Genomic DNA, 72089 nt, shown 5'->3' on the forward strand with positions numbered 1-72089 from the left:
GAAGGGGGAAAACCCATGATTACTACTGGTGCCTGCCCTTAACAGGACTTACCACAGTAGGAGAAAGATATGCATAGCCTGTGCTGTTTACAGGGGGCTACACTCTCCCTCTGGTGGAATCCAATGGTTCCCACTTGGACCTAGCTCTAGCAGCACCATCCTGCGGCGAACAACCTGGGAAACAACACATATTATGGCAGTGTTAGCATAACATAGGCACATGAGGTAGTTCAAGAAAAACACAGTTACTCCCAACGTGGAGAACCCTACTAATAATGTTTTGGATCTGGCTTTCTTACTCTTCTGCCATTGTGATCTGTGATGGTCACAAAGAAAGATTGCACTGACCCATGCTCCGGTCGATATACCACGCTGTGCATGTATATGCACCTTCCTATGCTCCAGATCCTAACTCACTTATTTTGTCCTCATTATGATAACCTCCCTGACCAAACTTGGTCCGAAGATACTCCTGCACAGCCTCCCTGAGCCAACTATCCCGATTTTCTTCTATTTCCCGCATGATGGGCTCAGGCACATAAGGGTACTCATATCCATGTGACTGCCTATACCTAGCCACTATGGCTCTGTCTGCACGGCTCAATTTAGTGAGCTTGCGGTGACCCGCCCTGCTAGGCAGTACCCAAAACTCTGGCTCTTCCGGAGAAATTTCATCATACAGTATACTGGGGCCTTTGGGTCGAATGAGTTTCTGCTCGATCTCCCAGAATCTATGGTCTATCTCATCCTCCAGCTCCTGAGGAGTAAAGGCACCTGTCGCCCACCAATGATCAACGACGTTGCTCTTAATGAGCAGGAACCGTGTACGGTCCATCCCTACGTGGTACCCAGTGAACAAGGGGGCCCACCACTTATCACGGTGCTCGTACTCTGTGGAATGGCTAGCGTTCTCTACATCAGATTCTGCCTGCGATGAGACACCGGACGTCCCCACCTCCGTAGAGCGCGAGCAATCTCTCCTCCCCTTGGCATTAAAATACCTGGTAGGGTTCATCTTATGAACCACCTCCTGAACAGGTCCAGCCTCTGCTGGAGTGTGTGACCCTTGGGCCCTCCCTCTAGCTGCAGGAGAAAAAGGCACAGGGTTAGGTACACGTATCACACTGGAGTAAGGTATTTCACCATCTGACCCCTCATCGCTCAAATCCCAGTCCCGCAAGTCCTTGGAGTACTTAGGGTATTTGCTTAATTTGTCCCCACTAGGTCCCGGTGACAACACTCGTGACGGGGCAGGGGGAGTGGCCGGGGCAGTGGAGCTATGGTTTGGGGCTGGGGCAACGTTCAAGTCATTGTCCAGCAAGCGGGTAATACCGCAACCAAGGGACGCTTTCTTGGGTGCTGTTACGCCGGTGCTGCCCGCAGACCAGACCCATCCCCTGAACTGAAGGGGGAAGTGGTAATACACACACCCACAGCAAAGGGAGCGTGTCCGGAGTGTGGTATGAAGCGTTGCCAGGCCAGGTGTAGTAAGGTAGACAATACTTGCCGGTACCGGTTGTAGAGATAGAGTGATGAATGCCTTGCCGAGGTCAGGGAGTGGAGAGTAGAGATAGGTCATTGTCCAAGCCGTGTTCAAGGGGTTACCAGAGTGAGCATTGTCCAAGGAGTGCCGAGATCGAGAGCCAGAGGGGGTAGTCGTACAAGCCGCATCAGAACCTGTGAAAACACTGAGAGAATCCAGAAGTACTTCCATACAGAGACTATGTCGAGCAAAGACTGAGAGCAGAGAGGAGCTAGATAAAGCAGGAAGGTCCAATTAGGAATGGAGGCAGGACAGGAAGAGCTACAGGGAGACACTGCAGATTGGTGCAAGCATAACAGGACAGGTGAGTCTTGTTGGTAACCTGAGTATGCTCGTGCAGTGTGCGGGGGCGGAGCCTGAGGTCCGGGGGACGGGAAGAAGAGTGTGCAGACTGAGCGTGCTCCGTAACTCGTGTACGCGCGTGAACCGAGCCAGTGGATGGTACAGGTGTGCGTGCAGGAGGGCGTGGGCGCGCGCGGCGCTGTACAGAGGAATCGCTGAGGGGAGTGATCCCGCGACGGCGGCCGGGGCGGGGAGCCGTGGAGGCCAGTAAGGCAGGATTGTTTTGTGTGTCATGGGGCTCCCTGCGGGGAGGGAGTGCTCTGTGTGAGGAGCGTGCAGAACGCCGATTCCTGACAGTACCCCCCTCTTCAGGAACGGCCTCAGGACGGTCCAAGAACGGTTTCTCTGGAAACTTTTTCCTGAAGGACTTAAGAAGAGCCGGGGCATGAATGTCCTTTGAAGGAACCCAGGATCTCTCTTCAGGGCCAAAGCCCTTCCACTGCACCAAGAACTGGAGCTGACCCCTGGATAGGCGAGAATCCAAAAGAGAGTGAACCTCGTATTCCTCGTTATTTTGTACAGTAATGGGATCCGGTTTACGAGTCTGATCCGGAAAGAAGTGACTGGAGATAAATGGTTTTAAGAGGGACACATGAAAGACATTGGGAATCTTCATAGTGGGTGGTACACTGGCGACACACTTTATTCGAGCTCGGCTAGTCCCACGAATTCAGGTATACCTGGGTGTATTGAGGTTTGTGACTGTTTTCTGCCCGAGTGCATTGGGTTATTTTCCAGGCAGGGATTGAAGCATTTTATTCCCGCTGGCTGCAATACTGCACAGTATATATATATATACTGCATTACAATTCATGAATTTATGCCATCTGGTAGACACACGAAGCATTGCAGCCTATTAAATCCTAATCATTATCATTTAACAGATCAGCCGCCCGTCAGCCAGGCATGAACCCAGGCTGGGAAGGCAAACACAACGGGGCTTGTCAGAGGTGAGGAGCGGCACATTCCAGGTATCTGCCAGGTACATACTGGGTATTTGCTCGAATAAAGTGTGTCGGTGCAGTAGTTGGAGCCGGAATGCCACGGGATGGATTTGTTCACAAATAGGGAAAGGACCCAGGAACTTGGGTGCCAGTTTAGGAGATGGTACCTTGAGGTGGATATTCTTAGAGGAGAGCCATACCAAATCCCCTGGTTTGTAACTGGGCGCCGAACGACGACGACGATCGGCCTGTAGTTTCGACCTGCGGGAGGAGTTGAGAAGGGTAGACTGAATCCTGGACCATGCGGTTTGGAGGGAAGAAATGCGATCATCTACGGCTGGTACTCCAGAGGAATGTTGAGGATGGGAAGACAGGGAGGGTGGAACCCATAATTTATAAAGAAGGGCGACTCCCGGGTGGACTCATTTTTGGCAGAATTGACGGTATACTCTGCCCAAGAGAGGAGTTGAGCCCAATCATCCTGGAAATCGGATATGAAACCTCTCAGGTACTTCTCCAGGGATTGATTGATTCTCTCCATTTGTCCATTGGACTGAGGATGATAGGCGGAAGAGAAAGAAGAAGAGATGCCCAATCTCTTCGTGAAAGCTCTCCAAAATTTGGATACGAACTGAGAACCTCTGTCAGAAACAATGGACGAAGGGATCCCATGAATCCGGAAAATCTGCTCCGTAAAGATATCAGCAAGGGCGGGGGAGGTGGGTAATCCTTTAAGTGGAATGAAATGGGACATCTTTGAGAACCTGTCCACGACCACCAAAATAGTGTTCATTCCTCTGGACCTGGGCAACTCCACGATGAAGTCCATCGAAATGTGGGACCAGGGGCAGTCGGGAACTGGAAGGGGTAACAGAAAACCCTGAGGCTTTTAACGGAGAGTCTTGCTTTGAGCGCACGTGGGACAGGCGCGGGTAAACTCCAGAATATCTTGAGACATCCTTGGCCACCAGAAATTCCGACGAATGAGATCAGTAGTCTTCTTAAAACCTGGATGACCTGCAGGTTTAGAGGAGTGACCCCAAGACAGGACCTCTGGAACAAATTTGGAAGGTACAAAGAGTTTGTTGTCGGGAACGACCAAGTCCTTGGGAATGCGTCTCTGGGAGTGCAAAATCTTGTCAAGATTCTTAAAAGAAGACGTGGCGAGAATCCTCTCATGCGGAAGGATAGTCTCCAAAGATTCCTCTGGCCTCTCTTCAGAAGAATGTATTCGGGAGAGTGCGTCTGCCTTAACGTTCTTGGTCCCGGGGATATAGGAAAGGTGAAAATCGAATCGGGGGAAAAAAAGGGCCCAACGAGCCTGTCGTGGACCAAGGCGTCGAGCGTTCTCTATGTAAAGAAGGTTCTTGTGGTCCGTGAGGATAGTAAACTGATCTCTCTCATGCTGTGCAGTAACTCCTGTTAAAAGGGCAGGGTTGCCAGTAGTCATCATGGAGGTTTGCCCGCAACCACTGTGATGTGTAAGATTGTTGCAAAGGAAGTGACAACATGCTTTGTGTCCACTGTTAGTGACATAGAGGTGGGTCTTTCTGGAGTCTATATATTAAACAGCACTGCCTAAAGTTAGTCTGTCTGGATCTGTATTAGTCTACAAGAGTGTGTGCAGCAATTCAAGTCTGTCTGTCAGAGTCAAGTGCAAGCTGATTACACACTGTGTCCAGGGACCTGGCACAGCTGGTGGTCTCCCTTAAGGCGAGAGGTGGAGAGCAACTCAATTAAGAGAGGAGGAACCTTCTGCATGGAGTACCTCAATGAAATGAGCGACTAAGTGCTGGCCGCGATGAGGGGCAGTCTGCCAAAGGAGATGACATTAAAGATGCCCTGGCTCAAAAGTGTTTGTATTTGTATGGGGGGCTTATTTTGTGTGTGTGTGTGTGTGTGTGTGTGTGTGTGCTTGTGTGTCTTTATTTGGGAGGGGGGCTTATTGTGTGTGTGTGTATGTGTGTGTGTGTGTGTATTTGGGGAAGGGGAATTATTGTGTGTGTGTATTTGGGGAGGGGGGCTTATTGTGTCTGTGTATTTGTAGAGGGGGGGCTTATTGTGTCTGTGTATTTGTAGAGGGGGGCTTGTGTGTGCATGTGTGTGTATTTGGGGATGTGGGCTTATTGTGTGTGTATGTGTGTGTGTGTAACCAGGTGTGTCTACACCGTTGTAACCAGGTAGGTACCCATGTGCCCCACCAAATATACCAAAAATACATTTGGGGTTGCTTTGCTGGACACCTAGCCTGTTGCGGTGCACAAGGTCAGTGGGATACAGTACTGTCTGAGTTTTGTTGTTGTTGTATCTCTGCTAGAATGAAGGCCATCCTCATCTTCCTCCCTGTCCTCTGTTTCCTCTGTAGGCAGCAACTTTACAATAAAAAACAAACTACTGGCCACTAACCACTTAATCACCTTAGATGTTATTAACTGCTATATTAATTAAGCGGTTAGCCCCCCTCCCCTGCTACCCACCCGGGAGGCCTAACCACCCTCCTCGGGGCAACTACCCCCATCGCCTCAACCCATTGATTGTCACAGTGGTAAACCATACCCCCAATATGGGTATTGATTGCCACTATGGCAATGAATGGGCAAGCAAAAAAATAAAAAAAACATATTACATTTAAATAAAACAAACATTTGACTATAAAGCCGTTGATTGTGACTGTGGTAAACCATGCCCAGAATATGGGCATGGATTGCCACACTGACAATGAATGGGCAACTCCGTCAGCAACTCTTGACACACAACGCAATGTTCCTCAAACAGCCAATGTGAGGAAGTCGATGATCATAAGCTGATTGAAGACACATCTCCAGTAAATTCTTCCTTCTTTTCTTCTTTCTTCTGTGTTGTATACTGTAATCCAATGCATCCAAAATATGCAAAAGGATGCACAAAGCAGCGCACTTCCCAGGGACACAGGTGTTATCAAAAGTAAAAAACAGATTTATTGTCAGTCAGACATAGCAAACAAGGAGGTAAAGACCCTCCATTGCATTTCATACAACAAGGTGCTTTATCAAGGATATGTTTTCTATGTCTGACTGACAATAAATCTATTTTTTACTTTTGATACACCTGTGTCCCTGGGCAGTGCGCTGCTTTGTGCATTTTTTTGCATATTTTGGATCATTTGGAACTTAATCAACGGCTGGACACGCCCCCAGAAATCCAGTGGGCTCTAGGAGTGGGTAAGATCTTCAAAGATATACTGTATCATTATGGATCCTCATTACTACAAACTGGGGTGAGTGCTGGACTTTATCCTATTTATTTCCAATGAGCTACAGTGAAGTGTGTTATACATATTTTTTCTGTTGCCTTCAGGAGATTCATGCTTTTAGTGGCTTTAGTCACTCACCCAGTAGTTTACCCACTCCATTGCTTGAGTCTTCACTGTTTTTACATGATTGATGAACATATATAATATTCCAGGACTGTTGGAGCACCCATCACATCTCTATACTGAACTATAATCCAATGAAACAGAGTAGGATTCGGAGGTTGAAGACAGCAAAGGTAAGAAACACATTCATTGTATGTAATTTAATGGTGTATTTTTTTTAGGTTGCCCATTGACTGCCAAAGGGTTTATCTATGGCCCTTTATGGGAATAGATAAGCACAGTGACAAGCAATGCCTTTTTTGGCAAATGTTTGTTTTTATTTGTAATCGGAATGTACTGTATTGTATTTTTTATGTGTTGAATTTTTATGTGTTTTTTTTAAAGGTTACCCATTCATTGTCAGTGTGGCAATACTGGCTCAAACTGGGGAAGCAGAGAGTCCCCGAGGCTAAAATTAAAGCTCCGGAGACCCCCGGCTATAATACACTGTTATTACAATTTACATTAAAACTGCACGATCACCTGTAAGAGCTGTGCACGGAGATGCAGATCCTTCCGTGCACGGAGATGCAGATCCTTCCGTGCAGCTCTTCCAGGCTGCAGTTTAAGCAAACAGTTTACTGTAAGTGTGAAAAGACTTGGGGGTTTAGGGGGGTGGAAACAAGTAGTGCGACGTTGCTTTTTTTTACCGAACTTTTAAAAAAGTGTGATTTTGCTTAGTAAATACTGTTTTGCCACACATTTTTTATAGTGCGATAAGAACACGCAAAATCGCTTGGGAATGCACTGAACTTATCAAAGTTTAGCGATGTCTGGATAATTAAAATCATCCATAATGCAAACATAAAATTAACGTCTTGTCCATTTACAAAATAATTTTGGCTTCCTCAAACTCACAGAGATTTGGTGGTTTATAGCATAGCCCTAAAAACATTTTCTTTGTACTGTACTTTTAGCTTCACTGCTAATTTCTAGCCACACGGTCTCTACATTTTCATCATTCCCTTCATAAACTTCTTCCCTTATAATAGGTTTTAGATCTGGTTTAACATATAAACATATTCACCTTGATAAAGGACTATTAATAGTCCGAAACGCGTTGGTGTGGTTTTTTGTTCTTGATTCATTAAAATAAGCTTTTTATTATGGGAACGCATCCTTGCACTTTTTTCTGGCATTGCCAGTTTTGGATCTAGTGCTCTGTTTTTCTTTCTCTTGCTCAATACATCCATCTACAGGCGGAGGCACAGTTAACCCGTGGGATCCTGGATACATTTGGACTTGCTGTTCATCGTGGATATTCATTCCCATGTGAGTCTATTCCAGTTTACCCACATATGTTCTGGACTTTGTTTATTAATTTTGTTCCATTTAAATAGATGTTTATTTACTGGTCACCGGCAGGTGTTTTACTATAATTACATCCTTACTGCTATGCTTTGTGGGATTATAGTTTGCCAGTACGCATCTTTTGGAATCATCTACTATATTCACTTATTGGGTTAATTCCATTCTACAAGAATTTATCAACTCTCAGTATTGCTGTTTTCTTCTGAGCACCATACAGTACAACGTTTTTCATTATAAACATATTTCACCTTCTCTTCTATTTGCTCGATCCTGACGAAAAAGGGAATAACCCCCTAAATGAAATGCACAGTCGTGAGTTTCATCCTACCATGTTTCAGTAATGCCTATTAAAGCTAAACACACAAGAGTCAAGATAAATGCAACTTGGGATGCCCCAACTCTATGGGAACAAGAGCAGCAAACAGGAATAATAGTGGGTGCTGCAAGCAGAAAAAACCTAGTCAGGGTAACTGCATGTAGAACAGAAGGGAAGCTGAGCACACCAAAAGAAATGCAATAATTTATAAAAAAAAAAGTTCATATAATTGACTGATTACAGTCAAAAACCATCCAACGTTTCGGCGTACCAACACCTTCTTCAGGAAACAAACTGGCAAATCATCCATGAAGTCACAAAGATAGGCAGGCCACTCTCGCCTTAGCTAATGTGAGTGTTTATGATGGAACTATCAGAAAAACACTGAACAAGAATGGTGGTCATGGAAGGACAGCCAGGAGGAAGCCTCTGTTCTCTAAAAAGAACATTGCTACCATCGTAAGTTCACCAAAGAACACAGATGATCCTCCAGACTTCTGGAACAATGTTCCCTGGACAGACGAATAAAGCTAGAACTTTTTGGCCTCAATGAGAAATGTTATGTTTGGCGTAAACCAACACTGCGTTCGAAAATAAGAACCACATCCCAACCGTCAATAATGGTGGTGGGAGTGTGATGTGTTGGGGCTGCTTTGCTGCCTCGGGACCTGAACGGCTTGCCATCATTGACATTAAGAGGGGTGGTGGGTCACAGAGGTGGCCTAAAAGACTCCTATTTGCACTCGCTAGACCAGTTGATTTAGGCTAGGAAAAATTCAATCCTTGGAGATAGCTCCATAGCCATACATGTACAATTATAAAATCACATTTATTAAACATATATACAAAATACCTAATATCTAAAATGCCACTATGTGGCTTCAGGAAACACAGAGAGAGCACCGGGGTAGTGCAATATTTGCTATGAGAGTAATTCAATTCTTGGGAGACTGTTGTTTAGTATACTGTCGTATTGGTTCTGCTGGTGTTCCCATCATAATCCCATATTAGTATCTTAGAGGTATATAACCTGTGTAATAGGTTGGGATCCCAGCGTGGGAAGGTTACTAGGTAGTTATGGCTTATAACCGTGTTAGATGGGGCTATGTATTTCAGGGTAAAGTCCCTATATGTCATATGATATCTAGACAGAATAGTTTAGGGACCCCTATATACTGTCCCTCTACCTTCCTTGAGTAAGGTGCATGGAGCGCCTAATGGATGCGCCCCACTAGGCAAAACCGTTAGCAGTCTGGGCGTCACTACATATAGCGTGGCTCCGTTATTAGTTAAGAAGCCAAACAGTCAGTTATACCACTTAAGGTGCTGTCATTGGTGCTGTCTAAAAGCATGCACCAGTGTGTCTATAGCGCGCTCCCTTTAGCTGTTCATACGACCTGTCAGCCTGCATCCACCCTTCATATGACTTTGCCATAGCACAAGCGCTGTACACCCTATGCTGATTATGTACAATCATTTCTGCCCCTTATGAGAGTGCACAACACCTCATACGCTGATTCGGATACGTTACCAAGGTAACATGAATCACTGATAGCCGGACGCACATTACACATACCCCTTAACGGGGATTAGTTACAGCTGTCCTCCTATCCACACAACCCTGGGATTGGTTGGGAGATGCTACACGCCCCCAACCAACCAGCATTTATAGTAGGGAGGAGACTAGTGATGTCACTCCCATTACCCTGACGAAGCGCCTACGAGCGTGAAACGTGCGTTGGTACGTGATGACGCACTTTCGGTGACGTCATCTGGAGTCGCGGAGGAACACAAAGCGGGAAGCTGAGAGTTTTGCGAGGCTGACAGGTCGTATGAACAGCTAAAGGGAGCGCGCTATAGACACACTGGTGCATGCTTTTAGACAGCACCAATGACAGCACCTTAAGTGGTATAACTGACTGTTTGGCTTCTTAACTAATAACGGAGCCACGCTATATGTAGTGACGCCCAGACTGCTAACGGTTTTGCCTAGTGGGGCGCATCCATTTGGCGCTCCATGCACCTTACTCAAGGAAGGTAGAGGGACAGTATATAGGGGTCCCTAAACTATTCTGTCTAGATATCATATGACATATAGGGACTTTACCCTGAAATACATAGCCCCATCTAACACGGTTATAAGCCATAACTACCTAGTAACCTTCCCACGCTGGGATCCCAACCTATTACACAGGCTATATACCTCTAAGATACTAATATGGGATTATGATGGGAACACCAGCAGAACCAATACGACAGTATACTAAACAACAGTCTCCCAAGAATTGAATTACTCTCATAGCAAATATTGCACTACCCCGGTGCTCTCTCTGTGTTTCCTGAAGCCACATAGTGGCATTTTAGATATTAGGTCTTTTGTATATATGTTTAATAAATGTGATTTTATAATTGTACATGTATGGCTATGGAGCTATCTCCAAGGATTGAATTTTTCCTAGCCTAAATCAACTGGTCTAGCGAGTGCAAATAGGAGTCTTTTAGGCCACCTCTGTGACCCACCACCCCTCTTAACTCAATTACCCATCCCATATGCACCCTATCCTTCTCTACCAGTAACAAAATTTTATTCCAATTTATGGAGAGCGGCAGCCAATCCCTGCCTTGTCATCATTGACATTACCATGAACTATTGTATCACAAGATTCGAGAATGTCAGGCCATCCGTCCGTGAGCTCAAACTGAGTCATGCAGCAAGACAATGATCCTAAACATACAAGCAGATCTACAAAAGAATGGCTGCAGAAGAAGAAATTCGGTATTTAGTCAAAGTCCGGACCTAAACCCCATAGAAATGTTGTGCCAGGACCTGAAGCGAGCTGTCCATGCAAGAAAGCCCTCAAAGGTCACTAAATTGAATCAGTTCTGTAAGGAGGAATGGGCCACAATTCCTCAAAACCTATGTGAGTGACTGACCAGCAGTTACAGGAAACGCTTAGTTGAAGTTGGGGTGCCACTAGGTACTGAATCTAAAGGTTCACATACTTTTTCACAAATGAATATTGAATGTTGAATCATTTGTAGATAAAAAATATTGAAAAAGTATCATGTTTTGTGTTATTTGTTTGATCAGGTTGTCTTTATATATTATTAGAACTTAGATTAAGATCTAATAACATTTTAGGTTTGAAATATGTGAAAACCCTAAGTAGTCCACAAACGTTTTCTTGCCACTATATATACATATGTAACCCATCTTATTTGCCTCAGACTAACACCTACTGCTGTGGTGGGGACCGGCGTCCTCCTCTCTGTGATGTGCCATACATGGCTTTAGGTCAGACAAAGGGAGGCAGGTTACAGTAGTATAAATATACTATAAACTAGCTGAGAGACCCGGCGTTGCCCGTGAGTTAAATTTCCCGCTAGGAAAGGGTGGGGGGGAGAGGGTGGGAAAAGGGGGGGGGGAGGAGAGGGGGGGCAGTGGACAGGAGTGGGGGACAGTGGACAGGACGGGGGGACAGTGGACGGGGGGGGGATAGTGGACAGGAGGGTGGGGGGGCAGTGGACAGGAGGGTGGGGGGGCAGTGGACAGGAGGGGGGCAGTGGACAGGAGGGAGGGGATAGTGGACAGGAGGGTGGGGGGCAGTGAACAGGAGGGGGGGCAGTGGACAGGAGGGGGGGCAGTGGACAGGAGGGGGGGCAGTGGACAGGAGGGGGGGAGACAGTGGACAGGAGGGGGGGAGACAGTGGACAGGAGGGGGGGAGACAGTGGACAGGAGGGGGAGAGACAGTGGACAGGAGGGGGGGGAGACAGTGGACAGGAGGGGGGGAGACAGTGGACAGGAGAGGGGGGAGACAGTGGACAGGAGGGGGGGAGAGACAGTGGACAGGAGGGGGGGGAGACAGTGGACAGGAGGGGGGAGACAGTGGACAGGAGGGGGGGGAGACAGTGGACAGGAGGGGGGTAGACAGTGGACAGGAGGGGGGAGACAGTGGACAGGAGGGGGGGGAGACAGTGGACAGGAGGGGGGGGGGGAGACAGTGGACAGGAGGGGGGGAGACAGTGGACAGGAGGGGGAGGAGACAGTGTACAGGAGGGGGGGAGACAGTGGACAGGAGGGGACAGTGGACAGGAGGGGACGGGACAGTGGACAGGAGGGGGACGGGACAGTGGACAGGAGGGGGACGGGACAGTGGACAGGAGGGATACGGGACAGTGGACAGGAGGGGGACGGGACAGTGGACAGGAGGGGGACAGGACAGTGGACAGGAGAGGGACGGGACAGTGGACAGGAGGGGGACGGGACAGTGGACAGGAGGGGGGGTGACAGTGGACAGGAGGGGGGTGACAGTGGACAGGAGGGGGGGTGACAGTGGACAGGAGGGGGGGTGACAGTGGACAGGAGGGGAGGGGGGTGACAGTGGACAGGAGGGGGGGGTGACAGTGGACAGGAGGGGGTGTGACAGTGGACAGGAGGGGGGTGACAGTGGACAGGAGGGGGGTGACAGTGGACAGGAGGGGGGACAGTGGACAGGAGGAGGGGGGACAGTCGACAGAAGGGGGGCAGTGGACAGGAGGGGGGTGGGTTGCTTACTGACCCCCCCCCCCTGTAGCTCCGGTCCCCACCCTACAGTGCCTGACACACACACAGTGACACACACACACACAGTGTCACACACACACACACACAGTGTCACACACACACAGTGTGTCCCACACACACACACAGTGTCCCCTCCCCCCCACACACACAGTGTCACACACACACAGTGTCACACACAAACACTTTCACACACACACACACACAGTGACACACAGTGACACACACACACGTCACCTCTCGTTCCGGCCGCCGCCATCTTAGTTACTCCGCGAGGGAGGAAGGGGTCCTTCCGTGCGCTGCCATCTTAGGTGCCACGTGGCAGCTGCAGGCTGCCTGTCCCCCCGCCGGGGAGGGGGGGAGGTGAGTGGGGCATCGGGTAGGGGGGGGGGAGGTGAGTGGGGCATTGGGGAGGGGGGAGGTGAGTGGGGCATCAGGGAGGGGGGGAGGTGAGTGGAGCATCGGGGAGGGGGGAGGTGAGTGGGGCATCGGGGAGGGGGGAGGTGAGTGGAGCATCGGGGAGGGGGGTGAGGTGAGTGGAGCATCGGGGAGGGGGAGGTGAGTGGAGCATCGGGGAGGGGGGGAAGTGAGTGGAGCATCGGGGAGGGGGGAGGTGAGTGGAGCATCGGGGAGGGGGGGGGTGAGTGGAGCATCGGGGAGGGGGGAGGTGAGTGGAGCATCAGGGAGGGGGGGAAGTGAGTGGAGCATCGGGGAGGGGGGGTGAGTGGAGCATCGGGGAGGGGGCTGAGTGGAGCATCAGGGAGGGGGGGTGAGTGGAGCATCGGGGAGGGGGGGTGAGTGGAGCATCGGGGAGGGGGGGAGGTGAGTGGAGCATCGGGGAGTGGGGGAGGTGAGTGGAGCATCGGGGAGGGGGGGAGGTAAGTGGAGCATCGGGGAGTGGGGGGGAGGTGAGTGGAGCATTGGGGAGGGGGGGTGAGCGGAGCATCGGGGAGGGGGGAGGTGAGTGGAGCATCGGGGAGGGAGGGGGGAGGTGAGTGGAGCATCGGGGAGGGGGAGGTGAGTGGAGCATTGGGGAGGGGGGGGAGGTGAGTGGAGCATTGGGGAGGGGGGGAGGTGAGTGGAGCATGGGGAGGGGGGAGGTGAGTGGAGCATCGGGGAGGGGGTGTTGGTGAGTGGAGCATCGGGGTGGGGGGGAGGTGAGTGGGCATCAGGGAGGGGGGGGGAGGTGAGTGGAGCATCGGGGAGGGGGGGAGGTGAGTGGAGCATCGGGGAGGGGGGGAGGTGAGTGGAGCATCAGGGAGGGGGGAAGGTGAGTGGAGCATTGGGGAGGGGGGGGAGGTGAGTGGAGCATTGGGGAGGGGGGAGGTGAGTGGAGCATCGGGGAGGGGGGTGAGTGGAGCATTGGGGAGGGGGGGAGGTGAGTGGGGCATCGGGTAGGGGGGGGGAGGTGAGTGGGGCATCGGGGAGGGGGGAGGTGAGTGGGGCATCAGGAGGGGGGGCAGGTGAGTGGAGCATCGGGGAGGGGGGAGGTGAGTGGGGCATCGGGGAGGGGGGGAGGTGAGTGGAGCATCGGGGAGGGGGTGAGGTGAGTGGAGCATCAGGGAGGGGGAGGTGAGTGGAGCATCGGGGAGGGGGGGAAGTGAGTGGAGCATCGGGGAGGGGGGAGGCGAGTGGAGCATCGGGGAGGGGGGAGGTGAGTGGAGCATCGGGGAGGGGGAGGTGAGTGGAGCATCAGGGAGGGGGGAAGTGAGTGGAGCATCAGGGAGGGGGGGGTGAGTGGAGCATCGGGGAGGGGGCTGAGTGGAGCATCAGGGAGGGGGGGTGAGTGGAGCATCGGGGAGGGGGGGTGAGTGGAGCATCGGGGAGGGGGGGAGGTGAGTGGAGCATCGGGGAGTGGGGGAGGTGAGTGGAGCATCGGGGAGGGGGGGAGGTGAGTGGAGCATCGGGAGCGGGGGGGAGGTGAGTGGAGCATTGGGGAGGGGGGTGAGTGGAGTATCGGGGAGGGGGGAGGTGAGTGGAGCATCGGGGAGGGAGGGGGGAGGTGAGTGGAGCATCGGGGAGGGGGAGGTGAGTGGAGCATTGGGGAGGGGGGGAGGTGAGTGGAGCATTGGGGAGGGGGGGAGGTGAGTGGAGCATGGGGAGGGGGAGGTGAGTGGAGCATCGGGGAGGGGTGTTGGTGAGTGGAGCATCGGGGTGGGGGGGAGGTGAGTGGGCATCGGGGAGGGGGGGAGGTGAGTGGAGCATCGGGGAGGGGGGGAGGTGAGTGGAGCATCGGGGAGGGGGAGGAGAGGGGGGGCAGTGGACAGGAGTGGGGGACAGTGGACAGGACGGGGGGACAGTGGACGGGGGGGATAGTGGACAGGAGGGTGGGGGGGCAGTGGACAGGAGGGTGGGGGGGCAGTGGACAGGAGGGGGGCAGTGGACAGGAGGGAGGGGATAGTGGACAGGAGGGTGGGGGCAGTGAACAGGAGGGGGGGCAGTGGACAGGAGGGGGGGCAGTGGACAGGAGGGGGGCAGTGGACAGGAGGGGGGAGACAGTGGACAGGAGGGGGGGAGACAGTGGACAGGAGGGGGGGAGACAGTGGACAGGAGGGGGAGAGACAGTGGACAGGAGGGGGGGGAGACAGTGGACAGGAGGGGGGGAGACAGTGGACAGGAGAGGGGGGAGACAGTGGACAGGAGGGGGGGAGAGACAGTGGACAGGAGGGGGGGGAGACAGTGGACAGGAGGGGGGAGACAGTGGACAGGAGGGGGGGGAGACAGTGGACAGGAGGGGGGTAGACAGTGGACAGGAGGGGGAGACAGTGGACAGGAGGGGGGGGAGACAGTGGACAGGAGGGGGGGGAGACAGTGGACAGGAGGGGGGGAGACAGTGGACAGGAGGGGGAGGAGACAGTGTACAGGAGGGGGGGAGACAGTGGACAGGAGGGGACAGTGGACAGGAGGGACGGGACAGTGGACAGGAGGGGGACGGGACAGTGGACAGGAGGGGACGGGACAGTGGACAGGAGGGATACGGGACAGTGGACAGGAGGGGGACGGGACAGTGGACAGGAGGGGGACAGGACAGTGGACAGGAGAGGGACGGGACAGTGGACAGGAGGGGGACGGGACAGTGGACAGGAGGGGGGGTGACAGTGGACAGGAGGGGGGTGACAGTGGACAGGAGGGGGGTGACAGTGGACAGGAGGGGGGTGACAGTGGACAGGAGGGGAGGGGGTGACAGTGGACAGGAGGGGGGGGTGACAGTGGACAGGAGGGGGTGTGACAGTGGACAGGAGGGGGGTGACAGTGGACAGGAGGGGGGTGACAGTGGACAGGAGGGGGGACAGTGGACAGGAGGAGGGGGGACAGTCGACAGAAGGGGGGCAGTGGACAGGAGGGGGGTGGGTTGCTTACTGACCCCCCCCCCTGTAGCTCCGGTCCCCACCCTACAGTGCCTGACACACACACAGTGACACACACACACACAGTGTCACACACACACACACACAGTGTCACACACACACAGTGTGTCCCACACACACACACAGTGTCCCCTCCCCCCACACACACAGTGTCACACACACACAGTGTCACACACAAACACTTTCACACACACACACACACAGTGACACACAGTGACACACACACACGTCACCTCTCGTTCCGGCCGCCGCCATCTTAGTTACTCCGCGAGGGAGGAAGGGGTCCTTCCGTGCGCTGCATCTTAGGTGCCACGTGGCAGCTGCAGGCTGCCTGTCCCCCCGCCGGGGAGGGGGGGAGGTGAGTGGGGCATCGGGTAGGGGGGGGAGGTGAGTGGGGCATCGGGGAGGGGGGAGGTGAGTGGGGCATCAGGGAGGGGGGGAGGTGAGTGGAGCATCGGGGAGGGGGGAGGTGAGTGGGGCATCGGGGAGGGGGGGAGGTGAGTGGAGCATCGGGGAGGGGGGTGAGGTGAGTGGAGCATCGGGGAGGGGGAGGTGAGTGGAGCATCGGGGAGGGGGGAAGTGAGTGGAGCATCGGGAGGGGGGAGGTGAGTGGAGCATCGGGGAGGGGGGAGGTGAGTGGAGCATCGGGGAGGGGGGAGGTGAGTGGAGCATCAGGGAGGGGGGAAGTGAGTGGAGCATCGGGGAGGGGGGTGAGTGGAGCATCGGGGAGGGGGCTGAGTGGAGCATCAGGGAGGGGGGTGAGTGGAGCATCGGGGAGGGGGGTGAGTGGAGCATCGGGAGGGGGGAGGTGAGTGGAGCATCGGGGAGTGGGGGAGGTGAGTGGAGCATCGGGGAGGGGGGAGGTGAGTGAGCATCGGGGAGCGGGGGGAGGTGAGTGGAGCATGGGGAGGGGGGTGAGCGGAGCATCGGGAGGGGGGAGGTGAGTGGAGCATCGGGGAGGGAGGGGGGAGGTGAGTGGAGCATCGGGGAGGGGGAGGTGAGTGGAGCATTGGGGAGGGGGGAGGTGAGTGGAGCATTGGGGAGGGGGGGAGGTGAGTGGAGCATGGGGAGGGGGGAGGTGAGTGGAGCATCGGGGAGGGGGTGTTGGTGAGTGGAGCATCGGGGTGGGGGGGAGGTGAGTGGGCATCGGGGAGGGGGGGGAGGTGAGTGGAGCATCGGGGAGGGGGGGAGGTGAGTGGAGCATCGGGGAGGGGGGAGGTGAGTGGAGCATCAGGAGGGGGAAGGTGAGTGAGCATTGGGAGGGGGGGGAGGTGAGTGGAGCATTGGGGAGGGGGGAGGTGAGTGGAGCATCGGGGAGGGGGGGTGAGTGGAGCATTGGGGAGGGGGGGAGGTGAGTGGAGCATTAGGGAGCGGGGGGGAGGTGAGTGGAGCATTAGGGAGCGGGGGGGAGGTGAGTGGAGCATCGGGGAGGGGGGAGGTGAGTGGAGCATCGGGGAGGGGGGAGGTGAGTGGAGCATCGGGGAGGAGGGGGGAGGTGAGTGGAGCATTGGGGAGGGGGGAGGTGAGTGGAGCATTGGAAGGGGGGGAGGTGAGTGGAGCATCGGGGCGGGGGGGAGGTGAGTGGAGCATCGGGGAGGGGGTGTTGGTGAGTGGAGCATCGGGGTGGGGGGGAGGTGAGTGGAGCATCGGGGAGGGGGGGAGGTGAGTGGAGCATCGGGGAGGGGGGGGAGGTGAGTGGAGCATCGGGGAGGGGGGGGAGGTGAGTGGAGCACAGTGTGTGTGTTGTGTGTTCTTTGGCCGTCACTCCGCCTCAGGCCAATGAGAGCTGTGCGGGGGTGGGCGGCCCAAGGGACCAATGAGATTTCCCCTAGGGACACAGGACATCCAGACAGGCATACAGTGCTTTCACTAATATAGTATAAGATATGTTATACTAACATGACAAATTGAATGCGCTGAATCGACGAGAACTCTTTTGGATATTTACTATCAAAACAAGGGTTCCTTCTCGCCTTAACACGATTGGGATCTCTGTCCGTTTCTGGATAACTAGACCACCCTTTATCTTTTGGGTAGGTTTTGTCGGAATATGGATCATGATCCCATAGTGAACACCCTTTAATATTGAGCCACCCATGGATTGTACTTATGCATGTGCACTGCACCTATACATTACAATTTTCAATATAATTCTTAACATAACTTGATGAATGGAATGTTTAACGCAATTTGAACATGTATCTCAATTGGCTCTTGATCATTATTTTTGATTGGTAGTTTTTTTGCTTTTTTTATTTTTTTGCCCCTTTTTATATATTTTTTAAAAAATATTTTGCTTTGAGTTGGTCTATTATGTAATCATGTAACTTAATACAATCTGATTTATGATTGCATGGTAAATATTATTGTCTTGATTATGCCTTCTCTTTTCAGTCTTCTTTCTTTTCTTTATTATTTTTTAACAAGATGCCCTTCTATTAAGGCGCTTTTTTGAGGATGTCATTCTTTCAAAATGTTTCCTCAATATGTTGCTTTCCTCCCTTTAACTGGTTGCTCTTACATCTTTTTGTACTTGTTTGTTTAATAAGCTTCAAAATGATCTTGGAAGCTATGATAGAGTATTTTCTCCTGTCAGTTATACAGTACAGTATGTATATCTGTTATACATTTTGTTATGTTTCAACAGCTGAATGTACTAGCTAAGGTTATACAGTGGATATATGTGCTAAGCAACAACCATGGGCATATATGTATGGGGGAACCTTTCTAGACAAATAACATCTTATCATCACATTATATTAAGTTTCTCCACTCAATTTCATGTTCTTTGCTTGCCATTCTATATCCACTCTATTTACTCACCATCATCAGCTCCCTAAACAAATCAGGATGTTGGTTTGACTATACATATGTCAAGTGATAGTTTTTATTTACCCCTTCTGGTCGATTAACATCATTTAGAAGAGATTAAGACAGGGGGGTTCTACAAATATGTTTTCTTTGTTAATATATATTTTAAGTTTATTGATTTTAATAATGTTATGTGTTTGTATTTCACAGCACACTATGTGTTCACCCTCTGTGCTGCGCATAATTCTGCGCTCTGACTTTTCATTCTCCCACCCCGCACTTGGGGTATTCTGTGAGCCTCTGACGCGACGGTTGGTACTGCAAAAAGCGCACTCCGCCGATGGTCCGGAGCTCACTGTATCTGCTCCCACTGCGGGAGGCTAGTGTCTTGCAGAGCGCAGTTGCGCGCGCACATAGAGCCCCAGTGAGGTATACAGTCAGGGCCATTTGATGATGCGCTCTCCCCGCGCCGCACGGCCTCCATCTCCCTCAGTTGGTTACTGCGCAAGAGCGTACTACTGGGGGTTGCTAGACCACGCATGTCTCCGGATTGGTAGTTGGGGGCGGAGTTAGTCACTGTCGTCTCTGTGTCTGAATATACTGATTAGGTGTATACACATCAGAAGACCATTAGCAATCAAAGTGGGTGGATCGCATGTGAGCTGTGAGTATTGGCTGGTTATGTCATTCTGTGTCTATATATATATGTTAATAAAGTTGTGATACTGTATGTATACCTTGAGAAAGCGCTCTGTGAAGCATGAAACGTTGGTAGGGCTCTCCAATGCCCTGTTTTTCCATGACCAATAAATAATCTTTTTATGGGATACGCACCCTCCTTTCTACTTTTTTGATACCTACAGTAGTGCTCTTCCAGTTTTTCTCCTTCTATAAAGTAAGATAGCAATGGACAGTCTGGTACCTTATGATACTTAACAGAAGGATCATTACATGCATCGACTTAAAACATTAACATTGCATGGGTGTATGTCAGTGTCTGTTCCTGGGGCCAGCCAAGCCTGGTTATCAAGGCCTGTGTAATGGAGCCAGGACACCATTGGAGGTCTTAACTAGCAGGCCTGTACTTTCGCAAAACACTTCAGTACCCCTTTATATGGCTTCCGTTGAGGATCCCCTTTGATGGTCTGCATTCCTCCTGCGGCTCTCACTTGGATCTCCGCTGGGCCTCCTCCTTCTAGCCAGCGTCTACTTAACACAGGTGGAATGTAGACTTACTTTTCATGAGTCCTCGAATTCTCAAAAGAACTAGCAGTGATCAGAAATGTACATGTGAGACACCTAGATGTCTCACAATAACAAAAAATACCCATCTCTACTATATTTAAAGGATTCCCCACAAGAGAATTAGAGGATGGAAGGCAACTAGGTGCCAGAATATTTTTGACACTTTTAGCCTTGTGAAAGATCACCTTAGGTGAAGAATGAAGGTGATTTTTCAAAATGGGATGCCCCGCAAGAATCCTCCAATGTTAGTGCAAAATCTGTTTAATATTGTTGGCTGACTAGTTAAACGTGGTAACAAAAGCAGATGACATATCGTTAGTGTTTGTCATGAGACCCACTTAAAACTCTACTCGTGTGCTAATTTGTCCTTGTCTGTCCAGTCGTACTTTCCTAGCAAGATTGCGTACTCTGTCCAATTAATTATTTACCAGACTCCTGTTATACCCCTTATCCAAAAACATGTTTTTTTAGACACAAAGATTGTCTTTCAGTCATCCATCTATGAACAATTACGTTTTAAATGACTGAATTGCCCAAATGGGATGTTTTTACACACACACACACACAAACAAGTCTGCACTCCTAAGTTAGGTAACGGGAAGTGCAGAAATACAGAACAGAAACATTTATCAAGATTTTTAAAAAGTGTCAGTGTAAACCCACTTAAATTCCTATCAACACAGAAACACAAAAAGACGATATAACTGGTGAAGTTAATTTTCAGGTCATTTGGGGGAGGTTTTGAGTGCACTAGGGTACGCTTCCAATATTGAAACATCGATCCTGCATTGGCCGCCATCTTGAGACATAGTGAGAGGCTAATAGAAAGGGGGCTGGAGTTCAGGAGCAAGTGGCGGAGGAGGGGGAAAGAAAAGAGGGAGTAAGAGCAAAACACGGAGCAGACTTCCACACCCACCCTTCCCCTATGTCAGACCAAAAAAGCAGTTCTCTCCTGCTATTTCATCAAAGCAGTGCAGGGGAGGCATTGTTATTATTACATATCACTGCTTACAAAAATATACTGCTATAACGTATATTGCTGCTTAATCAAAAACACTGGCACTTCACCACCACTTCTGCTCCTGCTATCCTCTGCAGTCAGGTACATAACACTTGCAATTAATGGATTTCTCAGGCATGTTGCAGACCATGAAGAGCACTTCTTGTATACAAATTTCTGACTTTTGTTTTTAAGTTAAAGCCTATAAAATGTGCACCCCAACCTATACACAGTACAGATAAAAGGAGTAACAAAGCTTGATTAATCAAGTTTCGCTTCCACCAACAGCAACTTGTATCTCTCACTTTGGAACACAAAACAACTTAAGTATTGGGATAGAGCTCTGCATGATGGTGCTCTCGTTCAAGGGTGCCAAAAATGAAAGCTGAAGTACTGAGGGGACATGGAAGAAGCACACACAATGGAGATATGGGCACAAGTCATTCTGGTAGTGTTAGGTAGAGAATGAGGGAAGATATAGGGTGCAGGAATTGGGAGAATTTTGTGGGGTTGGAGAATATTTGCCTGGCTCAAAAATAATCTGACTTGCCAGGAAAATCTTTTGGCGTTTTTTCAGATCTGCTTAAGAAATCTAATATGTGTGTTGCATATACCAATACGTAGCTTCATTCCTATAAATGACTATGTTAAAAAATGTAATATAGTAATTGTGGCGAATTTTCCACATTCCCTGAATATTATCTGATAACCCTTAGGTGGAGTCCTCTAGATTCAGGACTCTGACCAAAACAAGATCATCATATGGTTTAAATTGATCGTCAGTCATTGTGACATTATTAACGGTATGTGTTGTACATCAGAGGCGCCCCACCATTGACTATGTTTGCATGCATTTTTTTTTTTACCTTGGTCGGTCAGACGATTTGTGTGGCAGCCACTGATAGTCACAGTGGGTCTTTATACATGATATAATCAGTTGTAATTTTCTTCACAATTTTTTCACTCTATACCACTAGGTTCTCTCTTGGCACACATTGTATTATTACACACATTGTAGTATTATTTTTTGTCTGTCTGCATTTATCCCTGTGCATCTCCCTCCCCCTCTCCCTCTCCCTCCCCCCTCCCCCCCTATGATGTCACATGCCAGATACATATCTTAACAGGTACAAACCCTATTAGCTTTTATACATAGAAAATTGTAATACCTCCTAGAATGAATAGAATTCATTCACTCATGTATTGTATCCAAACATAGAAAAAAAAACCTGCTCCTTTATCTCAGGAACCATGATGCAAAATGTGGTTACGATATCTTAAGAGGTGTCCAATTGCATTGCCTACAAACAACCTTCTAAAAATATAGTAGATGTCAGTATGCTAAATACTAAGGAAAAACTTAGAAATTCAATGCAATGCAACGGTGTAATTTTGAGTGAATGATGAAGGCACAGTCCAGGTGAAGACCATTTTCAGAGAGAATTCATGGCCCTGGACCTATTTTAAAAAAATAAGTAATTCGGAATCCATGTTGTCTGTTCGAATCCATTTGGATTTGTAACTGGGATTTGTCATTCAGTATCCATTTTCTTTCCCTAGACTAGATTCAGACTGAATTGAGAAAGAGCTTGTAATAAAATAAACCCCCATTTAGAGGGAAGTACTTGATTTGAAGGAAAGTTGGAACAAATTAATGTATGGAACATTTTGGGTACAAGTCTGTCCAAGGCCAGGATAAGAGTAAAGGCTTTGTGCCCAGACATTTCCAAGGATGGTTTAATTGTACTATTTCATGCTAACAAGCCATACATAGGTTAAATTACTAGCTAGGGTTACTAAATTAATCTTTTTTTAGAGTAGATGTGTCAGAATGTAAGAAAGAACCAGCAATTTACCATCCTGAAACCAATGCATATACGCTCCCATAGCTTGCATTGAAGCCTGTAACCAGTATATCTGAAGTTAATTAGTTTTGTTATTTTGCCTAGAAGAATAAAGATTACAAATGGCTAAGAAATCTCTGTCCAGCGTCTTATGTCAGAAGGATCTACATACAAATAAAAGGACCTTTCTTCTTTATCTCCATCATCCACATTTCAGACATTCAGGTCTATTTTCTTAGAAAAATATCTCACAAACGCTTTCCAAAGGAGCCTACAGTAGCAGCAATCTAGTGACCTACTTTCTAAAAATGCCACCCGTGTTATTTAATTTTAACAAAGAAATTGAAATAAAATGGTGTACATTATAAATATTGAGATCTATTAATGCATTTACATTGAGATACTGCATCTGTGCTTACTTTGTAGTGGGAGTTTATTACAGTAAGTGTGGCTATCACCGTTTGTATATAGCAACTAATGGTTTTGCTGTATCCTTATTAAGTGTCGTGTAGATGGTTTTTAAAATGCCTTCCAACATAAAGTACCACTTTTTTTTTTTAATATATAGTAATTTGTGTTGCCATGGGTTTTCAAAGAACTTTTTTGGCTGACTATACCTTTCCATTTTTACTTACTTTGTACACTTTAGCAACTCTAGTGCCAACAATCTAGCTCATATAAACAAGATGTAGTCTTGTAAACAGTTTTAAGTAGTCAACCATTTTGCTGTAATTAGTATGTCTTGTGTTGGCTCAACCGCCCAAATTTACTCCTGAATTACTTTTCCATTGTTGAAGGTAAGTATGGCAGTAATGAAAACGAGCTTCATATTAGGAGAAATATCTTACCTTAGGACTGCCAAGTTTCTGCTGAAGCCTTTCAAATGGATGAATTAGCAAGTGCTTCTGTGAGTCTACCTGACAGGGCTGAGCAAATTTTTAAGCCGAGCCCCCCTTTTCATCCATGAAATTTCTTGCACCAACCCCCCACCCCCCGCCTGATGTAATCAAAATCACATGACGTCAACGCACGTGAGCTGGTTCAGCCAATGAGGACGAACCAGCTTTGTGACGCTTGAGCTGCAGGCGCGCGCGCAGGCAGTATACTAGTATTGGATCACTGTATATTTTATTGTTTGCTGGCATCTGGTAATATTTTTTTTCTGGTGCACAAAGGCAATCCATTTGAGGGGGCACTCATCCACCTCTTTGCTACATCCCTTCCCTCTCCCACCCTTTTTCCCCCCCTTCCCCTCCCTGTTTTCCTTCTCGCATTTGCTTTCCCCAGTGTCATCCACTCCTACCTACCAGTTTTATGTATTACTAGCTGAGAGCCCGGCGTTGCCCAGGATGTTTGTGGTGTGGGTCTGGCATTTGGGTGGGGAGTGGTCCACACGGCCCATGTGCGGTGGTAGTGCTGCTGTGGCTGTACTGATGGTGATTGTATCGGTGTGCTGATTTGGAGGGTTTGGTGCTGATGTGGGGGTGCGGATGTGGGTGTGCCGATGGGGGAGGTGCAAAGGTGGCGATGTGTGGGTGCTGATGGGGGCTGAGAATGGTGGGGAGCCGAGAATGCCAGTGTGCTGGGGGGGCATGGGATACCGGTGTGCTGATGTGGTGGTGCTGGGGATAGTGTGTGTGTGTATACATGTTTGTGTGTATACATTGTATGTGTGTGTGTGTGTGTATATACATGTGTGTGTGTATGTGTACATGTGTGTGTATACATGTGTGTGTGTGTATACATGTGTGTGTATGTATACATGTGTGTATGTATACATTGTGTGTATGTATATATTTTGTGTATACAACATGTTTGTGTGTGTATACACGTGTGTATACACACGTGTGTATACACATGTGTGTGTGTATACACATGCGTGTGTGTGTATACATGTGTGTGTATACACATGTGTGTATACATGTGTGTGTATGTATAAATGTGTGTGTATGTGTGTGTATACACGTGTGTGTATACATATGTGTGTGTATACATGTGTGTGTGTATACATGTGTGTGTGTATACATGTGTGTGTGTGTATACATGTGTGTGTATACATTATGTGTATGTATACCTGTGTGTGTATACGTGTGTGAGTGTATGTCTCCATGTGTGTGTGTACGTGTACATGTGTGTGAGTATACGTGTACATGTGTGTGTGTGTACGTGTCTACGTGTACATGTGTGTGTGCACGTGTACATGTGTGTGTGTGTGTCTACGTATACATGTGTGTGTACGTATGTGTACGTGTGTGTGTGTGTGTACGTGTGTGTGTGTGTGTCTACGTGTGTGTGTGTCTACGTGTTGTGTGTGTCTATGTGTGTGTGTGTGTGTCTACGTGTGTGTGTTTGTGTACGTGTGTGTACGTGTGTGTACGTGTGTGTGTGTGTGTATACGTGTGTGTATACGTGTGTGTGTGTGTGTGTGTCTACATGTGTGTGTGTGTCTACGTGTGTGTGTGTGTGTGTCCCTGTGTGTCCTTTGGCCCGTCACTCCGCCTCAGGCCAATGAGAGGTGTGCGAGGGCAGGCCAATGAGAGGTGTGCGGGGGCGGGCCAAGGGACCAATGAGGTGGGAAGGGGGGGGAGGAGGTGGGAAGGGGGGGGGGAGGTGGGAAGGGGGGGGGGGAGGAGGTGAGGACGGGGGAAGGGGGGTAGGGGAAGGGGGGGAGGGGGAGGAGGGTGGGGAGGGGAAGGGGGGGAGGGGGAGGGGGGGGAGGGAGGGGGGGAGGGAGGGGGGGGAAGGAAGGGAGAGGGGGAGGGAGGGGGGGAAGGAAGGGAGAGGGAGGGAGGGGGAGGTGGTGGGAAGGGGGGGTGGAGGTGGTGGGAAGGGGTGGTGGGAAGGGGGGTTGGAGGGGGGAGGTGGTGGGGAGGAAGGGGGGAGAGGAGGGGGGAAGGGGGGGAGGAGGGGGGAAGGTGGAGGGGGAAGGTGGTGGGGAGGAGGGGGAGGTGGTGGGAAGGGGGGGGAGGTGGTGGGAGGAAGGGGGAAGGGGGGAGGAGGGGGGAAGGGGGGGAGGAGGGGGAAAGGGGGGGGAGGAGGGGGGAAGGGGGGGGGAGGTGGTGGGGGGGAAGGGGGGGGAGAGGGGGGAAGGTGGTGGGGAGGAGGGGGGAAGGTGGTGGGAAGGGGGGGGGAGGTGGTGGGGAGGGGGGGGAGGTGGTGGGGAGGGGGGGGAGGTGGTGGGGGGAAGGGGGGGAGGTGGTGGGAGGAGGGGGAGGGGGTGGGGAGGAGGGGGGAAGGGGGGGGTGGTGGGGAGGAGGGGGGAAGGGGGGGGGGTGGTGGGGAGGAGGGGGGAAGGGGGGGGGGGGTGGGGAGGAGGGGGGAAGTGGTGGAAGGGGGGAGGTGGTGGAAGGGGGGGGGGAAGGGGGGGAGGTGGTGGGAAGGGGGGGGAGGTGGTGCAAAGGGGGGGAGGTGGAGGGGAGGTGAAGGGGGTGGGGGTGGAGGGGAGGTGAAGGGGGGGGTGGAGGGGAGGTGAAGGGGGGGTGGAGGGAGGTGAAGGGGGGGGTGGAGGAGAGGTGAAGGGGGGTGGAGGGGAGGTGAAGGGGGTGGAGGGGAGGTGAAGGGGGTGGAGGGGAGGTGAAGGGGGGGTGGAGGGGAGGTGAAGGGGGAGGGTGGAGGGGAGGTGAAGGGGGAGGTGGAGGGGAGGTGAAGGGGGGGGTGGAGGGGAGGTGAAGGGGGGGGGGGTGGAGGAGAGGTGAAGGGGTGGTGGAGGGGAGGTGAAGGGGGGGTGGAGGGGAGGTGAAGGGGTGGGGGGGAGGTAAAGGGGGGGTGAAGGGAGGTGAAGGGGAGGTGAGGGGTGGGTGAGGGGAGGTGAAGGGGGGTGAGGGGAGGTGAAGGCCGCTCACTCACCCATCCGGCCGCTCCCTCAGCGTCCGGCCGCTCCCTCAGCCGTCCGGCCGCTCCCTCAGCCGTCCGGCCGCTCCCTCAGCCGTCCGGAAGCTCCCACGTGGATCTGAGGCGGGAGGCAGCTTGTTGTGGCCGCTCCCCCGCTGTGTCCCGGGCGCTCGCTCCTCCGCTGACTGTAGCGGCGCCGGGGGGGGGGAGGGGTGGAGGGGAGGTGAAGGGGGGTGAGGAGAGGGTGAGGGGAGGTCAAGGGGGTGAGGGGAGGTGAAGGGGGTGAGGGTTGGGTGAAGGGGGGTGAGGGGAGGTGAAGGGCGCTCACTCACCCGTCCGGAAGGTCCCACGTGGATCTAAGGCGGGAGGCAGCTTGTTGTGGCCGCTCCCCCGCTGTGTCCCGGGCACTCGCTCCCCCGCTGACTGTAGCGGCGCCGGGGGGAGAAGGGGGGGGCTGAAAGCGCGGAAACACGGGGAGAGGAGGAGGTGCGCGCGGGTGTGGGTGGAGGCTGATGTTCGGGGAGGAAGAGGCGGAGGCTCCGGGACCGGTGGGTATGTGAGCCCCACCCCCCGGGTTATACATGCTGCTAATGTACACCCCCCCCCTACTGTGTGTGTGTGTGTGTGTGTGTCCCTGTGTGTGTGTGTGTCCCTGTGTGTGTGTGTCCCTGTGTGTGTCCCTGTGTGTGTCCCTGTGTGTTTGTGTTTGTGTCCCTGTGTCCTTTGGCCCGTCACTCCGCCTCAGGCCAATGAGAGGTGTGCGGGGGCGGGCCAAGGGACCAATCAGATTTCCCCTAGGGACACCGGACATCCAGGCAGGCAGGCATGCATGCATGCATACAGTGCTTTCACTAATATAGTATAAGATTTATTCCCATTTTAAATGTTGCCTAGGGATCCCCATAACCAAACTCAAGGGGGTACTGATGAATCTCCCCTGCTGATCGATACTCTCAAGTGACCCCCCCAGACCCAAAGAATAAAACTCATCCTCCTCCCAAGTCCCTCAATTCTGCCATTTCTGCCTGACCTTCATCCCTCCGTTTAGCTGGAACCACCTCCTCCTGTGCCAGAACACACACACCCACACACACTCTCTCTCACTCTCGCCATTGTCTTTCTCTCTCACCTTCCCCCAATGTCTCTCTCACCTTCCCCCAGTGTCTCTCTCTCTCACCTTCCCCCAGTGTCTCTCTCACCTCTCCCCAGTCTCTTTCTACCCTTCCCCCCAGTGTCACTCTCACCTCCCCCAGACTCTCCCTCTCACCTTCCCCCAGTGTCTTTCTCTCTCACATTCCCCCATTGTCTTTCTACCCCTCCCCCCCAATATGTCTCCCACCTCTCCATGTCTCTATCTCCCCCTCCCCCAATATGTCTCCCACCTCTCCATGTCTCTATCTCCCCCTCCCCCAATATGTCTCCCACCTCTCCATGTCTCTCTCCCCCTCCCCCCAATAACTCCCATCTCTCCATGTCTCTCTCTCCCTCCCACTGTCTCCCACCTCTCCATGTCTCTCTCCCCCTCCCCTCAATATGTCTCCCACCTCTCCATGTCTCTCTTTCTCCCACCTCTCCATGTCTCTGTCACACGCTGCATGAGCTGTGCCGCAGATCGCCACCTAATGGCTGCAGGAGAAATTGCAGCTACAGAACTGCATTTCTCTCTGCTTCTCTCGCAAAATCGGTCACGGCCTGCGCCCCCTAAACAATCTTGCGCGCCCCCAGGTTTGCGCACCTCTGGTCTACCATATACACCATCATACATATTTTTTTGACATGCCAGGGTAGTTTAAGGATTTCGTTGGTCCTCAAACCCAGCAACTGATGATTGCCTGGATGTTGCTGGAGCCATTGCTCAGGTAAACCCCTATGTTTTCAAATATGTAGTGATGTTTCTCTGGTCTGGAACGTGTGAATGATTGTGTGGTGCTTATTTTGCGTGCAACATTCATAGGAACGGCTACTGAGAAAAAAAACCAGGCTTCCTTGAATATTCATTTTCTGCCCGATTCATAGGACCTTGAGAAGACTGAAGCCCCTTTAGCACATAACTGCAGGGCCAGGCTCCCTCCTCTCCCCCAATCCCCTTTGTCCCTGCTGCCTGCCAGGTTCTGGCCCCTTATCCCCCTTTGCATCAGGAAGTTACATGCGGAAAGGGTCTGGAGAATTCAAATCCTGGACAGGGTGTGATATCCGGTCCGCTGTCCAACAGGAAGGTTCTCAGCTAATTGGCTACGGACAGAAGCCTGCAGGCTGAAGTTTCAGAGGCTCATGGGGGCAAGCAGCCCGTCGGACACAGAGTGAAAGCAGGGCAGCAAGAGCAACAGAGGCAGCCCGGGCAAGCGGATAAGCCTAAGTCCCCGCTGGCGCTGAGCGCGCTCATGCTTGGAGAGCGCTACAAGCATGAGCGCCGGGTGTCCTCCAATTTACGCAAGCGCGCGGGGGGCGGCATTGCGGGTCAGCTGAGCACACAGGGAAGTATAGTTTTTTTGTTTTGGCAAGCGCCGAACACGGGTCAACGTGTGTGCCCGCGCACGAGTGCTGCGCGCACCGCGTGAGTGGGAACTTACTGTACATATTTATATATGTTAACGCGGCAAGCGCCCCCCGCTCAGCACTGGCGGGGACGCAGCCCAAGACGTGCTAGCGACAGGAACGGGGATGGTGTAGCCCCACCCACTCCTTACTGGGATGGGGGTGGGGGAAGTCCCATTTGAGCTGAGCCCTCACTAGTGGGGCCCACTTGATGGAGACCCCCACTAGAGCCCCTGCTGCCAGTTGTTCCAATGGGATGGGGAGGGGGGCAGAGGCCCCACTGGTGACCAAACAGGGATGGGGGGGGAAAAGACCTCAATTGTACTCCAAATTGGATGGGGGAGGGGGGTACGGGCCCCACAGATGTCCCCTACTGGAATGAAGGAGAGTAACATAGGCCACACATTTCTTCTGGGGACGGGACCATGACCCACCTTCACCACCACTGGGTCAGGGATAGAGACCCAACTTATACCCCCACTGGGTGGGGTGAAAACACTGCATATACCCTTCTGGGGCAAGATCCCCACATATACCCATGGCTTTCACACTGCTCACTCCATTGAAACAGCTCTCACTACAATAACTAATGACCTCCATGCTGCCAAAGACAGAGGTCTTTACACCCTGCTCATATTACTCGACCACTCTGCAGCATTTGACACTGTGGACCACCCTCTCTCCTTCACATTCTCCATACTCTTGGTATTCGTAACAAAGCTCTATCCTGGATTTCCTCTTACCTCTCCCATCATACTTTCAGTGTCTACTTTGCTAACACCTCCTCTATTGATCTCTCTGTGGGGGTACCCAATGGCTCGGCCCTGGGACCTCTTCTCTTTTCACATTCTCTAGGTGACCTAATCACATCTCTTGGGTTCAAATATCACATCTATTCTGATGACACACATTTTCTACCCAACCTTACACCTGCTGTACAGACTAAAGTTTCTGAATGTCTCTCTGCTATATCATCCTGGATGGCCCTCTGTCGACTTAAACAGAGCTCTTCAAACTTCCTCCACACCTGACCCTACTACAACCTCCTGCTGTCCGGCCTTCCTGCCTCTCACCTGTCTCCCTTACAATCTATTCTAAATGCGGCTGCCAGAATCACTCTACTATTTTCTAAATCTGTCTCAGCGTCTCCCCTGCTGAAATCCCTTTCCTGGCTTCCTATCAAATCCCATATCTCGCACTCGATCCTCCGCCTCTCTTTTAAAGCTTTACACTCTTCTGCTCCTCCTTACATCTCAGCCCTAATTTCTCACTATACACCATCCTGACTCTTGCGTTCTGCTCAAGGTTTTCTCTCTACTCCCTTTGTATCTAAAGCTCTCTCCCGCCTTAAACCTTTCCCACTGACTACCCCACACCTCTGGAATGCCTTTCCCTTCAATATCCGACTAGCACCCTATCCACCTTTAAGACCCACCTCAAAACACACCTGCTTAAGGAAACATATGAGTAACTCAATGGCTGCTAATTAACACCTCATACATAAACCTTGGCTCCTTGCAGACGCACTTACCAGAATGCTCTCCTACTGTCGCTCTACGTTCTTCCTACCAACCAATTAGATTGTAAGCTCCTCGGACTCCTTTTCCTAAATGTTACTTTTGTCTGAAACCCTTCTCCCCTTTGTGTTATTTATATTATTTGTTATTTATATGATTGTCATGTGTATTACTGCTGTGAAGCGTTATGTACATTAATGGCGCTACATAAATAAAGACATATATATACCCCCACATGATTTGGGTGGTGCAATAACCTCACTTATATCCCAACAGGGTTGGTTGGGGGTCTGGGGCCCAACTTATTCATTGGGGCTCTCCAGTTGGCCAGATAGCAAATTGGGGGGAGGTTCAGTGCCCTTCTATTAGGGCAGAGCTTAATAGTTAGATACCATTTGGCTACCTGGCTGCAAAGAAACAGTGGCAGTGTTAACGCAAAACATTGTTAGGTTGAGCCTCAGTAGTCACAAAGCGAGCAACAGTGGAACCAGTCAAATTAAGGGATGAGTTCAGTCTCAGCCAGAGGGTGAAGCTGCACATTTTGTTATGATTAAGTACCTGGATAGGGGGGTGGAGATCCAAGGAGATGAGTTTGCAGAACCTTAAAGACCAGACTTTATGGAATCGCTGATGGTGTATAGATAAAAGGGCAGATAGGATGAGCAAGTAATTTATAGGGCTGGTTTGCAGGATTGCACCAGATTAACTAGTTGTGGCATTCATTGGCGAGTGAGGTCCCCACAATTTTAATTATTCACGTCAGGAAGGAGGGGGGGAGAACAGAAACATCATTGGATTTAGTTAGATCAATGAAGAATGATTTATCTCAGATTCAGTGGGGGCGGGCCATGGGTAGGGGGGCTGGGTGACATCACCTCAAGTGGATTCAGCAAATAGCAGCAGATTATCTCGCGCAGACGGGTACAGTTTTCTGCAATAGGGTTAGATCTGTTCAGGACACTTCAGGAAGGGTTCGGAAGTGTCTTTGCAGTGTTGGGGGTATGGGGTTAGTTTAAGGGGGGTAAATAGCACAGTGGGTGGCAGCTGTTGGGGGGGTAAGTGCGCTTTAACCTTGACAGACGGGGGTCCTACTGTATGGTGCAGAAAAGCCCTGTGGTGGCGAATGGACAGGGCTCATTTCTGTATGATACCCTGGGGCTCAGTCTCTCCAGTGGGGTGCCCAGCTTGGTGGATCTTAGGGGCCATGGTTTTGTACAATCGGCCTTTAACCGGGGATGAGCATGCTGGCAGGGTTGGCACTTACCGGGGTTTATTATTTCTTTGAATAAAGGTTGCATTGTACCTCCAGACCGTCAATGTATTTGTTTATATGTGAGTTTCAGGGAGGGCGAGGAGCTTCCTCACAGGTTCCAAGGTCAGGCGACCACCGGGCAAGGCTCCCCCCCCCCCCCTCACATTTATTTATGCTGCCTGATGTACTCTGGACATTTCTCCCCCTCCCTATCCGGGAGTTATGTGAGAGAGGGACTAGGATATCTAGTTCGCTCCATGGCATCAAGGTTCCCATCTGTCACGCATGATACCGCATGGTAATGTGGTTATATTATTGATGATTATATTTAAGGTTTTTTTTTTTTTAAATTAATTAATTATTAAGACTTTGATGTCTTACATGTTTGAGGTGGACATTTCAAGGCGCGTTGCCATTATCGCATCAGCTGTTGGGCGGGAGGGGTAAGTGCGCTTTCAACCTTGCCAGACGGGGGCTCTATGGTGCAGGAAAGCCCTTTAGTTGCGATTGGGCAAGGCTCGTTTGTACGTGATTCTCTGGGGCCCAGCCTCGCTAACTGCCTGGCCGGTTGAGTGCCCGACGTGGTGGGTTTTGCGGGCCATGGTTTCATACTACCGACCTTTACCCAGGGGTGAGCATGCTGGCAGGGGAGGCATGTAACAGGGTTTATTATTTGTTTGAATAAAAGTCACGACCATTGTACCTCGACCTTACTTGTGTGTTTATTTGTGGTTTTCAGGGCGTGGGGGAGTTTCCTCACAGGCTGCACGGTCATGTCCTTCTCTAGGTACTGCTACAGCCACAGGTATGGCAATGTATCTTCTCTGTGTGCTAATCTCATTATTTGAGAGTACGGAATGACCAGGAATAGATTGTGAGCCGTGTGTATCTTGAACGCTGAAACCAACTAAAATGTAAGGAGCAGTGGCCTCCATCTTAGCTTCATCTGATATCTTGTAAGCTGGGGTGTTTCCCATTACAGGTTGTGCAGAATAGCCTTTTTGTTGACTTAAGTCAGTCAGCCGGTAGAGAGTCCACATGTTCGCCTGGTCTCTTTCACCTGAAAGAAAATGTTAACATCGCATTAGTCCATACTGTATGTAATGTTAAAAGGACAGGACAGCTCAAGATGTAACCCCCTGTGTCTGTTATAAGAACAGGACATGGCCCCTGTGTCTGTTATAAGAACAGGACATGGCCCCTATAAGAATTACATTCCACTGGACCGTGTGACTGTGCTTAGTCAGTGGAATGACAGTTGAAGAGGGAGAAGCTGCAGAGTTCTGCTGAGAGCTAATGGAGTGAGGTTGTGTGCAGATCCCTCCTGTACAAAGGGATCTCTGCATGAACCCCTCATAGAGAGAGGGAGAAGAGGAACCCTGCAGAGAATAGTTTCTGTTATAAGCAGCAGCAGCAGCAAGCAGAAGCAGACAGCGCAGCCACAGTAGTAGCAGTCTGCAAACAGGCTCTTTGAGCAAATCATCAGGGGATCATCAGCCTCCATCCTAAGTAAACAGTGTGTACAGTAACTACAAAGACAAGTAAAAGGGGTACTGAAGCTTTTGCGAAACGCAGGCCTGCCACGGTACCACACTAACCAACATGAGCTCCAATGTTACGTGCTAGCACATATACCAGGATTTTCTATGACACAGAGCTGTACGGGGTAATATAGGACTCTCCAATACCTAGGGTTGCATAGTGCTGGGGTTGCACTGCAAGTGTAACACTGGTACTGTGGTGCTGTGGTGATCTTCAACCAGCGAGGTTCGCTGTGATGGTTTAACAGTTGTGCTTATACCTTTTCTATTGTTCATAAAACTGTTATAAACTAATCTGGTGTCATGCCCAGTTTGTCTGACATATGATCGTGTGCTCAGCTGGTAAATACACACAGCACTAACGGGGAATAGAACACGCATAAGCAAGAAACAGATTAGTCTGAGGTAGTTAATGGAGGGGTTACAAAAATAACTTGACACCTAAAATGGGAACCATATGTATCATGTTCTAAATACATGCCTTCAATAAACTGAAATGTTTGTCATAAACAATAAGTTGAAATATTGATGCCTTTCTTACATTGATCTTTTAAGTGCTTCTGTGACTCGTCCATACTACTCCGCGTTTCATCTCTCCTTTTCTCAAATGGCTCAGAAGTGATGTAGTATCTTGCATCATCTTTAAAGCAGCTATCATTAGCTTGTTGTGGAATATTAGTAGCTTCCTGATGGTATAAAGCATGGTAATCTCCAGTATCAGTGTTTCTGTAGACTGGCTGTTGTAGAGGTGGAGATTGAACCGTTTGGTATGAATGTTGACTTGCAGGCTGTTTAACAGACTCTACAGAATGTGTTTTCCCTTTTTGTGATGGAACTAAACTTTCCCGTGGAACTTGCTCCCTGTCACATGGAACTGTCCCTTCCTGTTGTACCGATTCAGGTTTATACTGGACAGGAGGACCTTGAGGAGGTGGTCCAAATTGCATTGATGCAGCTTCAGCATGATCCGTAAAATGAAAACTAGGCCGACTTTCTACTGGAGCATCATAAGATGATGGCTGTCCCCCCTGTCCTTGTTTAGACTCAATAGTTGTATGAGTGTCAGAGAGAGCTCTAAAAATACGAGCCACACTGTCTTGATTTGCAGGCAGATATGTGGTGGATTGAAATGGAATTCCATCCACTGGACTTTCCACAGCCGAGTTAAGTTCATAATATGGAGTAGAAGGGACTTTATACACTCTCTGTGGACCTTCGGTTGCTCCTGATATTTCCTTAAATTGTGATGGTGCTCGAGTTGGAGGAGCAGTTGTTGCCATTTCATGGTACACTTTAGAATCCACCAGCTGTTTTGTTGTAGAATCTGCTGTTTTTGGAGCAGGGGGCATCGAAGTTGCAGAATCAGGATACATCACTGCCTCTGCATACTGTTGAGCTGATGGCATATGTGATATCCTGGAAATTATTCTCTCTGCTTTTTCATGAATCCCTGGAGCCTCCAAAGCGTTAGAGTTCTTTCTATCAGCAGGGAGGACTGAAACTTGAGGCAGAACTCCTTCGGATCTCCTGTCAGATATTCCAGTCATTGTTTTTGAAATAATTCGGTCTGGCATTTCAAGGACCTGACCTGCGGAGGAGACACCTTCCTCCACTCCTTCATACGAAGTGCAAGGTGGAATTTGTGCAATTTTAGACGTCCCTCCATCTGCTTGGTCAGGTTTACGGGTTGGCTCCTGTAGTGTATTGGGCATCATTCGATCAACATCAGGATGGGGCTGTGATGCTTGTGCATGCGTCATTATTGATGCAACTCTTTCCAACCTCTCAGGATCTTTATGTGAAAAGGAAGCAATTCTACTTGGTTCTTGAGAAACCACAATCCCGGGAACGATCTTTTCCTGATGTGGCTGGCTAGCACTTTCTTTACATGCTATATCTTCCTTTTCTGGACCTTTCTGCACAGGTAGCCCCTGGCGGTAAGGGATTCCTGAGCCTTGGTAAATAATAGGATTGGAAATATCCCGATGAAGTGACGGACATTGTGTCATGTCAGTAACAGGTTGTGATGGCCTTCTTTGAACATCAACTCCATAAGGATCAGCTTCAGTCACATGTGATGGCACGTTAACTCCATAAGGATCAGTTTCAGTCACATGTGATGGCACATTAACTCCATAAGGATCAGCTTCAGTCACATGTGCTGGCCTTCTTTGCACATTAGCTCCATAAGAATCATCTCCCAATGTAAAATCAGACAATTCCCCTTGCCGTTCCAAACATCTGTCCATCTGAGTCTCTTGCATTGGTAAGAATAATCCTGGATCTTCAAGTAAATTCTCTGTGAACTGTGGCGTTTTAAAATCGGACACGTCCATTGCTTCTGGCCATACCTTCACTAAGTTTAAAAAAATGTGTGTTACAAACTGATAATTAAAACATATAAACTATGATTTCTAAATGTTTCTCTTCTCAGTGCCCTTCCCAACATGGTATAAGATGGAGGAGAGAATGTTATATCAAACACAGTGAAAAGAGCAAACAAATGTGAAATATTACTGAGTATACAGGCATACCCCGCTTTAACATACGCAATGGGACCGGAGCATGTATGTAAAGTGAAAATGTACTTAAAGTGAAGCACTACTTTTTTTCCACTTTACGATGCATGTACTGTACGGCAATCGTCATATACGTGCATAACTGATGTAAATAACACATTTGTAACCAAAATAAATATAGTAAGCTTTATAGAAAGAAAATCTTTAATGTCAGCTGATTTTTTTCTTACTAGTGCTGGCAGATGCCAATCGTCATATGACGGCAATCGTCATATACGTGCATAACTGATGTAAATAACACATTTGTAACAAAAATAAATATAGTAAGCTTTATAGAAAGAAAATCTTTAATGTCAGCTGATTTTTTTCTTACTAGTGCTGGCAGATGCAAAATGGATGAACGGAAAATTATGTAAAAATTATGTCAATTACCCCACTCACTCAATCCCCCCCACAAAATACATACCAAAAACCCCCACCCCTCTAAATACATGTAATCCCACCCCGCAATACATAATAAAAATACCCGATCCTGCCAATACATTTTAAAAAGACCCCCACCGCCTCAATACATTTTTTTTAAAAAAAACACCGCCTCAATACATTTTTAAAAGATTCCCCCCCCCCCCATACAAAAATCGGGCCGCACGGGTAAAATCATCACATCTCCTCCAACATCCCTCATATCACCACCCTGCGTCTCCCATATATCACCCCCACTGCATGTCCCTCACATCACCCCCCCTGCATGTCCCTCACATCATCCCCCCCGTGCATGTCCCTCACATCATCCCCCCCTGCATGTCCCTCACATCATCCCCCCTCTGCATGTCCCCTCACATCATCCCCCCCTGCATGTCCCTCACATCATCCCCCCCCCCCTGCATGTCCTTCACATCATCCCCCCCCTGCATGTCCCTCACATCATACCCCCCCCCCTGCATGTCCCTCACATCATACCCCCCCTGCATGTCCCTCACATCATCACCCCCCCTGCATGTCCCTCACATCATCCTCCCCCCCTGCATGTCCCTCACATCATCCCCCCCTGCATGTCCCTCACATAGCCCCCCCCTGCATGTCCCTCACATCCCCCCCCCTGCATGTCCCTCACATCATCCCCACCCCTGCATGTTCCTCACATCATCCCCCCCTGCATGTCCCTCACATCATCCCCACCCCTGCATGCCCCTCACATCACCACCCCTGCATGCCCCTCACATCACCCCCCCTGCATGTCCCTCACATCATCCCCCCCTGCATGTCCCTCACATCATCCCCCCCTGCATGTCCCTCACATCACCCCCCCCTGCATGTCCCTCACATCACCCCCCCATGTCCCTCACATCAACCCCCCCCATGTCCCTCACATCATTCCTCCCCCTGCATGTCCCTCACATCACCCCCCTCCCTGCATGTCCCTCACATCACCCCCCTCCCTGCATGTCCCTCACATCACCCCCCCATGTCCCTCACATCAACCCCCCCCCATGTCCCTCCTCCCTTTCTTCCCCTACCTGAAGCAGCGTGCAGGTTGCGGGCGGCAGAAGCATGGCAGTAAGCGGAGGCTCTGAGCGGGCTCGGGGGGGGGGGGGGGGTGATCGGAAGAGCCTGGGGGGGTGATCGGAAGAGCCAGGGGGGTGGGGGGGTGATCGGAAGAGCCAGGGGGGGTGGGGGGGTGATCGGAAGAGCCAGGGGGGGGTGGGGGGTGATCTGAAGAGACAGGGGGGTGGGGGGAGTGATCGGAAGGACCAGGGGGGGTGGGGGATTGATCGGAAGGGCCAGGGGGGGTGGGGGGATGATCGGAAGAGCCAGGGGGGTGATCTGAAGAGCCAGGGGAGGTGGGGGGTGTTCGTAAGAGCCAGGCATTGGATGAGCCGGGGAAAGGAAGAGCCAGGGGGAAGCTGGGGAACTGAAGAGCTAGGGCAGCCGGGTAAAGGAAGCGCCGGGGAGAGGAAGAGAGGGCACACCGCCGCAGCATGCGCACGCTGCCCCCTGGTGTCCGTACTCGCGAAGCATGTGTACGTACACAGGGGGTAAGGTGCAATTTTAAAAAAATGTACGTACTTGTGAGTGTACGTAAAACGGGTGTACTTAAAACGGGGTATGCCTGTATACATACATTGAGAACATTAAAAAAAGAAGGATTTGATTTCACAGGTCAGCAAAAGAGACAGTTCTGGTGTGGGTGTGTTAATAGTACATTTATGTACAAATTAAAACTGAACTAGATTGCTAAATTAATTTTAAATAATTCTAGCATGCTCATTATTCCTGCAACTAGCTAACTAACAAAGTGAATTAAATACTTTGCAGAAATGCTACAATTTTCTGTAGGATATACAGTACTAACATTCACTGCCAACAAGTACTTTAGTTCAGAACCGTAAGAATACCGATAGAATCTAAAAAGAAAATCTGGATCATTGGAATGGGATAATTGATGAGAACAAGGACTGTAAGGCAGAAGACCTCTTAAATATACGATAATCTGATAAATTATGTAGTTGTTGCAGGTCACAGCATAAGAACATTACACAATTATTATGTCACCTTTACATTGATAAATGTGGTATTACCTGCCAAAACTAAATTAAAGCTACTCCAGTTTCCAGTCAAGCAAGAATAGTCAGTAATAGTTCATCACCTTTACCTTTTCCATATTGAAATTCTTTCAGAAGAGCCTTAATATCCAAAGTAGGGTTTGCTGTAAATGAAGCAAAAACAAATTCAAGTTTTCCCCCCAATAACTATATGCTGATCTCTCGTTATATGCTTATAGAGCCAAGTAAACTTTAATAGTGCACAGAAGATACTGTATTAACAAATTTGAATGAGGAACCAGTATTTATGAATAGAAATATGACCTGCATTAAAGTCAGATGTTTGTGATCTTCTTTAGTTCTGTGAAAAATAGGAAATAATTGTGGCTGAAGAAATGCAGGAAGTTGTAAAGCCCTTGAAAATATACGGCTCTTTATAAAGGTCAGTAATATTATTACTATTGAAGGGAAGACCGCAACTATTGTATGCATATTTAGCGTAACAAGTAAGAGATAACAACTTTCTAGTAAGACACACACAACAACCCTGTGTCAATAAAGAAATCAACATGACATTGCCTTTTCCCCTTTTTTTTAATCCTACCTGAACCAGAGGGTCCTGTGGATCTCATGTGTGGCCCCTTAGGTCCAGGAACACACCGGTTCCGGAAATATTTTAGTTTTTGTGTGCCGGCTCTGACTTCACAAAATCTACAAATATGGCTCCGGACAACAAAAACATGGTCTCTACAAATATGGCTCCAGACTACAAAAACATGGTCGTCAGTCAGGGTCATCTATTGAAAGCTTTTTTTATAGGCTGGTGGGACCATTTTTTACCCCGGCGGCCATATTGAAAATTCCAGGATTTCCAGCTGGAAACCCCATGACGTACAGTCTTGCTGCTCGTGAATGTGGGAGGGGGTCCCTAGGGGACCACAGATAAGCTCCACAAAACCACCCAGTTCAGGTAAGAGTAAAAACAAAAGTGTAAAATAACTGCAAAGATCTATATATAACTATGTTATTTCACTGCACATGGCATAAAATGTTTCAAACAAAGCATACCATGTTTAAACTGCAGTAACTCCGTGAAATATACGGATGCAAACTGGGCAATGTTTTCTGGCTGGTGCCTCAGAACAGCTCTGCTCAGACCTTCCAGCAAAGTTTTTAGGCCATACGGGACAAAAAGTCTGGGCTTTGCAGAGATCATTTTCAGAATAATTAAGATAGCTGCACAAATCTGAAACAGGAAAAAAGTTACAAGAGGGAAAACTTGAAAAAGCGCTTCACTAGACTTCAATCTGTTTAATATAAAACATTATATAAAGTTATGGTGGGTAAAAAAAAGTGACAAAAGCCCTCCACACCGTACAGCAAACGTGTGGTTGAAACCTATTCCAACTTCACATTGCAAAGCCAGCCTCACACTGAAGAGACCCAAAATATTGAAACAGCTGTCTGTGAGTAGGTTTTATTGGCTCTGCACTTCTATAACCGAGGATGTGCTGAAAATCTGTGTAATACAGCAGGCATAAGCTTATAAGGGTCCATGTTAAAATGGAGAAGAAGCTTTGTGAGTGCTCATTTACATGTAATTTCCCAGAATCCCCAGCTGTAGTGTAAGCACAGTATGCTAAGAGATAATGGTGAAAAGCAGGATTGCAGCTCTGTCTGAGACATGTGAATGTGCTCACTAGTGATATTTGTATATGCTTTGATATAAACAAAACTGCTAAACTACAAATGGAATAATGCTACATGTCTAGCGAAAGAGTATCTTGGAAGTGCAAGGAGCATATGTTATCATTAACCTTATAGGAACGTAGTGACAGTAACCCTTTGGGTGCCATAACAAGTATCATCACTACTACATCATGGGGTCTGGCACCCCAGGGTCCATATGACGTAGTGGTTACAATATGGCCTTTAACAGCTCATTTTCCAAAGGGAGCTTTGGTTCGGCGCAAACAATCTGGCATGCAGGGAAACTGATTCAGTGATGGCTCTGAGGTGCGGTCACGTGATGTGGCCCTCTGGAGCCTCGGCCCCTCCGGCACTCCAAGCACCAATTTGCAGCACAACTACCATCTAATATACTGCCATTTTGGCACTGTTCTTGCAGCTGAAAGCTGCTTAGAAATGCAGTAAACAGACTTTAACGTGCCGCCTTCATCTGTTTGCTAATTATAAAAAATTTTTAGCACAATGTAATTCTACCAGTACCCAACTAAACTCTATTTATACTGAACCTCGTTGAAGTGCGTTTAAATATACAGTTCAATTGAGAAACACTGCTTTAATGCTCAAACACTGTCTATGTTTGAACATATTAGTTATTGATGCTGTCCAAACAGTTGCAGTGTGCAGAATCTCCTCAGAATACGGAAAACGTGTACAGGAAGACAATATTCACACAATATTTACCCTAAAGTTGCTTCTACTTTTAGATATAATATAGTACGGTCATTTCACCACATCAGTGACATCATAATGGTTACCTAAATTCTGATGTGCAGCTGTTACTAGTATGTCCGCATGTTTTTGCTTAGTTCTAAGCTTCTGCAAGATTTTTTGTATTAAACTATCTTTCTAAAAAAAAATATATAGATATACACACTTTATATATACTATAGAGATGGGGTGCGCAATCTTTCCATACTGCACCTCCCTGCCTGCTTCCCTCCATGCTCGCACCCCCACCCCCCCTTACCTTCTCTCCGGGTGTCAAGTGGCGTTGCAGGGTCATGTGACATCACGTTGACATGACCACGTGACATCACGTTGACTTGCCAACGTGACGTCACATGACCCCGTGGCGTAATTTGACTCCGCGTCGCCGAAGAGAAGGTAAGTGAAGATGCAGAGGCCTCACGCAATCCCCCGGCATTCATTTGTATGCCTTGGGGGGCGAGCACGGGGCCTCTGCAACCGCCACGCCCCCCCTGAACAAACTGGCACGCCTCCCAGTTTGCGCACCGCTGCTATAGAGCAAGGGTCCCCAACAAGGTGTCCGTTATATATTGTGTGTGCAGGAAAATTGGTTGGTGCCCTACACTCTCTCCTGAATGCTCAATTGTGCCCTTGGGCACAAAAAGCTTTGGGGCCAATGTTATAGAGAGATACAAGCAATCATACATACACTGGCGACACACTTTATTCGAGCTCGGCTAGTCCCACGAATTCGGGTATACCCGGGTGTATTGAGGTTTGTGACTGTTTTCTGCCCGAGTGCATTGCGTTATTTTCCAGGCAGGGATTGAAGCATTTTATTCCCGCTGGCTGCAATACTGCACAGTATATATATATATACTGCATTACAATTCATCAATTTATGCCATCTGGTAGACACGCGAAGCATTGCAGCCTATTAAATCCTAATCATTATCATTTAACAGATCAGCCGCCCGTCAGCCAGGCATGAACCCAGGCTGGGAAGGCAAACGCAACGGGGCTTGTCAGAGGTGAGGAGCGGCGCATTCCAGGTATCTGCCAGGTACATACTGGGTATTTGCTCGAATAAAGTGTGTCGGTGCAGTATAGGGAGGGCTCTATGTATAAAAGGGCAAACTCCAGCACAAAGTCGTTATTTTGTCCCAACCTGCGCAGGGGCAGGTAATAATCTTAGGTGCACCATGTGTCTGCGGCTGTCTGTGACAGAATTAGGGATTTATGGGGCAAGTGAGAGGAGTTAGGGCAGAGTTACATTGGCACATTGGCTCCGGTCTATGCATTAAAGAATGTGCAGCTTTCTCCGTCACCTTAGGCCTCGTCCAGACTGAGTGCTTGCTCTCGCATTAAAGCAAATGGTTGTGTCCAAGCTGCGCACGCAGAGGCGCAATGCTTGGTGTGACATATTTTTGTATTTGTCACTCTTGCCCTGGTCACGTTCGCGGTTCAGCTGCCAATGAGGGTGAAACTCTCACGTGACTTCACGGGCACGTGCCCCAAGCGAGCAACTAGCTGGCCAGGAATCGCCCAGCACCTGACGTCACTGTACTCGAGCACCAGAGAGCGCACTCCCACCCTGGACAAGGTCCTAGGCCCCAGCACCTGACGTCACTGTACTCGAGCACCAGAGAGCGCACTCCCACCCTGGACAAGGTCCTAGGCCCCAGCACCTGACGTCACTGTACTCGAGCACCAGAGAGCGCACTCCCACCCTGGACAAGGTCCTAGGCCCCAGCACCTGACGTCACTGTACTCGAGCACCAGAGAGTGCACTCCCACCCTGGACAAGGTCCTAGGCGTTGTCCAAGCTGGTGCTCAAGCGCCGTGACGTCAGGGGCTCATGTTGCCTGAGCGATTCCTGGCCAGCTAGTTGCACCAGTCGGGGGGGCGTCCCGGGGGGGTGTGCCCGTGATGTCACGAGTGGCTTTCCCTCATTGGCTGAACCGTGAACGTGACCAGGGCAAGCGTGCCAAAATACAAAAATATTTGTCTCTGCAACCAGCTTAGCGCAGAGCGCTCAGGCACATGCGCGTGCACCTTGAACCAAAACATTGTCGCAATGTGTTTGGTCGCAATGTGTTTGATCGCGCGGAGCACACACACGCTCAGCTTCACCCCGGCCGCATGTCTTTTCTTTAGCGAAGCATGCACCAAATTTTAAAACCGTAGAATTACAATTCATAAATATGTCGTGTTTTACAGAAAGAAAAATGCCATTTTGTTTCACGTCAACTGCATCAGCACACAGAGGTAGGTACCTCTTCATACATGGAGCCGTGCTTATAAATATGTATGTGTATTTGGAAATCCGTGACAGCATAATACATACAGGCATACCCCGGTTTAAGGACACTCACTTTAAGTACACTCGCGAGTAAGTACATATCGCTCAATAGGAAAACGGCAGCTCACGCATGCGCCTGTCTGCACGTCCTGAACAGCAATACTTGCTCCCTACTTGTACCGAAGCTGTGCACAAGCGGGGAGACTATAGAGCCTGTTACAAATGTGTTATTTACATCAGTTATGCACCTATATGAAGATTACAGTACAGTACATGCATCGATAAGTGGGGAAAAGGTAGTGCTTCACTTTAAGTACATTTTCGCTTTACATACATGCTCCGGTCCCATTGCGTACGTTAATGCGGGGTATGCCTGTACTGTATGTCTGTACCTCTTGCTACAAAGAGCACACAACTGTTCCGTGCTGATAGTAAATGTGATTTATCGTACACCTCTCGATTAGGATTGTATTATTCCATGTTCGATTACCTTTTCCAGGCCCTGACCTATGCATATTACACCAGTAGACATTAACAGCTGTTCCTTGTGTGCTATTTTTTTTTTTAAGGATATTTGGTAAAGCATCAACTCAATTACCATGAAAAGCGTCTCTTTTCAATCAGAAATAAACATGCAGCAGATACACCTCTACAAACATCTCAGGCACAAGAAAGGCCAAAAATACTTAGCAATGGTTTGCTGACTTCTGCATAAGGTTAAATATAAAAAATGCGCACAGCACCAGCACTTTTCAACATGTGTACTTATATTTATGTTGTGTGTTATGCCTGGTGGTTAAGAATAATAACATAATATTGAATAAAAGATCCTCCTCTTTGCATCCAGTGACTTCCTTTCTGCTTCTAGAAACTGGAGGGTAGATGATACCCAACGAATCTACTGATCTAAAGTCATTTGGACCAAGGTTTCTTTAGCCAGAGCTTTAATTTCACCCTGCCACTAATAATAATAATAGTTAATGTTACTCTGGCAGTTGCATTATATGCCATGTTCATACAGACTACTTTGCAGGGTGACTTTAACAGTAGTTCTATTTGAAAATATTAAAACAGTGGTCTGTTAAATGCTGAGGTCAACAACCCCTTCCTCTGCTATGTCAAATAGTAATACCACTGTTACCACTATTAGCATACTCACGTACATATGGTTATGATGCAACAGCAGCGGCCACGTGACTGACAGAAACCCCGCCCCCTTCTTTGCCTAGTTCTGCGGCAGTCCCCGCACACCACGCTGTGTCACGAGCCGCTCCCCGCTCCTGCTTGCTCCACTTCACAGGCCTCCAGCTCTTCCAGCAAAATGCAAGGGGCGGGGTATTTATAGGCGGGGGCGTGGCCGCGTATTTTGTCCGTCCCTCCTTTGTTGCGTGATGCGCTGCTCACTTCCGGCTGGGTCCGGTGTGGCCGCTGATGGCAGGTGACCGCCCAGCAGCAGTCTGACGAGGATCCTGGGACGCGGCTCGGGAACTGCTCCTTCCAGGTGTGGTCGGAATCCAATGTGCTGCATACCCAGAGGATGGAATTGATTTATTGGATTCGCGTGGCACGATATGAAGTGCTAATGTAAATCTCCCATTATTCTCTGGTAAAAAATAAAGCATTGTACTGTACCCCTTAGTTAGCACATTTCATTGTAGAATATGGACCGTTTTTGTTTCTCAAGTGGTGATAAAAAAAACAAAAGCGATACCACATGTGGGTGTAAAAGTGCACTTCCATTATGTACAGGCAATACAGACTAATTGTATATACCGTACAATGTATAATGTAATTCCACTGCATGGGGGGGGGGGGGGTTAACGTTAAGGATAAGGGGCTGTAAGTATAAGTTTACTGTAACTATTTCCAAACTTTGAGAGACGTGACTTCCTTCTCAGGCAGTAACTTGTAATGGATGTATTTCCAAATGGTGATTGCTTCCACTGTAGGTAACTGGACATTGTGTGATATTTTACTGAAATGTGACCATGTAAAGCCGCAGCTCAAGCATTTGCATGGGTTTTGTACAGGATGCTGATCTGTCAGACCTGCATTACTCTCTATACCAGCAGACCTCTTCATACACCTCAACAAACCATTCAAATGCAGGACATATAGCTATCAGAAATGGCATTGCACAGTTTTCATGTTAGGATGCTGTGTAATGTAAAAAAAAACTGTGTCACATACAGTTTCACTTCGGAAAGAAAGTACTGTAGGTTTGTCAAATATCTCTCACTTGGTTTAAGCCTCACTTATTCCTACTATCAGTGTCTTCTCTCCCCCCATCCTCTCCCTGCGCCCATCCCACCACTCTCCCCTCCACCGCCTCTCATCCCCCATACCCCTCTCTGCCCCCACCCACCTCTCAACCTCCTGCCCCTCGCTCACTCCATCCTCCTCTCTTTTGGTATAGTTATACAGACTATATCAGATTACTGTATTTAGATCTAATGTGCATATGCTTCTGTAACACACTTTCCCCCACCCCCTGGGAGAGGTGTAGCTACGGTGTATGTGTGGTGCAATACCTGTTGGCTCACAGGAGGCCTGAGCCTCCGCTGCTGGGAGCCTGGGGTGTATCCTGGAATGATGCTTGGTAGCGCCTCCACCTGTGCGCGATTCTATGGTATAGAATGACCCCGTCACAGGACACAATAAAAATGCACACTTTGTAAAGCAGAAAAGTTTACTATATACACTAATATAGTACAGCCTACCCACCAGACCTCACACGGCCGTACCTCTCAATACTCCACTCTCTTGATGGAGTCACCGTTCCCCCCAAAGTACCTGGGGGCCCTTGGACACCCAACCAACCCGGCGTCCACAAGGTCAAATCCCCCACCCAATGTGTGGTACAGCGCTGCCCACTAATGTGTGAAGATGAGTTGGTCCACTTTGTTGGGTACCTGCCGAGTGTGTCCACACCCGGGCGCGCTGTAGAGGATAGGATCCACTGATCCAGCGATGTCCATGCTGAGTCCACCTCCGCGGTGGGTGGTATCCAGCTGGAGGGTCCCACACTGATGATAGTCTCTGAGGGTCTAGTTCTGGACCGCATGCCGCAGTCACCTTGCGGCATCTCACTGTGTCCCTGGCCCTGATAGTGCTAAGCAGGGCAATGTCCCTGTCTAAGGGCAAGTCCCTATAGCAGCCACAAGCTATGTGGGAGTCAGGGCCTAGTAGGGGGTATCTGGCCTAGTGCAGGTGCCACAGATACCTGCACACACAACCTACCCCTTCTGTGCCCCAGCTCCGACTGGCGTGACTTGCAGCGCACCTAATGTATCAATCTCTCGCTGCCGAAGCTGCAGCCCTATTGGCTGTCAGCGCCCATGTGATCGCAGCCCCTGAGGCTGCTGGGGGTTGTAGTCGCTATGTGGAGCTATTACTAACATTAGCCAACTCTCCTGCACTCATTGCGCATGCGCAAAGCCCTGACTTGGCTGCCACACCACTGGTTCCATCTGCGCATGCGTGCGCAACTAAAGATGGCGGCCCCCGCTAGCCGGGTGCGCAGCAAGCTCCCGGCTCGCCTCTCCAGCCCCATTGATGTGCGCACATGCTGCCGCTGGCACCGCGCGCCCCCTCAGCGGAGGTAAAAGGGGCTTACGGGGGAGCCAAGGTGACCTTGGTTATACTTTTTTGATTGTATTATACAATATTCCATTTATAATTATATAGATGTTGATTCTGTAGTAAATTTGTCCACAGCAATTTTGTAAGCGCTTATTTATACTACATTACAGTTCATAAGATTACATTTTTACAGAATCAACAAATCTCACATTTGAAGAGAAGGAGGCTTGGATGTATATTTAATGTATTTTAAGCACTTCCTAAAATCACCTTTAGTGTAGAGTTACCTCCATAATTCTTCCCCTGCTTTTTTTTTAATTTAATTAATATTTTCAGGTTTATTAGGTTTTTAAATAGATGCTAAGTTGCTAGAGTCCCAATTTAGTGCAATAGTAAATACGGCTGCTAATAATAATGCTCTCATCTGAGAAGCAAATGAAAGATGAAGTGCACAGTCACTTCTAAAATGCAGCAATAAGGACAGTTATAATTTCTAACTTGTAAAGCTGTTCTGAGAGATTTATGGTGACTAATTTTATTGAGACCCACACATTTTACTCATCTTCAAATTTTGTTCAGGAAAGAAATTCACAGAAATCTTGAGAAAAAGAAAAGTAGATTATGACCCATAAATAGAAAATGATCACGGCCCTGGTAAGAGGCACTCCTGTTTTGCCGTTGAGTATCTTTGCAGGGTAATTGTAGGCTTTGTACCTCACTAATCAGTTAAAAGGTTTCACAAATATATCTGGTTCAACAACTAAAGACTTTGTTTTAATTGAATATTTTTCTCAGTCACATAACCCCCCCCTTCCTTTTTTTTAAAGTACTGTTATTAGTGTAATAGTGTTTCCCCCACCCGGTGGAAGATTAGGGCCATTACTACGTCTGTGGTGCATGATACCTGCTGGTAACAGGAGGGCTGAGTCGTCCGCCGATGGTAGTGAGGACCCAGGACTAGGCTTCTGGGGTTCATACCCTACATATCTTTAGCAGTGCAGCGCCTCCATCTACCGTAAGCTCCAGAGAATTTAGGATGATCTCCCACGGTAGAACCGATTACCTCTCCCTCAGTAAGATCACACACCAGGCCCGAGGTATGATAACAGGACCGATTTATTGTCTCATTCTGTGGAGCACAGTACATGACAGGGTTCTGCCCAATGCAGCTACTGTCAACTACTCACTGAAGGATGGTCCCTGGACTTACACTACAGGCCAAAGGCACCCGAGCAGTCCCAGATCTTCCCTGCCCCTCTAGTAGGGGCAGAAGTATGGTACACACTCACACTCCCCCGGAGGGAAGAGGACCAGAGAAGGCCCAATAGTCAGGCTCTTGGCTGTGTGATCTGCCTCTCTCAACTGTGTAGAGGCACTGGTAAATTTGGGCATCAACTGCCCTTAAGTACAGCTAGGAGGGCACCAGGTCTGTCTCATGATTGGACATGCTCAGGCCTGATGCCACCGCCTCCCACTGTCACTCAAGTGCAGCACCAGTGAGTGTGGAAAACCCATATTGACTACTGGCAGCCTGATTGTACCAGGACTTACTGCTAGGAGTAGGGCAGATTCGTAGCCATAGATGGCATGGCTACATTAGTATTTTGTTAATATTTTGAAGATTAAAAAAGGAACTGAATTCAGTTTCAGTCCAACAATGTTGCTATCTTCTCTCATGTCTCTGGCACAGGTAGCACTCAGGAAATCCAGACTCACCCGTTTCACCCACGCTCAGCCGCTTTGATCCGCTGCTTCATGTTAAAGTGCAGAAACCTGTGTGAGACGTGGAAGTCAAAACTTCCTGTCATAAATAACAGGAATGGTAAAAAAATAAATAAACTGATTTAGCACCAAAAACTTGATGATTACATTTTGTAACAAAAATATATATTTAAATGCTGGGTTCTATTTATAGTGTGAGGCCAGAAAGAAAACAACATATTTCTTAAAAAATAGCAACTTCTGGGTAACTTAAATGTGAATTTTCTCTTATGTGAGGCACTAGGATACAGGCTATCCTCCAGAATTGTCTTACAATGTTTTTGAGACTGTAAACAGATCCTTAAAACTGTGATTATTTGGTGTCTTTCATTATTTCTTCCAGCTGGAACAAAATACTTCAAAATGTAGCCCCAACATATTACAGAAGAAATTGACGGTCTCTGATAGATTTAAACCAAATAGTCGTAATTTATACAAATAAATGTTTTAGGGGTGGTAATTGAATTCAAATTAGATTGCGTACTACATACTGTATGTTCTGCATATATGCAGTACCAATTGTAATCAATTTCTATCAATTCCTGTTCAAATATTTATAGTGTTCATCACTCAATTCATCTTTTTTTTTTTTATTCCATAGCTGGGCAATATCATCACAGCATGATGTTTTTTAATTCTATTTACATGAGAACTAGTGCATTTAAAGCAACTTAAAGTGGGTGTACATATATACTGTATATAGACAGCGCCTTGGGGTGCAATACAAAGCACCCAATAATCCAACAATACAATGACTTAAAAATAATAACAATACAATATATAATGTGCAGCCCATGTACCCCACCCAATCGCATATCGGGTACCCTAGGGTGTCTCAAGGTCTGGCTACATGTCTCTGTGTGGTGCATACCTGCTGGCAACAAGAGGGCCTGAGTCTCCCGCGATGACATGGGGGACAACAGGACAGGTTTCTGGGATGGATGCCTTCGTTCTTCTAATGGTGCAGCACCTCCATCTGTAGTAAGCCCCAGGGATACAGGGTGGAATCCCTACCACATAATCCCCTCCCAGGGATGAGAGATTCCAGTCTCCACACACTGTCTCTTTAACAGAAGACTCTTTATTCAAGTCCTCAGCAGCAGCAGCTTTACAGCAGGTACAGGAAGTCACTCACAGCAGGCTGTCTCCCTTCTGGATGCTCCCTGCCTCCACTCTGGGCCTAAGGGCTACCCAGAGTGGGGCTAGCTCTTCCCTCACCCCTTAAGCAGGGTGAGAGGTATTTGGTCCACCTCCTAACTATACTGCTCCACTCCTTTCCTAGCTAACTCACAGTACTAACTGTACTCTCAGACTTGTGTGTGTCTAAATAGGAAGTGCACTGCTCTTTATGGTTTCAGCAGGCACTGCCCCTGTGTCTCTTGATTGGACACAGGGTCAGGTAACCTACCTTCACCATTTCAGGGCAAGTGCTTGAGGTGGGGGAAACCCATGATAACTCCTGGCAAACTGCCCTTAACAGGGATTACTGCACAGGAGCAGGATAGAAATATAGCCCATAATCTTACCAGGGCTACAAATGTTAAATGATGACTAGCTGTAAGAGTATATAATATAATTGAGTGTTGCTATTAAGCTGATGACTTGTACAAACAACGTTAAGAATAATAAAAAGAAAAGAAAATGTCCAAAAACTGTGTAAAAAAATGTCCAGTACACTGTAACCCGATTGGGTTAACCTAGATAGATCCTCTGGATACTGGAAGCCTTGTTCTTGGGCACAACAATCTCCCTCCATTTAACCTAAACAGAAAAAAAAGAGAAGAAAAGGCGCCCGATCCTATTGTGATACCACTGGATAAAATTGAATGATTCTATGGACAATAATAATTTAAAACTCACAAACATCCGAAAGTAATGAGCGTTGTATGAGTAACCTCTTGCGCAAAAGATGGTGTGTGATAAAAGCCGCTAAACCCCCTATAAGTGCTAACTCAATCAAATATAAAGTGACTTGATGTGATAATAAAGTGCATAAAACATAAACTTGCAAGTGCAAATAAACCAATGAAAAGTGTAAACCTCCTGCTTCTACCCTCTGGTGGGGTTGTCTTTACTCTTCCCCAAATTGTAGAACTGGTTTCTCACGATCCAGGGGGAGCATGGGGGGAAAAAACACACAAGACAAAACGCTCTAAGTGTAGATGTACAATAGGTGTTAGGATTATTCCCTAGTGAGTCTTGGCTCCTATGTCTATTCTACTCACCGGAAATAAGAGGTTTTCAGGCAGTGTAGATCAATACCGGGTTGTGAAAAGAATGAGTGCAGACAGGCTCCGTCACTTGGGGATTGTGTCCTCAGCGAGAGAAATAGAGTACGCACATAGCACAGATCAGATAGTAGTAAAATACAATATTTATAATCCTTAAAATGCACACTTACAGTGTGCTGTTTTACCATGGCTATACTGTAAGTGTGAATTTTTAAGGATTATAAATATTGTATTTTACTATCTGATCTGTGCTATGTGCGTACTCTCTCTCGCTGAGGACACATTCCCCAAGTGACGCAGCCTGTCTGCACTCATTCTTTCCACAACCCGTATTTATCCCCAATAATTCACTGAGTCACAATTTCATTTTTTGATGTTATTGTTTTTAACAAGCTTTACTGACCCCTAAGCCAGAATAGGCTTACCAGCACACTTATCTTGTTTAGAACAACTTTTGTTCTAAAAATGTAAACAACAATATTGAGAGTGCAATTAAGAGGAATCTTCTGTATCTTCTTAGATACATTTTTCTTTAAACCACACACCTGCCACATGTGTAGTTCCCAATAGGTTTCACCAGAAAATTGCCAGTCAGAGATACATTGGTATCAGCCTTTTTTAACACACACGGCGCTAGGCGGTTCTTAATATTCTTAGCTTTCCTGAATGCTAATTTGGGATTGGAAGATAATGTATCTCGTAAAATGGGATCCATTTTAATGATTTCCCAATGTTTTTTAAGGATTCCTCTTACTTTATTTTCTTGTTTACAGAACCCTGTCACAAATATTGGTGTGTCACTATGAACACTTTTCTTGAGGTTAGTTTTTTTATTTTTAGAAATTAGCAGTTATTTTCTAGAAAGTCCTCTGCTTTTCCTAATGGATTTGTTGATACGTTTTTTCATCATATCCTTTATCAATGAATCTAGTGGTGAGACTTTGTGTCTGCGTGTCAAAATCAGTTATCTGTGAACAATTCCTACGGACACACAACATCTGGCCATAAGGAATATTATCTAACCATAACCTTGAATGGTTACTGTTGCGGTCCAAGTAGGAATTTACATCTACTGTTTTGAAAAAAGTTTTTGTGACGATACTATTATTTTGAATCATCATTTTGAGGTCCAAGAAATTGATTTCTTGACTACTATTTTCCCCGCTAAGAACGAGATTTCTATCATTGGTATTAAGATACCTAATGAATAAATCCAAATTATCACAAATACCAGACCAAATGATTAAAATATTATCGATGTATCGCTGGTAATATTTTAAATATTTCCTATAAGCATTGTTATTCCAGATAACATCAAGTTCCCATTTTGCCAAGAAAAGACCAGCATAGTTGGGAGCAAAACGGGTCCCCATGGCCGTCCCAGTGGTCTGGAGATAGAAGTGCCCTTCAAAAGAAAAATAATTGTGTGAAGTATGAAATTAACACTATCTACGATGAATTGTTGCTGTGTGATAGATAAAGAATTATCAATATTTAAAAATTAAGTGATAGCTTCTAAACCCTGTGTGTGACGTACTGTATGTATGTATAAAGTGACACAACGTCTAAAGTTACCCAAATAAAGTGCTCTTCCCATGTGATACATTCTAGAGAATTAAGTACATCTGTGCTTTCCCATAAAAAAGAAGGTAATGCTGCAGTGAGTGGTGCTAAAAAATAATCAACATATTGTATTCGCTGTAATGGAATCTATCCCAGACACAATGGGACGACCAGGGGGATCCTTGAGTGTCTTATGTATCTTGGGGATATGGTATAAAATGGGAACATGTGGAAAAGCCTTATATATATATATAGGAAAATTCCTTACCGGACAATACCCCAGAATTTAGCGCTTTACTGAGAAAATCTTTGATAATGGACTGGTATTTGAGGGTGGGATCCCCTACTTAGCGTTCATAGGAGACACCATCATTAAGAAGACGATGTGCCTCTCTAATGTAGTCATCTCTATTTTGCAAAACTGTGCCACCGCCCTTATCTGCTTGGCGTATAATGAGATCCCCATTGGAGCTTTATACCTTCAAGGCAAGTCTTTCTTGGTGACTCAAATTATCGTGGACCTTACACAAATGTTTATTTTTACACATTAACTGTAGGTCTCTTTCAACAAGCTTGCCAAATTGTTCCACATAAGGACCCATAGACCCAGGTATATACTGGGTACATGCTGCAACATTTCAGTGACATTTCTGCAGACAGACTAATGGCCCATCGAATTAACAGTGGGGGTCCCTGGCAGTCCCATTCAAACTGAATGGGACTGCCAGGGACCCCTGCTGTGTTAATCCGATGGGCCATTAGTCTCTGCAGAAATGTCACTGAAATGTTGCAGCATGTACCCAGCATGTACCTGGATCTTGTTGGTGATAGCACTAGATTTTCCAAGGCAAGTTTTAGAATACTTGTCAGCGCACCTGTATACAGGGATATACCAAATAAGTAAACATAGGAAGGATGTTAATCCAGGGAGTAATCTGATTGCCAATATTTGGAATCAGGAAATAATTTATTTTTCCTCTCATGGGACAACATGTGATGATGTTTCACTGGGGTTTTTTGTTTACCTTCCTCTGGATCAAAATACTGCAAATACAAATATAGGATAAGTATCTGTTGACTACATTTATCATAGGTTGAAGATGGTGGACATATGTCTTTTTAAAACCACATCTACAATGTAACAATGTAACTTAAAGTATTATGTGATATAAAGAAAATGCCTTTTCCTTAAATAATCATTGTAACAACCATATCACAGCCTGCAATAAACTCACAGGTAAAGAAGTAACAAGTGCTAACCACAGAAACATTTGATCAATCTATAAATTGTGCTTCCTTACTTCACCTTCCTGCTGGCATTGCTCTGCAGGGAACATTCTAAGTATTATTGACGTTCTTGTTTTCATGCACACTACAGTACCACTAGTCAGTGACATTTCCACCATGCTGAATAGTTGTACAACCATAGCATAACTGTATCAGTAAAACAAATGCACACTTGCAAAACTTGAAAAAAACAAACATTAACTAGAGGACTACTCACCCACATAGGACATGTTGCAAGTCATAAAATCATAAAGACTTTCTTTGTGGTACACTTTTCAGATTTTATTCAAGTGAAAATATATTGGGGTGTCTCCATATAGTGGGATGCCTCACAGAAAGTGGTAGAATACTAATGAGTATCTAAAGGGCTCCACAGCATGGAGATACCAAGACACTGAGGCTAAATTAATCGACAGAATATTACGTCACCAGCAAAATGCAGTTAGAGTTTGACATGTAAAGCACAACTACATATAACAAACAAATGTCCACAGGTGCTGTTCTCCATTTCTACAACCCTTCTATTGGACTGTAGTATTATGTCCACAAGCAAAGATATAACTAATGAGTGCTACTCTAGAGTCAGATACAAATAAATATAAAACCAACAACAAAAAAACAGTAAGGGGAGACAAAAAGAATGAATAAAGAGACCAATAGTGCAAAATATATATATAAAAAATCAATTATTAATAGCAGAAAGTCAATTGCGTACTCACAAACATATCTAATAAAATCACTTTGATAATGAGCATCGTGATGAGGAGCGGTGAAGTCTTTGTTGTTCCGGGTGGCTTAAATGATAAATCAGCAGTGCTCCGTCGTTTACATTTCCAAGACGCTTCTCCTCCATGAAGGGAATTTTAATCTCTGCGTCTCACTGGCACTCTGCATTCCAAGCTGCGTTCCAAGCCTCTATGAACACACACACCCAACATTTCTCCTTCCTCCGATTGGTTGGCTCAACAGTCCACGTTTACATGTTGGCTTCATCAGGGAATACTTGACTTCATCACCTAACAATCTTAGTTTAAGGGACACAACCCATATTTTTCTGCTGACTCAAACCTAACGTAAAAAACAGAGCTCCTCATACTTATTCTCGAGCCTGGCCCAACTGCCCCCTTCTACATTACTGTTGGAAGCACTATCATACACCCAGTATCACAAGCATGCTGCCTTGGTTTCACATTTGACTCCGCCCTCACATTCTCCTCTCACATTCACAATGTAGCTAAACCTGTAGTTTTTTTCTCCATAACATTGCAAAGATACACCATTTCCTCTGTTGCTCTACTGCCAAAACTCTAACGTAGGCCCTTATTCTCTCCCATCTTGACTATTGTAACCTTCCGCTGTCCGGCCTTCCTGCCACTCATCTGTCTCCCCTTCAATCAATCCTAAAGGCTGCTGCTAGGATCACTTTACTCTCTCCTAAGTTTGTCTCGGCGTCTCTCTTGCTGAAATCCCTCTCCTGACTTCCTATCAAATCCTGTATTACACAGAAAATTCTCCTCCTCGCTTTTACGGCTATACACTTTTCTGCTCCTCCTTACATCTCAGCCCTAATTTCCTGTTACTGTAGATGCCATCCCGACTTTTGCATTCTCCTCAAGGATGTCTTCTCTCTATCCCTTTTCTATCTAAAGCCCTCTCTCGCCTAAAACCTTTCTGATTGCCCCACACGTATGGAATGCCCTTCCCATTAATATCCGACTAGCACCCTCTCTAGCCACCTTTAAGACCCATCTTAAAACACACCTTTTTAACGAAGCATATGGGTAACTCTGTGGCTGATACTATACACCTCATACATCAACCTTGAGCCCTTGCAGACGCACTTACAGTACCAGAACACCTTCCTATTTTCTCTGTACGTTCTTCCCATTTCCCAATTAGAGTGTAAGCTCTTTGGGGCAGGGATTCCTTTTCCTAATGTTACTTTTATGTCGGAAGCGCTTATTCCCATTATGTGTCATATTATTATGTCATGTGTATTACTGCTGTGAAGTGCTATGTACATAAATAGTCCTATATAAATAAAGATAAACATACATATTTTAAATATTCTAGATCAGGAGTGCACAAACTGGGGGGCGCACCCCCCATGGGGGCGGGAGATTTGTCTGGGGGGACGCAGGCGGTTGCAGAGGTCCCGCGTGAGGCCTCTTCAACAAGAAAACTTACCAGGATTCAGACTTTGTGACACATGTCCATGACAACGCGGCGTCAAATGACATTGTGGGTTACATGATCTGACGTCACGTGACCCCGGAGCGTCATTGACGCGGCTGCAGGTAGCAGGGGGGGGGCGAATCTGGAGCAGGCTGGGGGGGGGTGCAGCGGGAAAAGTTTGCGCTCCCCTGTTCTAAATCATATAAGATGGGAAGATAACTTATTTTTAGTGAAGTGTGATATATACTCACTATATACATGCATCATACACACAGATGGATATAGTACCATTGAATATTTTCTAGCAGGTGATCAATCTGAACCCATTACAGTTGGATTTTATAATTAAGGGTATTCAATTTATATTGGAGCATAATCATTTTTGTTTTTTTTATCGTATAATATTCAGTTGTGTGGCACTGCCATGGACACCAGGTTTGCCCCAAGTTATGCGAATCTATTCCTTGAAGCCTGAGAGGGTTTGTGTATATGGCTGAATAACCCCTTTAGGGAAAACCTGGTGCTCTGGTGGAAGTTCATAGATGACGTTTTTTTCATTTGTATCAGAGATGAGGATTCTTTCAAAAAATATTTTCAATATCTCAATGATCATTTTTTTGTGTTTTTTTTACATCTAATTACAGTAGGACCAATGTGGAATTTCTAGATTTAGATATTTTTATTGACAATGATTCTAGGATTAGAACCAAAATGTTTAAAAAAATAAAAAAAAAGGGCAATAATAACAATGTCTTATTGACTAGTAGTCATGACAACAGGAAACGAATCTCTAATATACCAATGGGGCAGTTTCAAAGATTAAATATAAACTGCACTAAATTAGGAGACTTCCGGTGACATCAACGGTTATGGATTACTAGCAAGGGAGCTCCTAGGATCCTCCAAAATAAAACACATATAAAACAAATTTATGACAAAGAAAAATGGACCAAAAATACCCTTGAAACAGCTGAATAGACCAGTGATGTCTATAAAGTTAAAAAAACCAATGATGCCGGAGTTTACAACATTCTTTAGGGGAATTCAGCCAACGGTTGAAAAGAAAGAAAATGGCGACCGCGCTGAATCGGCAGCATGCGTTATGGCGGACCAAGACTCTGAGAAGGAGGAGGAAGAGGGTGGAGTCACCAGGTCCTATCTTGCAGGCCTATTTTTAAAAAATGCAGCAGTCCATGCAAATATCATTCCAGGCCGATTTGAATTTGTCAGTTTAGGACATTAAAGAAGAAATCTCAGCCCTCTCCCAAATAACCTCAGATTTGGAAACTAAAATGGATGATATCCTCCAACTGCAGGCAAATACGGATGACGAGATAATACAACTTAAACACAAAGTCCACCTTCTTAAGGAGGGTCAAGAAGACCATGAGAATAGGGAAAGAAGACAAAACATCAGTGTCAGAAACATACCTGAGAAGGTCCTTGTGGAAGATCTTCGTCCCTATCTCACCAGGCTCTTCTCTGCAATAGACCCAACCATAGAGGAATGAGATCCAGAAATGGATCAGGCCCATCGAGCTTTAGGGCCTAGATCAGAGGATCCTAAAAGAGCAAGAGATATTATTGTGAGACTTCACCATTATTCCACAAAAGACAGGATTATCAACTGCTGCAAAATAAAGAGTGACATTGTCTTTGAAAACTCCAACTTACAAATTTTTAATGATCTCTCAAGGGTTACCGTGGCACGCCATAGAGAGCTGAAACTACTAACTTCACACTCATCAGGGAAAAATAAATTAAATACCTGTGGGGCTTTCCATTCAAGCTCTCTGAGATAAAGAATGGAAAACAGATCACCCTCCGGTATCCCGAAGAATCAGAGAACTTGGCCTATCAACTTTCCAGGTTGCCAGGGAACCACAGTTGCAGCCGAAGCCACAGAAAGCGCACTGCCAGGGTGGACCACCCCGAATGTCAGAAAGATTGGCTGGCCACAACCAAAGTGATCGGCCAAGTGAAGCCTAAATTCAGCTGTCCTCCAACCAACACCAACATCAAGGATACAGACCTTTTCCTCCAGCCGTCCAGAAGATTGGTACCCAACACGTCCGTCCTGCTGTGTGATTTCTTGGAGTCTTTGTATTCAAGGGAACGTCCTGAGAGTTTGTGCTGACTCGTCTCGCATACACACAGTCTCCTCTGCGCGAGACGAGTCAGCGCGAGCCCTCAGGAAGTTCCCTTGTATACGAAGACTCCAAGAAATCACCCAGCAGGACGGACGAGTTGGGACTTCGCCGGTGGAAAAGGGGCTGGTGATGGTCTGAATGTTCACACCGCTTGATTTTAATAGGGAATTCATGAGTGCATTTCCAATTGTTTTAAAGTGATTTTTAGTAACGTTTTTTTAAACGTTACTGCTCTATGGTTGTTTTGTAATTTCTTGTTTCATATGGCATGTAAAGCTTCATTTTCCCATCAATTGCATCTTATGAAGAAGAATTCATAACATATGAGCTAAGTTTCTTCCATACAGTCATTTCCACCTCATCAGGGTGCATTTCTGAATTTCCATGCATTAACACCTATTGTGGATATATTGATTTGGATTATTTGTGGTGCCCTGGGGATCATATATATTATCACTCCTATCACTTATTGATACTTTATATCAGTAAGAGCACATCTAGGTGACACAGGAATCTTTCATCGTTGGATATATTCCACTCTAAGGTGTATGCACAGAGGTGTTTAAAAACCACACTTATTGGTATATATTTTTTATTGAAAGATATGTACTGTTGTTGTTTTTCCCACATATTAATTGGAGAATAACGGCATCATATACCAGTATCCAAGCGCCAAGAAGGACTTTTTCTGTGTATTCCATTTAAGAAGATTACTTCAAACTGACCTTCAAGTCTTCTGGGCTGCAGGACTCTGGACATTATATCTAGTTGTTATTGTATCTAAAGAGTTGCATTACTGTGAGAAATTTTCTTTTGAGCGCTAGGGTTGTGTTTATTATCACATCAGGCCATAGACCATGTTTAGTTTGCCTGAATAGAGGAGACGGAGTGTGCGGGAGGACCAGGGACCTGGCTAGAACAGGGGTGGATGTGAGTATAGCAGGGAAGCCTGAATCTTTTGTTCCCTACTCATGCACTTACCTCTGTACATTTTGTCTATGTTGAACTGTGTCGGCGCGGCCTGCCTCCTTCAGGCATCTGGCTGGTTTGACGATACTAGAAAGGAGACGGTTTAGCGTGATCAGACTCTCATAGTCAAACACAGAGACTTCCTACGGAGACCTCCGCTTATGTCGGACATAAAGTCACACAGTCTGATCCCGCAAATGCAAGCATGAACCCAATTAACCTTGCTAGACATAGACCAAGTTCAAAGTTAAAAGTTATAACTGGCGATTTATACACTGAAAGTTTCTCTATAGTTAATTAAACTTTTAGTAGCGGTGTGTCTCAATTGGTATACTGTGTAAAGGAGAGATACAATTTAAAGAAAGAGTGTACACAAATTGCATCACCAGAATGCTACAAAAATTGCTGTAATGTTGTGTTAGGACTATTTTGTTTAGTTATAGAAGTAAGCTGTAAAAGTCCACGGGTTCTCTTTTTTTCCGTACTATTTCTGTACTATACCTATTACCAGGGCTTGAAAAATTACCCAAAAAACTACTTGCCACACCAAAAAAGCTACCCGCCAATTGTAAAAAAAATTGAATACATTCCTAATAAGAAAAACTCTGCATCTCTCGCTCCATTCTTTTCCCATTTTATTTTCCCAAAACAATCTGCCACATCTGTAGTGGTACAAGTCTACAATTCTGCATCTCCTCCCTCTCCCCCATCCTCTTTCTCCTCTCTCTCCCCAATCCTCTCTCTCCTCCCCGCATCCTCTCCTCCCTCTCCCCTCCCTCCTCTCTCTCTGCCATCCTCTCCCTCCTGCATCCTCTCTCCCCTCCATCCTCTCCTCCATCCTCTCTCCCCTCCATCCTCTCTCCCCCCATCCACTCTTCCCTCTACCCCATCCTCTCTCTCATCCCTCTCCCCCAACTCCTCTCTCCTCCCTCTCCCCTCCAGCGTACCTATCCCCCCTCTCTCCACCATCCTCTCCTCCCTCCTCCCTCCCCTCTCTCCTCCCTCCTCTCTCTCCTACCTCCTCTCTCTATCCCCTATCCCCTCAATCTGCTGTGTCCTCCCACTCCCCTCCATCCATTCCCCCCTCCATCCTCTCGCTCATCCCTCTATCCTCTGTCTCTGCTATCCTCTCTCTCCACCATCCTCTCTCCCCTCCATCCTCTACTCCCTCTCCCCCCATTCCCTCTATCCTCCCTCTACCCCATCCCCTCTCTCCTCCCTCTCCTCCTTCTCTCCGCCATCATCTCTCTCAGCTATCCTCTCTCTCTGACTCCTCTCTCTCCTCCCTCCTCTCCCTCCTCCCTCTTCTCTCTCCTCCCTCCTCTCCCCTTCATCCTCTCCCCCTCCATCCTCACCCCCTCCATCCACTCCCTCCTCCCTCTATCCTCTCTCCCCTCCATCCTCTGTCTCCTCCCTCCCCCCTCCATCCTTTCTCCCTCCCCTCCATCATCTCTCCCCTCCATCCTCCTCTGTCTCTTCCCTCACCCTTCCCTCCATCCCCTCCATCCTCTCCCCCCTCCCTCCATCCCCTCTCCCCTCCATCCTCTCTCTCCTCCCTCCTCTCTCTCCTCCCTCTCCCCATCATCGGCCCTCTCCTCCCTCTCTCCACCATCCTCTCTGCCATCCTCTCTCTCCGCCATCCTCTCTCTCCGCCCTCCTCCATCTCCCCCCTCCTCTCTCTCCCCTCCATCCTCTCTCTCCCCTCCATCCTCTCTCCCCTCCATCCTCCCAACTACCCCCTCCCTAATCAATACAATTAAAAAAAGACCTACTAGAGTGGAAAAAACAAACTAGAGTGGGTAAAAGTATTACCCAGGCTACTATATATTTTCCAAACTTTCCCAACCTAAGTCCCAAAAACAGAACTAAAATACCTACAGAACCAGATATTTAAATTTATCTGGCAAGGCAAGAGAGCCAGAGTGGCTAGGTCGGTGTTGCTGGCCTCCAGAGATAGGGGAGGATTGGGAGTCCCAGATCTCACTCGCTACTATAAGGCTGCTCAGCTAAGACAAGGTGTGATATGGAACGTCGGCCGAACCAAGTTTATTGGGTAGATATAGAGTCCCAGTACTCAAACGACTCCCCCCTACCACTCTCACTCTGGAAAGAGGAGAAAGGGGGGCATAATAAGAAAACACAGATCTTGGGGCAATGAAGCTGACTTTAAATATGTGGAGCAAAGATAAAATAAAATATAATCTCTCATCGGGCATATCCCAGCTCACCCTTTTTTTGATAACCCGCATTTCCCACTAGGATGCGACACAAACAGTTTCAATATATTTAGAAACAATAACCTAACAAAGAGAGGAGACTTATTCCATAAGGGCAAACTACTGAGCTACCAGGAACTCAGTACTAAACTTAACTCCCAAGCTATGTCTCCATTCAAATACCTTCAAATTAGACATTTTCTGCAGAAACTATCAAGAAAACTCGACTTTCCCAATTGTCCAATTTTGAGTCCCTAAAAAAGGCACCTATTAGAAGGGTCTAATAACAAAAATATAAGCAGGGATTGAAGCAGCAGGAAACACTCCGGATCATAGGTACATGATCAAATGGGCCAACGACCTGGGTTTTGAAATTGATGGGGTAGATTTGAGCGATATCTGGGAGAACGCGTCTAGAACATCCATATGTACTGTAACTAAAGAGAACATTTACAAAATTATTTACCAGTGGTACCTTACCCCAAAGAGGCTCAGTCGGATATATCCTGAGTCCTCTGATCTGTGCTGAAGGGTGTGTGGTCTTGTTGGACATATGGTCCACATTTGGTGGAATTGCCCAATCATATAAAAAGGTTGAATTTATTTCCAAGAAATTATTGACTCCACAACTGGTCTCGAAATTCCTCTAGTCCCACTGACCTATTTACTTGCGAAACCATAAGAGGAGGTGACTCACACAATGAGACACCTAATCTATCATATTTTGATAGCTACCAGATGCACGGTGGCAGCTGCCTGGAAAAGTCCACTTCCCCCCCTCCAGACTAGCGGTGGAAAGAAGGATTGACGATATAATGTTGTTGGAGAGGTTGTCAGCATTCCTCAAACATTCCTCTGACAGATTTTATAAGACATGGGAACCCTGGATTAACGATTAACAATTGAGGATAAACGAGTAATGATTATTGTTTAACGATGGATGAGTAATGAGGGAAAAAGTCTGAGCTAAAATATCTCGCTAACAGTACCTCCCCCATCACACCATATTATACTATCAATATTATCTATGCATCATAAGAGATGAAAGGTAGAATTCTAAACTCGGCGCTGAATAAGTATACAGTATGCCTTGGAGCTTGGTTGGTTCCTCCTCCCATTTTTTTATTTTTTCTTGTCTACTTATGTGAAGGGCAGCATATGGTATTGTTGTATTGCATTGCATTGTAGTGTATTGTCTCAAGCTGTATTAAACCGCACTATTCTCTGTTATAGTCTGATAGGATTGTCTTATATTTTTATGTTATTATTGTTTCACAGAACTGAAAAACCACTCAAAACTATTTGAAACAAACAAAAAAACTGCACTGATATACAGTAAACGATTTATAGAAACAAGCAATAGATTTGAAGAATAAATGAAGAGAGAGGAAATATAATAAACATATACTGTAGTAGAGAATACAAATGAGAGAGTAAATTAAATACAAAGGAAAACATTTACATTCTTACCCCCCCCCCCCCAAAAAAAACATTAAATAAAAAAAGAAAACTGATACCTTTTATAACAGAATTTAATAGTGCAAGTGGTAAGATTAAAAAAAAGATTCTAGGAAAGCATTGGAATATCCTGTAGAGAAATCACATTTTAAAACAAATCATTTCCCCTCATCCGCGAGTGGTATTCAAACGTGTTCCAAATCTCCAGCAAATTTTGGCTCTTACTGTAAATACTGTAAAGGTCAAATACCCAGTAAAGAAAATGCCTGGCTAAAGAAAATGAACGGTTTCTATGAGTGTAAGAAATGTTCAGTGTGTAAACATGTTAATGTAGATTAAAAAAAACAAACAAATCGAACCAAACACATGAATTATTTGAGGTGAAATGATTTATTTCATGCAAAAGATCATTGTAATCGATCTGCTGGAGTGTCCTTGTGGACCTAGAATACAGTACATGGAATGAAGGTAGTGCACGCACTAAAACAAACAGGTGATAGTGGGGTACTTAACCGCCGGTGCGCTGGTTCTGGGGAGCTCCTGATGTCCCAAAGTGATCCAGTGAAGAAGAAGAATCAGGCACACGGTCTTAATCATCAATGAAAAGGGGGTTTATTGTGCCTAGAAATCCAATGTTTCGGCAGTAATACTTGAGAAAGGCAGTATTACTGCCGAAACGTTGGATTCCTTGGCACAATAAACCCCCTTTTCATTGATGATAAAGACCGTGTGCCTGATTCTTCTTCTTCACTTCATCTTGTGGACCTAGCACATAGGAGGGACGGGGGAGAATGCTTAAATCAGCAATATGTGAAATCTGTTTTTTTTTTTTAAATAAATGAATTCTGTAGTATTAGATAATAGTGACTGTCCTTTATTATTATTATTATTATTATTATTATTATTTTATTCAACTCAATGCCATTTTTTTGTGAGTTTTAAAGCATCCTTTAATTCCCATATCAGTTTTTAGGCCACCTCCCAAGCAGTGCAAGATATTTGCAATACTTTCCTGTTTCTGATCATTTGTTGCCAATGTTCCCAGCAGTTTGAGCTGTAATTTGTAACAGTAGATAATGTTACCTTAGAAATATCAGGATACATTGTATCTGCTGAGTTACACTGACTGAAGGATTGATTGAAACTGAAAGGCAGCCATTAAGTTAGCCACACAATCGGGATTTTACAGATTTATAACAGGAGCATCAAACGATTGACATCTTAGGTAACAATGTAGAATTATACATTGTCACACGCTTTACATATGCAAATAAGAAAAAATGAAGAAAAAAAAGGGAGAAAGTAGTATTGCTGCTTTAAGATCAGAATTTAGGAACATCTAAGAAATATTAAGAAGAGACGAGAAAGTCATAGGTGTGATAGCACAGATGACGTGCTATCATATCATACAGAATAAGGGCCAGAGTGTGTCTAAACACTTCAAAGATAAACAATCCGAATGCAACAGATGTAAAATATATAGCGATTGATAGAGTGAATCTAAACTGGAGAGGTGGCAATAGGTGACAAAGTCTTTCGCAGAGAGAAACGCAGTTGATATATAAAATGAAAACCCTGTTACCTGCAGGTCTGAATATTCACATCTATCTGGGAGGATTTTTGGAAATAAAAATGTATCTTTAAAATAGCACCCAAGTCACCAGATCGAGATTTATGATTAGTGGTCTGTTTTGAATGTGTAGTGCAAACAAAAGTGAAGAGAAAAGCTGCAGTGCACCAATTGTGAATAGCTTGAAAGACAATTAAAAAATACAATGTAAAACACAAATGTGGTAATACATACATATATAAGTGTGATTATATAGCACAAGTTCCTCTAATTTGAGCTATTGAACAAAAGTAAAATGTGAACAATAATAGTGGTTTCAATAAATATGGCGGGCACATGTGATGCAAAAAGTATATACCATTACAAAACTTTGTCCCATCAGGATAATATGAGAGGGTCTGCTGATACCCATACAGATGCCTCACCATCTTGGTGACTACAGAAAATAGAAAAAGGACCAGCGCATGACTCTCATGGTGTAGTAGTATAAAAATATATATACTGTATGAAGTAAAAAGTGAGTATCACACGTGCAACAATGCAGATGATTCAAGCTTTTTATGCATCACATTGACACGAGCACCGCACACAGCTGATTCTCACAGGCGACATAGGTGTCTCTCACTACCAGACAGCCATCATTGTTATTCTCTAGTAGATCCAGCCGCTTTCCTCCAATGTTTCTCAAAAGTAAGAGAGACTCAAGATAGTGTAGTATGTCTACAATATGTATGAAAAAATAACAAGTTTGCAAATGTACACTCACATTTTGCACACAATTTTTTTTTTGCATTAGAACAGTAGGAGTAGAAGATCCATGGCGTTTCTGCTGATTTCTGCCTGCTCAGTAGTTGTTTCCGCGATCCTATGTCTCATCTATAGGCTAAAATGACTGGGCTAGGATTGTTCAGCTGCTAGGACTTCAGGATCGGGTTTTCTGCACAGACAGTCTATTCAACGCGTTTCGCCGGAGCTTCGTCAGGAATCATGACACATCCTTCACATCTCAGTATTTAAGCACATCTAATCGCATTTCTCAATTAGTATAATTACAAATCTAATTTTGGCCATGTTTGTTCTTATATCTGTAACGGTTTTTCTGGACCCTCCTTGACCCACCCAATCTCAGATTGGCCCCTGTGGTCTAACCGGTCCCCATTACATGGTTGTGTCTTGTGGTGCACCTGTTGGCTACAGGACTCCAGAGTCTCCCGCATGATGGTTGTGGGGATATCAGCACGACAGGCGCTGAGGTAGTGTGCTTAGTGTCCTACCTATATCCAGTGCAGCGCCTTCACCTCATCAGGATCTCTGCCTCCGCAGGGAGATGGATCTGATGAGGAACTCCTTCTTGGTGCCTTCCTCTGCTGAGTAACTCCACACTCACACATGAGGGTTTTGGTGAATAAGGGCATCTTTATTACAGGTTCAGGCAGACTGCCCCTTGCAGCGGTCAGCTAAGCCGCTCATTCTTGCACCGCACATCCCTTTAGAAGGTCTTCCCTCCTAATGGTGTTGGGTCACCTCTCCCCTCAGGGAGATCCCCACCTGTGTCAGGTCCGTGAACACAGTGTAGATCCTCTCTATAGCATAACTTGAACTCTTAGAACCGCTTGATCAACACACTCTGAACACTAGTTGAGACACACTAACTTTGGGCAGTGCTGTGTCTTATATAACTTAGGGAATAGCCACACCTCTTGTGTCACTAACAGTGGACACAGAGTATGTTACCACTCCCCTGGTATACATATGACACCTCACCAGGGTGTGAGGGCAAACCTCCATGATTGATGCTGGCAATCCTGTATACTTACCAGGTTTACTGCCAGCATGAGAGAGAACTGTATACCATTTTTAAACATGGCTACATTCTCCCCCTGGTGAACCCCAACATCCCGGCTGGGACCTAAATTTGTCAGACCTTCTTCCAGGCAGCACTGCAAAATACAACAACACAATAATATATTAAAAATACATTATACAGTTCTTTCATGATAACCATAACATATACAGTGCCTGCTGACCAGCAGATCACACTGCTCCTAATGAGAACCCCCAGTCTATCATCCTAATAATAGTGCCTGGGATCTGGCTTCCGTATCTCCCTACCAGCCATGTCCTTGACAGTAACGCTATATTCCCTGGGTAGCCCACTCTGGCCTGTACTCTACCCGGTGCATGTAGACGTTACGCCCAATACTCCACACCCTCATAAGCTGAGAGACCCTCTCCTCTGTCTTGTGAGCAGCGTACCCACCACCTTTTGTCATGATGTACTCCTCAATGGTTTCCCTCAACCAGGCGTTCCTCCCATCCTCAATCTCCTGCATCAAGGGCTCTGGTACATAGGGATACTCCAACCCGTGGGACTTTTTGTACCTAGTAACTATGGCCCTCTCAGCCCTGCTAGACCTAATCAATCTGGCGTTGCCTGCCCTGCCTGGCAGCACCCATGACAATGGCTCATCGGGCTCCACGGGATCTTGAACACTAGTTGAGACCCACTAACTTTTATTTATAAAATATTTTACAAGGAAGTAATACATTGAGAGTTACCTCTCGTTTTCAAGTATGTCCTGGGCACAGAGTTAAGACAAATAATACATGTTTACAAATACAGTTACATAATGAGCAGGGTATACATTATATACAAGACATTGCATGCACAGTTAAGGATAATTTGTATTATGGGCGTATGAAACACTTACAGACCAGATTAAAATGTGTGACAGCCTTAGATTTGAAAGAACTTAGACTAGTGGTGGATGTAAGTGTCTCTGGTAGGTTGTTCCAGTTTTGGGGTGCACGGTAAGAGACGGAGGAGCGGCCGGATACTTTGTTGAGCCTTGGGACTATGAACAGTCTTTTGGAGTCTGATCTCAGGTGATAGGTGCTGCATGTGGTAGGGGTAAGGAGCTTGTTCAGGTGGCTGGGTAGCTTGCCCATAAAGAATTTGAAGGCAAGACAGGAAAGGTGAACTTTGCGCCTAGACGCGAGTGATGACCAATCTAGTTCTTTGAGCATTTCGCAGTGATGTGTGTTGTAGTTGCATTGGAGAACAAAATGACAAATTGAGTTGTAGAGGGTGTTAAGTTTGCTAAGGTGGGTTTGAGGTGCCGAGCCATATATTATGTCTCTATAGTCAATAATTGGCATTAGCATCTGCTGTGCGATACGTTTTCTGACCAGGAGACTTGCTGTAAAGTACCCCTAGTTTGGCATAGGTCTTTGTTGTCAGGGTATCAATGTGCATCCCGAATGTTAAGTGGGAGTCAAACCATATGCCCAGGTATTTAAAACTAGTAACAGGAGTTAGGGTTAGTGTTGGTTCTAATCTGGAGCTCAGTCGCTGGAAGCTTTATAAATTTAGTCTTGGTCCCAAACACCATTGTTACAGTCCTGTCAGTGTTTAAAAACAGTTTGTTTTGGGAAATCCAGTTTTCGAGTCTGAAAAAGTCAGACTGAAGTATGTGTTGAAGGTCAGAGAGGCTATGGCTGTATGCATATAGGATTGTGTCATCTGCATACATGTGTATTGAGGCTTCCTGACAAGCTGTGGGAAGATCATTGATGAACACTGAGAAGAGTAGGGGCCCCAGAACAGAGCATTGCGGGACGCCACAGGTGATATCCAGGGGGTTAGAGTTAGAGCCAGAGATGGACACATGTTGGGATCTACCTGATAGGTAGGACTGAAACCAGTTTAAAGCATGCTTTGGGCAGTGCTGTGTCTTACATAACTTAGGGAATAGTCACACCTCTTGTGTCACTAACAGTGGACACAGCATATGTTACCACTCCACTGGTGTACATATGACACCTCACCAGGGTGTGAGGGCAAACCTCCATGATTGATGCTGGCAATCCTGTATACTTACCAGGTTTACTGCCAGCATGAGAGAGAACTGTATACCATTTTTAAACATGGCTACATATCGATAATTAAAAGCTTAACTGTTCAATGCTATTATATGTCACTCAGAACATACCGACATTCTCAAAAATGTATATTGCCTATAGAAGGCTGAGGGAGATGTCATATAGGACTGGTGATGTCTTCTGTGGCACTAGTATAAATGAATATGGTGTGTTGATAAAATTGTCTACAAATTATCACTGCCCTGAAACATGCACTATATAAAATTACATACCTATCAATCTAATCAAAACTAATTAACGGCGCATAACAATGATACAAATATATCTAAAAATGAGGCAACACTATAGGAAGGAAGAAAAAAGGAGATGAAGAAAAAAATGAATGGTTAAAAATATATAAAAATATATAAATGCCACAGATAGCAATGTATAGAATCTGAGGATGTATCTAAGCAAAAAATTGCTTCCCTATGAAAACCTGAAATAAAAAAACAATGGAAAGGCTGATGTAAAACAATAAAATTCAAGTTATAAAAGCCTCAATGTCAATGTCTGCATTTAGGCCATTGGGAACTATAGCATGCATCTTATAAATCCAAAAAGGTTCTCTTTTTGCTAAATCATTTTATCTATTTCCTCCTCTCCAATTTTTGGAGACCTGCTCTATACCTTTGAATGACAGTAATTTGGGGTCCGATTGGTGATGAATGCTGAAATGTTTGGAAACATTATGCTTTTGGATACCTTTCCTAATGTTGCCCAGATGTTCCAAGATACAGTACGAACCCGTAGGAATCTGGATGTGCGTCCTATGTATGGAGGCCACATGGACACTCCAACATGTAGACTACAAAGTATGATTTGCAATTAATGTAACTTTCTATTGTGAACACTTCCCCAGTGCAATTCGAACTGAATTTAAACTTTTCATTATTCTTATGTGTGCACGCTTTGCACATAATGCACCCATAAACTCATTTCAGTTTAGTAGTAGATTTTTTAGTAGAGTTCTAAACTTAAAAGTAGACTGGCCCCCACCACTTTCAGGAAAAAGATAGAATCCAACCATATATGGCTGAATAAACAGAAAGGATTTTATGGATGCGTTATGTGCAAAGCGTGCACACAAGAATAATGAAAAGTTTTAAATTGCCCTAAAAGACTGTCATAAAGAGCTCGGACAGACAGCAGAGCAAGTGTTAACTCTGGTCTGGATTTCCCATACACCAGCTTCAGCAACTGTGAAGCTGTGGAATGGAGCACATTTACACTGTGGCTGCACTTTCTGATCTAAATAGGACAGAAACTACCTAATATTTTGGGACTATGTCACAATATATATACAAATGCAATTGCCGGTTCTGCGTCACGTGCCGCACGGACCCCGTGCGGCAGCCTATCTGTAGCCACGAAAATGCAGCGACCAGACTAATGGCCCATCGGATTAACACAGCGAGCATCCCTCTATTTTAATGGGACTTGCGCAGTGTGAATCCTACCAGGCTTCACCTGTCTGTAAGAGACGCGCACTAAGAGACTGAATCAGTCACTACATGCGCAACTCTTACAAGCGATCACGGGGCTTTTATTTTAATAACATATTATTGTCGCAGGGGGTCTCTGTTGCTTAATTGCATTGATTTCAGGACCGGGGACCCCCTGGTTCCCGAGATACAGGCCCCATTATGGGTTGCCGGTATCACAGCGGCCATGTTTAATTCTCCCGCGTCATGGCCAACGTGACTGGGAGATTTAAACAAAGCAGAGGAGTATACTCACATGGTATAGCTCACAATCCGATTGGTTGCAGTACCGTGATGGCAGCCTTTTTTTAAAGGATGTGACATCATCCATTTAAGATGTCACATGGTACTCTAACCAATTGCATTGGGGTTTACCATGTGGCAGCCCTTTTTTTCTGGTGACGTCATCTTAAAGGGAAGAAAGCATATCCTTCCTGATTGGCTGGCTTCCCTCCCTTTTGATGATGTCACATCCTTAAAATAAAAAAATTAAAAAAGAAACCTGTCACATGGTACACCAGCCAATCGGATATATAAGGCCCGTACCGTCTCATTTGATGCCAAGAAGACGACGGGACAACATCCGCCCCAAATGGATTGCAATATACTGTACAGATGGGGAAAAAAAATACATCAAACCCAGCTAATTTCTGGAAGGTTATCAACAATATATTCTAGCCTTCTAGCCATCAACAACCAAGTAATATCATTAAGGAGGATATTGCCCTGGCAAATCCCACTGACATTGCAAATGCATTCAATGAATACTTTGTAGGGTGTGCTACTAATTTATTAGTGAAACACAACCCGAACTACATACATGAACCTCATTCTGGGAGTACCTCTATAGTCCCACCCTCTCCCAACACTGCCCACCGTTTTCAATTTGTCCCAGTATCTGAAGAGGAGATTACACAAGCACTCCTCAAATTAAAACTAAGCAGCCAATATAGACCTGACCTACTGCAGTCTAACTTCCTACAACTTGGTGCCCCAGCCATTGCCAAACAGCTTGTTTCCCTAATCAACTCTATCTTGTCATCAGGCCATAACCCTAAGACCTGGAAAACTGTCACAGTTGTCCCAATCTTCAAAAGTGGGGACAAAAACACTGTCTCAAACTACAGGCCAATCTCTCTTCTCTCAACACTATCCAAAGTCATGGGAAAATGTGTTCATTCCCAATTAAGCGATTACTATACAAGACAAATTTCCCTAGCCAATTTCAATCTGGCTTTCGCCCCAAACACTCCACGGTAACTACCCTGCTAAAAGTTTGCAATGAGATCCAGTGTGGAATGGAACAGGGACAATTTACTGATGCAATATTCCTAGATTTTGCAAAGGCTTTTGATACGGTTGATCTTGCTGAACAAACTCCAGTTCTCTGGAATAGGGAAGCATGCTTTAAACTGGTTTCATTCGTATCTATCAGGTAGATCACAACATGTGTCTATCTCGGGCACTAGCTCCAACCCCTTGGATATCACCTGCGGTGTCCCGCAAGGCTCAGTTATGGGGCCCCTACTCTTCTCAGTGTTCATTAAGATCTTGCTACAACTTGTAACGGAGCACATGTATGCGAATGACACAATCTTATATGCACACAGCCCTAACCTCCCTGATCTTGGACACGTACTTCAATCTGACTTTGTGAGACTTGAATATTAGATTTTCCAAAACAAACTGTTTCTAAACACTGACAAGACTGTAACAATGGTATTTGGGACCAAGGCTAAATTTCTAAAGCTTCAAATGAAGGAGCTTCAGATCACAACCAACACAAATACTATAACACAAATACTATCCTAGTATCCCTGTTACTAGTTTCAAATATTTGGGCATATGGTTTGACTCCAATTTAACATTTGGGTTGCACATTGATACCCTGACATCCAAAACCTATGCCAAACTAGGTGTACTATATAGAAACAAACCCTCCCTAAATCTGCTCATCAGAATGCGCATCGCACAGCAGATGCTGATGCCAATTATCGACTATGGGGACATAGTAAATGGCACGGCACCCCAAACTCACCTAAACAAACTTGATACCCTCTACAACTCAATATGCCGCTTTGTCCTCTAATGCAATTACAACACACAACATCAGGAAGGAGATGAGGGTCTCGGCGGGGACCAGCATTTGGACTCTGCCCTTGCTGGAACGACTGCTCCTTCTGTTGGACTTGGCGGTTCCATGTGGATGGGCCATAGGTTCCCCGTTGATCCGACCTCCCTCTTTGGGCGTCCGCAGGTGCCGGTGGAGTCGGACCCGTCGGGTCCAGGACACTCGCCTGTTCCTCAGCTCCAAGGAAGTTCTCCACGAGTCGGACCGCCAAAGCTAGGGTTTCAGCCGCGTGGCGTTTTACCCACGAGCGTGCGGAAGGGGGTATTATTTGTAGGAATTGTTCCAAAACCACCTGCTCAAGAATTGCCTCCTTAGTGCACTCCTCGGGTTGTATCCAGCGCATACACAAGTCCAATAACCACTGAGCGAGGACCCGGGGTCTCAACTTAGCGGTGTACTTCATGTTCCGGGAACTGCTGCCGGTAGGTCTCTGGG

General features: G+C 46.8%; 1 protein-coding gene across 4 annotated transcripts; it reads right to left on the minus strand.

The window, feature by feature from the left end:
* Positions 1 to 32462: 32462 nt before the first annotated feature.
* LOC142486886 (uncharacterized) lies at positions 32463 to 46851 on the minus strand. 4 transcript variants are annotated; one of them, XM_075585333.1, is made up of 6 exons: positions 46069 to 46851; positions 45688 to 45780; positions 44320 to 44678; positions 38455 to 38582; positions 33898 to 35712; positions 32466 to 32875 (listed from the first exon to the last, which is right to left on the minus strand). In XM_075585333.1, exons 5-6 carry the CDS (start codon positions 35690 to 35692, stop codon positions 32538 to 32540), a joined length of 2133 nt encoding a protein of 710 aa, XP_075441448.1. In that variant the 5' UTR covers positions 35693 to 35712; positions 38455 to 38582; positions 44320 to 44678; positions 45688 to 45780; positions 46069 to 46851; the 3' UTR covers positions 32466 to 32537. The 4 variants fall into 4 exon arrangements, with proteins under 4 accessions (XP_075441446.1, XP_075441449.1, XP_075441448.1 ...); XM_075585332.1 differs by having other exon boundaries at positions 38529 to 38582; positions 46069 to 46850; XM_075585334.1 differs by lacking the exon at positions 38455 to 38582 and having other exon boundaries at positions 32465 to 32875.
* Between the last annotated feature and the right edge of the window lie 25238 nt (positions 46852 to 72089).

Source organism: Ascaphus truei, chromosome 2, assembly GCF_040206685.1.
Source record: "Ascaphus truei isolate aAscTru1 chromosome 2, aAscTru1.hap1, whole genome shotgun sequence".
NCBI lineage: Eukaryota > Metazoa > Chordata > Amphibia > Anura > Ascaphidae > Ascaphus > Ascaphus truei.

What these genes read in the sequence shown, in the direction of transcription:
- LOC142486886 (XM_075585331.1), bottom strand. Translation starts at nt 39,634, where the DNA reads ATGATCTCTGCAAAGCCCAGACTTTTTGTCCCGTATGGCCTAAAAACT. An exon ending in GTTACTGCAGTTTAAACATG is followed by an intron (nt 38,583 to 39,486) that starts GTATGCTTTGTT and finishes CTTCATTTACAG; the next exon opens with CAAACCCTACTTTGGATATT. An exon ending in AGAATTTCAATATGGAAAAG is followed by an intron (nt 35,713 to 38,528) that starts GTAAAGGTGATG and finishes TTTTAAACTTAG; the next exon opens with TGAAGGTATGGCCAGAAGCA.